The sequence below is a fragment of the Triplophysa dalaica genome, chromosome 13 (genome assembly GCF_015846415.1).
Source record: "Triplophysa dalaica isolate WHDGS20190420 chromosome 13, ASM1584641v1, whole genome shotgun sequence".
Classification (NCBI taxonomy): Eukaryota; Metazoa; Chordata; class Actinopteri; order Cypriniformes; family Nemacheilidae; genus Triplophysa; species Triplophysa dalaica.
In genome coordinates this window covers 22,027,990-22,100,078 of record NC_079554.1, presented here as the reverse complement: position 1 = coordinate 22,100,078, position 72,089 = coordinate 22,027,990, and the positions used below count along the sequence as shown (strand labels likewise).

Sequence of the window (72,089 nt, the reverse complement as noted above, 5' to 3'; positions counted from 1 at the left end):
TAGTCTAGACACATTAAGGACACTGGTCGCCAATTCCTCAGCAATCCTAGGTCTCCATTTTTTGGCAGAAGTGATAACACAGCTCTTTGACAGCTTTTTGGTAGACAACCTCTTTTAAAACATTCACAAAATACATTGTACAAATCTTCTCCTAAGACACCCCAAAAGGCTTTATAAAACTCAGCCGGTAAACCATCAATTCCTGGTGACTTTCCTGTAGAGAGCTGTTTGACCGCCTTCGAAAGTTCATCCAAGGAAATCATTACATCCAATGAATTTTTAATCTCCGAGCTTAATTTAGGAAGATCTTGCAAAAACTGGTCCTTAGATCCAACATCACAGTCCATCTTACCAAACAGCTCTTTATAAAATTCAATGCCCATTGTTCTCATTTCTGTTGGATCTGAAGTAATAGTTCCATTTCTTCTTTTAAGATGAAGCATACATTTCTTTTGTGCTTCCTTCCGTTCAAGTCCAAAAAAATAAGCAGTTGGAGCATCCATTTCTTTAATTGAAGATATCCTCGCTCGAACTAGTGCACCTTTAACTCTTTGTTCCAACAATGACTTCAACTCTATTTTTTTCTTTTTTAAAATATTCACTGAACCATCATTAACAACATCAATCATTCTTTTTTCCATTTCATTAATCTCAAACTCCAACATTTTCACATTTCTCTTCATTGTAGCAGTAGCATTATAAGAAAATTGTTGACAAAAAACTTTAATCTGTGCTTTTCCCACCTCCCACCATTGAGTCAGATTTTCAAAATTATTTTTTCTCTGTCTCCAAATCTCCCAAAAACTACAGAATTTCTCAAAAAAATCTGCATCTTGTAGAAGTTTTATATTAAAATGCCAATAAAATGTAGGTCTTTCAATTTCCGCAACATTATAATCTAAAGTAACCATATGATGGTCTGAAAAACCATTTGGGAATATATTAGTATTAGTTACTCTATTTATTTTTGACTTACTTATATATAACCTATCCAGTCTCGCTCCCATCACAACAGAATCTAAAATCTTTATCCATGTATATTGCTTCACCAACTTATTTCTACTTCTCCACACATCCACCAACTTTAAATTATTTGTGATATCAAGTAGTAATTTACTAGATTTTGAGTGAGGCTCATCCCCATTCCTATCCAATAAAAACTGTGTTGTGCAATTCCAATCACCTCCTATTACTACACATATATTGCCATCATCATATTGTTTTATTGCATCACTTAATTTTTGATATGTTATTTCACGATGCCATCCTATATTCGGGGCATACACATTAACAAAAAGGAATTTAACACTTTTAATTTCTGCTATAACTAATAACACTCTTCCTTTTTCTACCTCTATTGTTGTCACAATTTTTAACTCCAAATGTTTTGAAAAGAGGATTGCAACACCCATACTTAAATTTGTTCCATGACTTAATTTACACTCTCCTTCCCACCATCTATACAACTCCAATTCATTATTACTATCAGAATGTGTTTCTTGTAAAAAAGTTACTTTGATATCATTTAATTTAATAAATTCAGAAATCAATGCTCTTTTGACCCCATCTCTTCCACCATTGATGTTTAAGGATCCTACTCTTACATACTCCATAATAAGGTTCAAATGGAGGGTAAAGAAAGACAGAGAGAAAAGAAGCAATAGAAACACCCTTAGTGAATTAGACATCATTTATATCTCCTTTTTTTCAGGGTTCTCCCCCCTCTTATTTTCGTGACAATCTTTTTCAAACGAAACCTCTTCCTCCTACTTAATTTGTCCTCTCCAACTCGTTTCATCCAGTATAATACAGAACTTTCAAATTTCTTAGTGTCAGCAAAGTAATCCTTCACTTCTGCTGCTTTCCCGAAAGTCTCATCCAGAAAGGCATCTATTTCCTCCAAAGCATAACACTTATCACATCCCATCTGAGATAAATTTGACGCGTCTGATCCATCTGACAACTCGTCATCACTATCTTCCTCTCCTTCATTTTCAACCATCTCTTCTGAATTATTACCCTCTGAGTTCACTATCCTTAATTGATCTCCATCGACTAACATCACTTCCTCAACACCCTCTACCTTCTCCACTTGCTCTGTATTCTTCTCAATTTCCGTCATCACCATCTCTTCAGTCACCTGTATCTCACCTCCATTAACATTCTCTATCACTTCAGTAGACACTTCAGTAGTATTAGTCTCCCCCTCAGCACCAACACTAACTGAATCCTTGTTATTATGAACATTTTGATACTCATTTTCCACTCTTTCTTCCATAGTTTGCTCTACGCTACCATTCGTATCTTTATTTTGACCTGTCTCTTTAATCGCTTCCTCTCTTTGCGGACAAGACAATCTTACATGTCCCGCAGCACCGCATTCAAAACAGCGCATTTCCCCAGTGTTCGCATACAACATGTACGACTTTCCTTCGTAAACGCAACGAAAAGACACGTTTAATGTCGGGGCATTTAGAAACATAAACACCTGCCGTCTAAAAGACAACACATGCTTCAAAGACTCATGTTTACATCCAAGCGGTACCATTTTGATTCCGCTTGCTAGTTTTCCATACCTCAAAAGCTCACGCTGTATATCCTCATCCGGAATAAATGGCGGCACATTTGAAATTACCACCTTCACAGTTGGAGATATTAACGGTTGAACAATGATAAAAGCTCCACTTACCACAATACCGCTCTCTACCAACAGATTTACCAGTCGCTCCTCTTTCAAAAAAACCACCACGGCCTTATTCATTCGAGACGCGGAAATAATGTTTTCATGTCCCACTCGCTCAGCTACATCCAGCAACACATCCTCTACTGTTATACCAACTTGAGTGATGCATCTAATTCCGTGACGAAGCGACAGCGACGGCGTTCGCATATCCAGGTGCGACGCCATCTCTGTACTCGCCACTCGAAACTAATTCCACAACGCGTCCACTAACCTCAAACTAAACTTTAACTACTATATTTAATATTATATTTAAATATCAAATTTACTCAAAAAAAGAAATGAGAGAGACAATAGAAAAGTTTAGCACTTCTCCGCAATACCCCTCACCACCACCCCAAACGCTTCCAGCGTGCACCGGAAATGAGAGAGAGAGAGAGAGAGAGAGAGAGAGAGAGAGAGAGAGAGAGAGAGAGAAAGAATGAGAGAGAGAGACAGAGAGAGAGAGAGAGAGAGAGAGAGAGAGTGAGAGAGAGAGAGAGAAAGAGAGAGAGAAAGAGAGAGAGAGAGAGAGAGAGAGAGAGAGAGAGAGAGAGAGAGAGAGAGTGAGAGAGAGAGAGAGAGAGAGAGAGTGAGAGTGAGAGAGAGAGAAAGAGAGAAAGAGAGAGAGAGAGAGAGAGAGAGAGAGAGAGAGAGAGAGAGAGAGAGAATAAGAAGATAGATATTGACTATTTCTTAAGTTGAGGTTTGGGAAACAGTATTTTATTGCCTGATATGCAGTGTCGGGTGTAACTAATTAGTTTCTGTAATTTAATTACTTTTCCCTTGAAAAAATAAAGTAAGGGATTACTCTAATTTTGTGTAATTTAATTAGTTACTTCTGATGTAATTAAACTAAATACTGTGAATATATGTGTGTGTAATAGTGGGATTGATATCAAAATTCTGTCTAACTTTAAAATGTATAATTCTCACATTGTACTTTGGTTAGTTAATAATAATACTTCATGTAGTTTTATATTATTTATTTGAATTAATAAAAAGAGCTGTTTCATGTCTATCCGTGAATCATTTAACTAATCAAGGTTGATATAGAAAGTAATTAGTAATGAGTCTTTAAATAAGTCATTTGTAAAGTAATCTAATTACAATATTGAATATAAAATAAGAAACTAGTAATTTAATACTTGTTTATAATACTAATAACTTGCCCAACAATGCTGATCTGTATCATTCCTGAATTAGAATACAACTAGAGAATACAGATTGGTCATATACAAGACATCAATCAATTACTCAATTAACACATCAAAATGGTTTTAAGAAAACGTAGAACCAATGTTTTTACATAACTGTACACAAATAAATGTCAGCAGAATTAGACTGTGTAATATAACTTGAAGCACTCTGCGAAATTACATTTTGTGAAATGCAGGCAAGGTTTGTTAAATATATTGAAACTTCTTCTCGCAGGCCATCTCAATCTTAAACAGCTCACATCCACCATTACCTAACGCTGATAAGTGCAATACATACATTTATACGTTATGTAAATAGATATAATTTCTATAAAAACGAACAGTACACAATTGTAATACAGTACTTACCAGGTAAACTTGCAAATAACTCAACTGCACCTTTGTATATATTTATTATTTTTTATCCTTTTAGTCTCACATTTATCTTATATTCTTCTCTTATCTACTTCCTGTGTTATGTATGTTCTGTGTGATAAAGACAATAGAGCTCCTGTAACCAGAACAAATTCCTTACGTGTGTGTGCCACTTGAGCGAATAAAGTTTATTTTGATTCTGATATATTCAATTCAGATTTTGAATTTTTATTAAAAATCCTCATTTAATTATACTTTTATAAATTCAAATTTAACATTGTGAATGTAAATGGTGATTATTGAAGCTTATCACACCCACTCACCCCCCCCCCCCACACACACACACACTCTTCATCACGCGCACACACACACACACACACACACACTTCATCACACACACACACACACACACACACACACACACACACACACTCTTCATCACACAAACACACACACACTCTTCATCACACACACTCTTCATCACACACACTCTTCATCACACACATACGGACACACACACACAGACAAACACATACACAGCACATAAATATTCACACACACACACACACGCACACTCACATGACCCTGCATGGTATGATAAGGTTTGTGAATCTGCCTCCTGCATGTTAAGAGCTCTTCAGCAGTGTCTCGCGGGGTCCCGGTGTGTCCCCTGCTGCATTTTCTCCTCTCTCTTCATCATTCATCGCTTCTGTTTAAATGCCATTCAGGTCAGATTTTTTACTGTAAAGAAATATTACGGATCCAAAATTATGAAAATTCAATTCCTCTGTGCCTACATTCTGGACATCTGTTTGTGTTTCTTTAGCTAAGCTGATGAATAATAAGTCATTATCAGAGCCATGGATGAGGAATGGACAGCATTAGATGTCAACTTGACACAGATATGAAGACATGAGCCTTCAGCGCTCTCTGTTTCTCTCTGGCCCAGTTTCTCCAGTAAAACATCTCTGTGGTCTCTTCTGTCCTGATCTCTTCTGCTGCAGTGCGCTTGATAGGAAAGCGTGCTAACACAGCAGAGCTCCGATCAATAATTAATAAATGCTTGTGTAAGTGATAATGGATGAAGAGCAGAAGGATATATTTGAATAGCAGCATATGCTTCTGTCTCACAAAGACTAAATATTATGACATCAATGTTAAATAATGTTCAAACAGAAATTCTGAGCGAAGTCTTTTGGGTGGCGTGACACAAAATGTGAATAGAAGAGCTCAATGCTCTGTATTTTCAAATAGAATGTTTTTATCACAGTATGTCTTTAAAAAGATAAGCCATACCATAGTTTAAAAAACATGGTATTACTACAGCACTAATAAATTAGCATCACATGTGCTGTACTTTGGTATTACTAAGGTTACGGTAAGAGTTATAATGACAGCTAGCAATGAATGATGTAGTATCAATGTCAGCCAGCAGATGTCAGTATGTCCCTAAATAAACATTCACTCTGAAACATCAATGCTGGAGGTTCTTCATCATGAGCTTGATCTGCTCATGTCAAATGACCTTCAGCTTTATGCATCACGTCAAATAAGATTTTCGTGGTTGTGGCCGGAGGATCCCGACAGCAGGTTCTGTTTCATTCATTTCTGCTAAGTAGCAAGGAATTGTGTCTTCCTGCGATGTAAATATTCCCTTATTCAGTAACACGACTGTGGAAGTCAAACTAAATCTGAACTTTTCCTTCATTAAAATGGAGACATTATATACAGGTCATTTGAAATTTGATGAGAAGACGACTCAAGAACAGATCAATTTACTAAACATTTTAGCCACAAAATATTATTGAACCATTTCAGTTTGTTGACTAGAGAGAGAAAGAGAGAGAGGGATTGTTATTGTAAATAATCACAGTTTTGCAGACACATACTGTATTACACACGCTGTAATCTGCTTACATTTTGTTCACGCTGTGTTGTTTTTGACAGGCACAATAATAAAGCATTCTTCAACAGAACCACACGCTGTGTGTGTGTGTGTGTGTGTGTGTGTGTGTGTGTGTGTGTGACCTTGTGGGGACATTTGTTTTGCTCCCTATGAGGGTAAACACGTTATAAATCAAAATCAATGATGTTTGTTAGAAGATGTAAATGGTTAGATTTAGGGTAAGGTGAAGGTAAGAGAATACAATGTGCAGTTTGTACAGTATAAAGTGTCTATGTCAAGAAACCCATGAAACCTCTGTGTGTTTGTGTGTGTGTGTGTGATGAAGAGAGATGGGATTAGCTCAGGAGAGCTCCATTAACGTCCAATAAGATGAAAGGCCAGTGCAGGATGAGACAACATCTCATTTCTTAAATTAATCCAATTTCCAGAAGAACACAGGCCAGATGAGACAAAGTCTCTCCTCTATCTGCACAGCGACATTTAGATGGAATTCTACCAAAAAACACACATCTATGCATGCACAAACACACACACACACATGCACAGACAAACACGCGCACACATTCACAGACACACAAACACAATCACAGACACAAGCACAGACACACGCATGCACAAACACAGACTCGCATAGACACACATACACACCAACAGACACACACACACACCTACACAAACACACAGACAGACAGACACACACACGTACTCGCATACAGACAGACAGACAGACACACACACAGCTCATCATGACATTAACAACTATAGACATGTGTGCAGATAGATGGACATCAGATGAGGATATGGAGATATGGGGACTCAATAGAGATTTTCATCTGCATCAAAGTCAAATTTGATCAGACAACCAACTGACTGTTGTCTCTCTGTCTTGACCGCGAAATCTGGTTTATTCAGACAATATCTAACAGCCTATGAAATTCAATCTGTCATAAATGTTTTTCTTGTATCATTCAAATCATCTAAAAAAAGCCAAGACACCACTGCGACCAGTGAATAAACACTGAATATTTATCCTGCATCATTTATTTAGTCAATATAAAAAGATTTTAACACTTTGATTTTTAAGGAAAGCATCTGAGACTACAGGTTCTTACATTAGGGAACTCATATGGGAAGGTGATTTATAATTCGTTTTCACTTTGCGCTCCATTTCACCATCACATGACGTGTCACACTGTTCATTTGACTGCTGAAAGCAAAACATCTTTCAAATCAAATGCAAAAGCTGTGAGTCTGACATTGGAAACTGGAATTATATTATTTAAAATGTCCAGACTTCTGTTGAGTTTATAAAGAACTGGTGAGTGTACGTCAAGTGGCTTGTTGAATATTTTACATTAGCTGATAAGATGAAGGCAAATGATCCACACTTAAAGGGACAGTTCACCCCAAAAACTAAATTCTGTCATCATTTACTCACCTGCAGTTTGTTGCAAACCTGTATCAACGTCTTTGTTTGGCTGAACACAAAGGAAGATATTTGTAAGAATGTCAGTAACCAAACAGATCTCATATCCCATTAACTGCCATAGTAGGGAAAATAAACACTATGGGACTCAATGAGGGATGACATCTGTTTGCTCACTGACATTCTTACAAATATCTTCCTTTGTGTTCAGCCAAACAAAGACGTTGATAAAGGTTTGCAACAATCTGCAGGTGAGTAAACAATGACAGAATTTTCATTTCGGGTGAACTGTCCCTTTAAAATCTTCAGAACCCCTGCCACTAAATACAGATTTTTTACTGAGAAAACCATATGGTGCTCTTTATATGTTTGCCAGGCGTCACTATGTCTCAGTGTATATTTTCATTTCATTAATTCTACTCATGTATTTGCCTACTGACCTCAAGACGTTCATGCACAAAGGAAAGAAACGACTGTGTCATGTGTAAATCAGTCCTAAACGACATCACATCATTACCGAGTTGATCAGAGAGTGAAATCAGGAGCAGCATCCCATCATAACCTCTTCCCATCCATCAGTCGCCGCCCAAGCCTTCAGACGTATCATCTCCGCTCAGGAATGATTTGTCATTCATGTCTAATAAATCTCAATTACCAGCACATCTCATCGCTGGAGAGGCCGCGAGCGGAAGGAAACGGTCACAGCTGCCGGATTGATGGCGGGCCGCGAGCCTCTGCAAGGGCGACAGCATCCATTATGACTGCAGGCACCACGAGAACAATGTGATCAAACACAACCACCCGCCCAAAGACCCCCACATACGATAGATGATGCAGAACGCACACCTGCTTGAATACCTGCGACACAACAACAGCAATCACAAATAAACCGCTGGACTTTTGGTCAATTTTAGTGGTTTGTTTTCTTAAACACAGGCGGAGCGGCTGGCCCTGTTTTGAATTTTGGTTCGATTAGAAGGCATATGGTGTCTGATGTGCACCTGAGGACGAACTATAAAACAGAATCATATCCAGAGACCACAACAGCTCATCTGCATACAAGAAGAGTTTCATTAAATATTAAATGAAATAAACAAGTCCGACCAACCACAGAGATGATCGCATTAAAACAAAATCACCGCATTTATATAAAAAAGTGTTTTAATTTGATATGCAAATTTCTATTTAATAAGATCATGTCTCATTTAAATATTGAATTGAGTTTCAATGGGTAAAGTAATAATCCAGACGTGTAGAACTGTTGTCATATGCAAACATTAGATTGGGATGAAACTTTTGTCTCTCATCCGTCTGGTTTGATGTTCACCTTCATCTCTTCTTTAATGTCCGAGTTACGAAGAAATGATCATGTGATCATCGGTTTAAGGTTTGACCAGAGCAGTTTTGCAGGACTTAGTCCACAGATTCAGTCTGAACTTCAAAGTGGAATGAAGGAGAATCGTGTTTGAAAGTTTTGCAACTTCAATCCAAATCGGCTTCGTGAGGAAGAGTTACGTGCTAAACGTTCTGAGTCTGAATCAAACATTCGGCAGACATTAGTAACTGTCCTGACGCTGTCTGTCTGTCTGTCTGTCTGTCTGGATTGTGATATGATGAAAACCTTTATGCGAATCCTTGTCAGGCCCACATCAGTTTATTTAAACAAACTTTTCAGTGGTCTGTTTCAGTAAAAAGACAGTACTGTAGAATACACCTGAGCAATGATTTCTCAGAGATGAATATCAAAACCATTTTTCATCTTAAGCAGATAAACACACACACTTTCAGCAGAGAGATGTAAAATCGTCAGAGAATGTTTCCGTGGAGGTTTGAGGCAGAATAAGAGAATGAGTTCTGTGTTCCTTCACGTCCACACAAGACAACCAGAGATCTCCACAATCATCGTACTTCCATATGATACAAATGCCACGCATACACACGCCAACCGCGCACACACACACACACACACACACACACACACCACATCAAGTAACTGAGTAAAGTCAGCAGTTCAAACGGGGTGAGATAAAGGCCTGAATCTGCACATTCAGACACACACTCAGCACATCAGTATGAAGAACACACACACACCAGCAGTGATCAATAACACAACAAAAGACTGAGAGAGAGAACGGCCGAGAGAGCAAAATAAAGAGAATGATAAAGAGACAAGGAGACACAAGCCAAGATTTTGTGTGCTGGCAGATCGTGACGTGTTTTCATTTTCCTTTAAAAGAGAAAACTGAAACTGTAAACTAAAAAGGTTCCCTATAGAACTTCAAGTGGTTCTTGGCTCGTAATCATGTAGGGAAGCACTTTAAGTGCTGTATAGAACCATATATTGGTGCTTCAGTGGTTCTTTGGGATGACTGAGGTGCTATATAGAACCGCTGAAGAACTATACAGGGGCTCAATAGGTTCTTTAAATGGAAACTGTGCTATATCACCCTTGGTCAACCCGAAGAACCTCTGAAGAACCACTGAAGCACCAAGATATGGTGATATATAGCAGTGCTGAAGTCCGGACTCAAGATGTTTTCCTGTAGTCTGAGACTGGGTCATTGGACTCGCCAAACGTTCTAGTTGGTCTCCACTGAGTCAGATTTTTTTTCTCTCCTTACAAACAAATCCCTTGATGAAGGAAACAGTAAATGTTTGCTTTATTTGGAATCTCTAGTGTCACAAGTTCTCTTTCCTCTTGGAGTAGGTTACGTTTCGTGATGGGTGTCAAGCTGTAAAAAGATGGTAAATAATACTAAGTGAAGTTGATGAGAGATGTGTGTTCTGCTGTACAACGCCAAGATACTGTGCCAAATCAAACCAAAAGTTTTCCTGACATCAACACTCATCATACAAACCCTCAACAATGGTGACAATCATCAAACTAATTCAGATAAACAGATGAAGCTTTTTCAGTTTACTGTCACTATCCTTGAGTTTGATACACTGATTGTATTGTATTTTAGCACACCGTTATAACAGACAATGGAAACCTAACGGTAAAACCCAAGAAGCAAGAACCCAACTAAAGCAAATACTGATCACAAAAATGATGATTTGAGACGTCTACATTTTTTCTATGTTAATTGCGGATGCAAGAGTGATGTTGATTCAATGCAGTAAACACTGACCAGTCAACACACTGAGAATGGAAGCCCAGAATGTGATTGTTACACTACAATAAAAAGACAAACATTTCTGAATTGTACTTCGGCTTTATGTGACTTTTGTGAAATTGCTTTAACTTAAGTTAATAAAATAACCTAATTTGATCATTTCAAATAAAGTATGTGGTCTTGAAGAGGATTCTTTGCTCTGTCTTAACCGTCTTATTTGGACTCGGTCTTGTCTTGGACTCAAACCTCTTTAGACTCAGTCTTGACTAGTCTTGGTCTTAGACTTGACTACAGGCCTGCTATATAGCACTAAAAGTGGTTCCACTATGATTACGAGCAATGAAACACTTTTAATGCTATATAGCACCATTTTTTGGTTGAGTTAAACGTCTATTGCAGTGGATCACCACCTTTTTGACACAACCGTTTGACCTTTTTTCAACCCTAATTGTTGTATGCAAAAATATACAATGACAATAAAGGCTTTCTTTCTTCTTCTTTCATGTCCACACCTATATCTAAAGGCTCACTTATCTGTTCTACCCAATAAAATATTCTAAAGCTCAGCTCAACAAGAGATATGTACATGAAGCATGTATTGAAATCGATGTATTTGTACTAGCCTCTTTTAAAATGTCCGGTGTGTAATTCTTTGGAGTATCTTTTGACAGAAATGCAGTATAATATACATTACTATGTATTCAGAGGTGTATGAAGACCGTGCGTAATGAAGCGTTATGTTTTTATTACCTTAGAATGAGCCATTTCTGTCTACATACACTGCTGGTCTGTGGAATTCCCCATATTGTTTCTACAGTAGCCCTAAACGGACAAACTACTCTACAGAACGTGTTTCATAAATACGTTATCTCTTTCGGCAAAGAAGCGAAAATGTGACGACATCTTACGCTGGGTTCACACCAAACATTAACAATCGCGTTCCACGCTCTTTATTGCTCGCTGGAAAAAAATTCAACCTTCGCGTTAACGGAAATCGCGGGAATAATTCGCAACGCCTGCCTAAGAGTTCGCGCCTAAACGCGTCTTTGCATTGACTTTGTAAGTAATTAACTTGCGCATAGTACATTCATTTGCGTTTGGTGTGAACCCAGTGTTAGTTCTGTGTCAGATGGCAAAAGGGAGGGGGAGGGGTGGAGTGAGCTGTTGGTTGTAATTCGCAACCTCACAACTAGATGCCGCTTAATTTCATACGCTGGACCTTTAATGTTCATTGTATTATTAGAAACAAACCCAAACATATGTGTATATAGATATACAGGTGGGCACTCACATCCTTGAATATTGTGTGAAACCTGTAAAGAAACAAGTTTAAAAGTCATTCTGTCAGAAGCCGCTATTCGTACAGAAGTCACCGTCTTCACTTTAAACATTTCGCCTCCAGAAAACATCATGTCTAATAGATGTCAGCGGTAAACCTTCTAAATTTCAAAGTCTAAATAATTCACGGTGCGTTTATCTCCCGGGAAGATCTCAGATAATCTGTCTTTGTTTCTCTTTACAGGTGCATTGAGTCTTCACAGGAATACCAATGAAGAAAGAGCCCATCGGTCCCTGCATCTCTCACTGCACGTGAACTTCACACCGCTGGGATCCTCGGTGGGTTTGTGAAACATGTTCAACCTGATTTTTACCTTGAATAGGTCAAAGACATCTAGACAGACCATATATCAAACCTAATGACTGCTGCCAAAGAAATCTAACAAAAACAAGGACTACTCTCTCTCTCTCTCTACACATAAAAGTAAACAAATAAAAACTCAACTCTGCACTAAAGAGGCCACACAAATACATTTTTCTTGAGGTTGTAATACTATTTGTTCACAGCCAAGAAATGCGAAACCTACTAAAATATTAGTCAACACAATGAATTTCTTGTTGCGTTGGCAAAACTCGTTGAGTTGACTACTATTTTTAAGTTGAACCAGCACTATTTTTTACTGTTCATGGCTTAAGTTGAAACCACACAACATTGTGAAGTGCCACACAACAATGAAAAGGAATAAATGAGATGTGATGAGTCTCCAATACACACAAACATGTGTACATATGTAACATCCACACAACTGCAGTTTTATCAAAGGAGGTGGACAGAGATAGACGCTTCAAGTTTGAGATAAAAGTCCAGTTTTAAATGACTGGTTATCTCCTGTAGACCACAGCTGTGTGCTAATGATCATCACAATGACCTCTTCGTAAACATAAAAATAAAGAATAAAAAACATGCTTTTTTGTTGTATAAATATTTTGAATTTGTCTGCATATGTTTTGTGCTTTCGTCTTCTTAACGTATCATTTATTTATTTAAAATATTGCTGTATAGATTTATGGTTGTTATTTTATCAAGATAATATCTTTAGTGTCTCAACTTAACCTTATTTCAGTTGTAAAAGCATTCTCACAATTTTCCTCTCAAACGATTATTTTTATCAGGCTCCAATGTTCATATTATAAGTTATTTCACTTTAACAGTAAAGAGGATGTATTCATTGCCATTACAGTGAAATGACTGAACATAGGAACCTGATAAAAACACAGAAAATATAAAATGCATCTTAGATCGCTTTGCATCTGAACTCTTCATTTCTAATTGATATACATATATATTTAGATTTATCCCTGTTTTATTCAATTAACAGAAATGTTGTAATAGGTAATGATAACAACCTCGATATAGCACCTGTTAACGTAGACAAACTATACAAAATTAAGAACAACATCAGTTTTGTATGTAACAGGTCACAATAAAATGCTACGAATGTTTTTCATCAGTTATTCACCGTTACATTTCAATCTAAACCAATATGACTTTCTTCTGTAAAACAGAAAAATTGTTTTGCAAAACAGATTCTCAAATGCTATTTGTCCTCATGTCTCATTATTGATATCAAACATTAGAAGTCAAAGAAAATTTGAGAGACTTGTCTAATAATAACATGACCTGTCCTGTTCATCTGAATGAACCAAAAGAACAACAGATGTACAAAATAACTGCACACGAGCCGCTGAGACTTGAACAGAATAATCAACACAAGTTATGTCTCTTCACAACAGCGGTCACAGGACGACGGGGTTGAGAGGTTTTTAATTGAAGTGTTCTCCACTAAACCTGTGAGCTCTTATCTCTCTCTCTGTGTCACAAAGTCTACATCAGTAACAATAAGATGAAAAGATTCAGTGTTAATGTTTGTGTCTACTGTATAAAGCACTTCAAACGTAGACCTACCTCAATAAATATTTACCAAATGCAGTTTCTTCCACTGCATCATTCTCATCCGTCTCAGCTGCGGGGTCGACTGTGCACAACTCTCATGCAGGTGGCATTACATCTGAACTTTGATGTCTGTCTGATGTTTGTGTTGTGTTATGATGAAAGGACAATAATTCAGTTCCTGCAGACACACCAGCGTGTTCTGAACAACACAACCATCAGGAATAATCTTCCCATCTGTGGTTGATAGACGGAATTACCCTAAAAAAAAGCATCTGAAAATATTCTTGATAATTAACATATTAATCTTCATGACAAAAGAAAGTAAAACTCATTTCAGAAATAATTAAATAAATAAATAAATAAAAGAAAGAAAGAAATAAAGAATGAACACTATTAGATTAGACCAAACGGCTTCAATCCAGAAACCAAATCCAGTGAATGTGAATTTTATATGTGAAAAAAATCGGGCATATAGCTGACGAATCAAGATGTGATGGGAATCTTTGCACAAGGTTATACTGAAAAACCTCTTCAGGACATCAGCATAAAAGAAACATTTCGTCAAAAGAGTTTTTAAAGATTACAAAGACAAACTTTTGTTCTTAATAAAAACATGCGCCGAGCAAGCAACCGTGTGAATTAAAGTAAATACGTTAGGAACACTTCTGATCTCATGTCGACTTTCCACTGTGGACACTTCAAGTTAATATTTGACTATAAAACTGAGACTTTAGTTTCAATCGCCACATTAAACGATTTCATCTGATAATAATCAGTAAAGGAATCTGATGGGTAATTTAGTCTCTGATGGCACATTCATGAGATTTTATCCATTTATTATTTCATTTCTTTTAAAATGATGTTCTACAAAACGCTTCATTTCAGGAAGTGTAGAGAAAACAACACACACATGGATTGAGATCTGACAGATGAAAGGAAGAAATGAGAAACTCAGCGTGTGGTGTGATCTCAATAGGACATTTCACGCAGAAATCACCAAGAAAATGTCATTTGCATATAAAATGATTTCTATTTTTTTAGGATTTTCCATTGACGTTATTAAGCAGATATCTCATCATTTCACATAAATTAGGCAAATTTCTCCCCGACTCCCATCACTGTCCTTAATCCGTTTTCCTTTTTCTCTATCAGATTTTTTCGTCTCATTAAATAAGATTCACAATGATTTTCACCCTAAAACTCAGTATAAATGAAAGATCTACCATGATGTTTAAATAACCATGTTTTTCTGATTACAGTCCAGAGCATTTATGAGGGAAAATAAGCTTTAAAAAATCATCACAGAGCGACTTGACTTTCTTTAAATATCATATTTCTTTCTCTTGATTTTGGGGTTAAATACAGTAAGCCATAGGTGTCATTTTTGTTGTAAACAAAGACAAAGAAACAAACATCTGTAGGATAAACAAAATGTAAAAAAACACCTCAACGTGTTAAAAAGAGTTTGTCAGTTGTTGATTTGTTTCTCAGTGGCGTCTCTGAGATCATAATTCATTTATACAAACACAAAACGCAGTGCGTTGTACACACAAACACACTAAATGTGTCTATAAGCTCATGAGTTTGTGTGCTTCGGGGTATGTGGGGTATTTCACAGTCTCCATCTTCTCCTTCACTTTATAAGAGGGATACAGGCCAGTCCGTCCAAGTTTGCGGTTGATCCCTTTAGAGAACCCGTCCCAGTGGTTTCCAGCCACTCCCACGACGTCTCCCGGCTCCAGCGGAATCTCCTCGGCCGTCCGTGGCTGGTGAGGGAAGACGGCGATCTGGTTGTGCGCGTTCTGTCCGCCAAAGTAGTAAATGTCATCCAACGATCGAAAGAACGAAGATGCATCCGGATGAAGAGTCTGCATGATTTCATAAGCCACACGACACACCTGACACACGCGGGACAAACATGAGTGACAAAGCTGAACCAACGCTTATTGAGTGAACATCTTAAACAGGTACACTAAGTCACACATGGTCAAATGTCAAACTTAGAGTTTTTTGGGGCTGTACCTGTGAGGAGAAGGTGCACACCAGGAAGTCAGTCTGGGACAGGAAGTGGATGTCCAGTATGACGCCTCGAAGTGAATTCTCAGTGTAGCGGTTGTGTAAACTCGCCGACCAAGAGATTGTGTTATCACTGATGAACTCATAATCTGCATACCTGACACACACACATTAGATAAAACCAAATTGAAACATAATAAAACAGTGTTTAAATAATCAAATATGATTAAAAAAACGATAGTGTTTTAGCAATATATTTCAGACATTTCAAAATAAATTTCACGTTCTATTTCGAAGTGCTTGATTCACTAAGGTGCCAGTTAGTGCAAAAGCCAAACAAGTTATATTAGACATCATAAACAGCATTAATGAACTTGAAGAAGTCATAACTCACTTGCTTTGAGCCTCTTGTAACAGTGAGGGGTCATCGGTTGCCAGGTACACACGCTTTTTATCCACGTGAATCCTCTGAGACATGTACTGAAAATGCTCCTCGACGTGAACCATGTACTCCTCGATCGGGTGAAACGCTGCTTCTGTTCCGACCTTATCTGTCCGCCTGACGTGAACCCTGTCACACACACACACACAGATGAAGACTGACAGTAATATTTGATGTGAACTGTGTGAATCTCAAACACACATTCAAACTGCTCTGGGTTTATGCTGAAAGCTGTTCCGTTTGTGAATGATGTGAACCAAATGTGATAACAATGTTGATTCCTGACATTAAGTTAAACAGTGCTCGCCCTTTATACCTGTGAGATCCCATGTGACTGTGATGATGATACACATGCTTTTATCTGTGAAACTGAAGGTTTTTATATTATATTACAGTAGATGTTTTAGCCGTGGCTCTTGAATAAAAGTGTTAGAAACAGCAAGAATCAGGTAGTTAAAGTTGAGCATGTTAAGTTTCGTCTAATTTTAGACATCATTGTGTATTTAATCTCTTGTATTGTTTGGGTTATTACAATCCAGAGGAATGTTGTGAGAGAATCACTCAATGCTCATCTATTCTATATCTATATATCTTCTTACATTTATCAGCACTGTGAGTCATGTTTATTTTTATTAACATGCGTCGTCATCTCTTATACACACACGCACGCATGCACAAATACACTCACACAGATTCACACACACAAACATTCACAATCACACACACACACACGCACACACACACACACACACACACACAAACATTCACATTCACACACACACACACACACACACACACAGAGAGAGAGACACATGTAGTCACAAACACTGACACACACACTCAGATACAAAGAGACACATTTATATCACTGACCCACTCACCCAATTATGGGATGTTTAAAGCCTAGTTTGATGCCCGTTTCTCTGATCTCCTTTTCCAGCCACGCCTGCGGACGCACCAGATACTTTACAAACTGAGACACCCACCAGACGGACGGGTCACCGTGTAGCCTCTGCAGACGGGCCGCCAGGTCTTCAGGGATAGCGAGGGGAAGATACGGAGGTCTGGGATGAAGACTGTCCACGATGGGCAACTCCACCACCTGAACATCACGATCATGAGCTTCACCTGCAGGAACACTGTGTGTCAATGCTTCAAAAGTTTCTTCTGTCTCCAACATACAATAACACCACACAAGATGAGAAGAGACAGCCACGCGTCAATATCAGGAAAGAGAGAAATGCTTTAGCCAAGAGCTCTACTTATCAATCACAAGAAACCATCTGTTCAAAGCACCATCGGCTTAAGACGCTTACATCTAAACAGCAGAAAATGTGGAGTTTATGTAAGAAAACACTGGATATTTTTAGCAAGACCTAAAGACAACTCATCTGCAGACACCTGTGTGCTAAAAACAACAACACCAGGGACCCACACCATAAAACATACAGCTGTAACACACAAAAATAAAGCATACCAGAGGCCCACACATACAGTGATTTAATTTTCTTTAAAAAGTAACAAAAAGACATCAACATATAGAAAAGTCTGAAGCCAATACTTTTGGATTGAAAGCTATACTTTTTTTTAATATTCTTAATTTCTTCTCTGAAGCAATATAGTTAATAGACAGCAAATGTGGTCAATAGTGAATGTGCAGTCTCAGGTGTTTTATAACAGCTCTGGTTGTGTTTAATCCAATCAGAGAATCAGTTTTATAATCTAACATAAAGCTGAGCTCAGTTTACAGTGTCATGTGTGTGATGAAGCGTAATATCATCCACTAACCGTAAAATATAAACGCTCGGCCCTGCAGCTGCTTCTAATAAATGTTTGATGTGGATGTGTCCTGTAGAGTTTAACTGCATTAAACTGAAACGCAGATCCAAAGTCACCCCTGAGAAATTAACACCACATTACATTTAATGATGCTGTTTATGTTGTCCTGGCAGAGGAAGGGCAGAGAGTCATCTGTACACAAGTTTCTTTAAGAGATGTTGTGTTTTCCAAGCCAAGGTGATCTAAACACACACACACACACACACACACAACTGCACTCAAACAAACTCTGTCTCTGGTGCTTTGAATGACTGACGCTGGTCTCGGGGCAGAAGTCTGGACACGTCAGATTAAACTAGGTCACTTGTGCTGAGACTTCCACAAACACCCTCCAAAGAAACACAAACACACGTACACACGTGCGCAAACACACACACACAGACAGACCGAAATACAGACACGCACACACATACACGCACTCACACTGAAATACAGACACACACACAGATTGAAATACACAAACACACACAAACTTAAATACAGACACACACTCTTCATTCTCTCTCACACACATACTGTACACACACAGACATAAAGAAACACAAACAAACACAGACACAAACACGCACACACTCAGAGACACACATAGCTAAAATACATACATGCGTGGCATGCACAGACGCACATACACACAGAGGAGCGCGCACACACACACGCATGCACAAACACTGAAATACAGACACACACACACACACACAGATTGAAATACACAAACACACACACAAACTTAAATACAGACACACACTCTTCATTCTCTCTCACACACATACTGTACACACACAGACATAAAGAAACACAAACAAACACAGACACAAACACGCACACACTCAGAGACACACGTAGCTAAAATACATACATGCGTGGCATGCACAGACGCACATACACACAGAGGAGCGCGCACACACACACACACACACACACACACACACACGCACACACACAGATTCAAATACACAAACACACACAAACTTAAATAAAGACACACACTCTTCATTCTCTCTCACACACATACTGTACACACACAGACATAAAGAAACACAAACAAACACAGACACAAACACGCACACACTCAGAGACACACATAGCTAAAATACATACATGCGTGGCATGCACAGACGCACATACACACAGAGGAGCGCGCACACACACACACACACACACACACACACGCACACACACAGATTCAAATACACAAACACACACAAACTTAAATAAAGACACACACTCTTCATTCTCTCTCACACACATACTGTACACACACAGACATAAAGAAACACGAACAAACACAGACTAAAATACAGAAACACAGACACAAACACGCACAGACACACTTATGCTAACACATGCACACGTTGCATGCACAGATGCACATACACACAGAGGAGCGCGCACACACGCATGCACAAACACAAACTTAAATACAGACACAAACACACACACTCTCATTCTCTCTCACACACATACTCACGCACACAGAAATAAAGAATAACAAACACACACAGACTAAAATGCAAAAATACACAAACTGAAATACAGGAACACACAAACCAGCGCACAACCACATGCACTCACAAACACACACAAAGACTGAAACTAAGTTTAGAACCATAAAACAAAGTAGAACATGTTGTGTAGAATAAACGTCTTTGTTACAACGTTTTGTCAAAAAACCCACACAAGTTACTGTACGGCTGGTCTTTAAATCACGATCACTAAACATGTAGATCTCGCCTTTGACATCCCAACCACAAACAAAGACACAAGCTTGTTAAAACTCTCTCTAACAATTACAAACCCGCAGGCTCTGTTTTACAAGTGCACATGTGATGGGAGAACGCTTGAAAATTTAATTAGGTAAGAAATGAAATATTGAAGAAAAAACTCCCAAGCCATTTCCAGACTTACGTAAGCTCACCGACGACTCGGCTTTTGCCCGTTTTTTTAAGGCAGATATGAGTTTTGGCATGAATCCCCAGACAAGCTATTCCCCAACAGATCCTTCACTTTAATAATTAGGACACATACTGTAGAAAAAAGGAGATTTCTCGTACCCATAGCGCTTCAATATCTGACACGTTTAGTATTATCTACTTTAGAAAAGTGAACCGTAGTTAAAACGTTTTGTAGATTTTTGCTGAAATTTGCACATTTCTCAAAAGAGTAATTTAGGCAATTCCTCTTTTTTAATTCTGTCATCATTTATTTGCCTCTCATGTGGTTGTACATTTGAATGTGACTCATACTTCAGTGGAACACAAAAGAAGATACTTTGAGAAATGGTTTTGTGTTCATACGATGGAAGTCAATGGTGTTCAATGGTGTTTAATGATCAACATTCTTTAAAATATCTTCTTATGTGTTCTGAAGAAGAAATGTAGTCATACAGGTCTATCTGCACACGTTATGATAATATCTACAGATGGATGTCTCACCTGACCAGTGTCCAGTTGTGACTCCGGATCGGTCCGTGCAGGTGTCGCTGACGGGTTGAAACACCGTCTCCCACCCGTTTGGGGCGTAACGCCAGTTGTGGGACTCAAGAATCAAAACCCTTTGTGTGCCGTAAGCGATCATGAAGCAGTAGACCACATGATGGAGCTGACAGCCGTACCCACAACCTTTATTGATATTACACAACAACTTACGGGCTTTACTGCAGTCCTGCGGGTTCTGATGGAGACAAATGTTTTGTTGTATTTAATATCATTAATATCAATATCATTTTAATCTCCTTTCTAAAGGACATGCGAGTGATGTGATGTCACTATGTGAGGGTTTGTGCATAGTTGCCAGGGTGTTGCTAAGATCTTATCTAGCTGCTCGTAACACTGATGTTGAAGTGATTTAAAGAAATATTCATAATACAACATGCTGCTTAACGCCAGAGGATGCTTTCCCACAATCCGCCTCAGGAGGACGTCAATCATGTTCTGAGGAGATCAACTCCGTTGACTCCAATGGAACAGTTCATGGAGGCTCTCAATAGTTCCTGGATGTTACTAGTAACACATGGAGCTGCGACGAAACAGACCAACTGAGGTTCACTTCTAACCCATTTAAAGATGAAAGCCATTTAATGAATAAAAAAATGAAAGAAATAAAGCATTTAAAGAGAAAAGGGTTAACCCTAACCCTAACCCATGAATCACATGTTATTTCAGTGTTTTGGACTTCTGTTGCCAGAGAGAGAGGAGAGAGATAGAAAGGCAGACAGACAGAAAGGCAGACGGACAGATGGACAGACGGACAGACAGATGGACAGAACGGCAGATAGACAGACAGATAGAAAGGCAGAGAGAATGGCAGACAGACAGATGGACAGACAGACAGACAGAAAGGCAGACGGACAGAAAGAAATGCAGACAGACAGAAAGGCAGACAGACAGAAAGGCAGACAGACAGACAGACAGAAAGGCAGACAGACAAACAGACAGACAGAGAGGCAGGCAGAAAGAAAGGCGGGCAGACGGACAGACAGATGGAGGGTGCCGTTGTATTTTAACACTGGCACTGATGACAGAAAAGCCGCTCGCTTACATTTATAAGATCATTTCAATAACTATTTAACAAATAAGAAAAGAAGGCGTCACAGGACACTGGTTACAGTAATGAAAGCGCCTGCCAGACACTTGATGTTTCCTGACTGTTGCTTTCTTTCAACTGCTCAGATTTGACTCGTGATTTACTTCGTTGTAATTCAGTTGGCACACAGTTTGGTATAAATGACACTTTCATATCTAAAGGACTTTCAGATGAAATCTTGACATAAACAGGAACAGTCGCCTTTACAGAAAATACAGTGATCACGAGATAACCAGAAAGAATATCAAGACACACTATTTACTGCTACTGTAGCATTTCATCAAGTCTGATTCTTCATTATGTTTCTCTTGGATTGATCTGACAAACTTGTGCTTCGATATCAAAAATAAATGATGGCTGAACGAGATACAGAAGGCCCTGTTTTCTGAACACAAGATGGGGATTGTTAAATAAATCAATAAAAGACAGACTTTCCTTCAGCTTTCACTTTCATCTTCATTAGCGTTATTGATTTCTAAAGAACATTAAACTCACAATCACATCTTTATTTACTGTTTGCAGTAATGTACTGTGATTTATTTGGGATAATGTCAGATTTCAGCTGTATAACATAACACATAACAGTTTCAGACACAACAAATCTAAGAAGATATTTCAGATGAAATAGTGTATTAATGCAACAAATCGTTAGATTAACATCAAACAGTTAAAGTCGGCATGAAACAGAAGTAGCGATTGTATTTTTTTCCATATCGTATCGTATACTCGAGTGAAACAACTTCTGAAATGAGATATAAATGTAGGGCGGGACTTGGTTTCATCCACTGAAAACTGATTGGATCGCTAAAAGGTTAAACTAGTTTAAAAATTTGAATGATCATTTGCCGTCTTTAAAACTTATACTGAAGCACTGTTTATATTAAGAATAATATACAGCAACACCCTAGCAACCATTTACAACATCCTGGCAACACCCTAGCAACCGTTTACAACATCCTAGCATCAAGTGACTTTGGTTCTTATTTTGATTAAGACCAAATCACTGAAATAATCAACATTGAGCAATTGGGTCTGGGACAGATGTGTGTTTGTACCTGCAGGTAAGAGATTCTGTTCTGCACAAGACTTGAAAGATGTTTCGCTTCTTTCTCTCTCCAGTCACCTGCACCATCTGCCTGACTCAACTCATACAGATCCATCATGATGCTTCTGAAAACACACAAACACACGGATGACATCTCATCATTTACTGTGAACACCTGCGAGAACAGAAGAGCAGTTTCTATCATGAGAGCTTTAGTACAGAGAGCTGCAACCTTTCAGAACGTGCTTGCTGGTTTAACTTAAAATATGATATCTGCAGATTTTATCAAGGAGTGTAAAAATGAAACGCATGCACATTAAAAACAAATAATTGACTGCACATCCTTAACCAACAAACAATTTCGTAAACATGTTAAAACCAGGTGCTATTTGTTGATAACAAGTTCAATTCTGTCATCATTTACTCACCTTTGTTCTGATGAACACAGAGAAAGATATTTGGAATAATGCTTTTAACCAAACAGATCTCGACCCCCATTGACTCCCACTCTAGGAAAAATGACAACGGTAGTCAAAGTTCCTCAGAACAGTTTGCTGTCCTACATTCTTCAAAACAGAACAGAACAAAACGAAAAAATGATAAAGTAATTTTTCCTACTATGGGAGTCAATGGGGTTAGAGATCTGTTTGGTTTTAAGCATTCTTCCAAATATCTTTTTCTGCGTTCATCAGAACAAAGAAAGTTATGATGACAGAATTTTCATTTTTGGGTGAAGTATCCCTTTTAATTTCAGCATTTAATAACACATTATCAAAATCAAACGTTGTCACTGTTAACATAAACATACGTTTATGCACCATGAACTAATATGAGTAACTGTATTAAAATGTGTTGTCTTTGACAGGGATTAATAAATGCTGAAAAACTAAATTGTTCATTGTTAGCTTATGTTAGCTAATGCATTTACAAATGTTAACTAATAGCACCTTGTTGTAATGTGTAACCACAATCTCTAATGCATCTTCAGTTTAGAGAAATCCACAAAATGTTCTTCCAGCATGAAGGAAAAAGGCAAAGTTGTTACATTTTTACAACATACCAAAACAATCAAATTGTATGAAACTAAATCGAATGAGATTTAGACAGATGTCCCTGTTTAATAAACAAGTCCCTAAATATATAATGTCCCTTTTTAATAAAAATAAGAAATAAATTATATAAAATATTATAAAGCAAAAACCAAAACACAGATTTGAAAAATCTAACGAAATATTAAAAACTGGAAACCTCCTTTAAACCTCTTTTCCACCGTTTCATATCACATAACACGTCACAGGATGACATGAACACATACAGTTAAACTCCAGCTGGACGCTGAGACTTTCTTTCATCTGCTGTAAAACTGCTTTTCTGGAAGCGCCTCCAGCACGGATTGGATTTCACAGAAAGGCAGGCAGGGGATTGTGGGATTGAACAAACTGCTGTGAGCTCTGATCACCGCGCTACAATTATCAGCCCATTCACAATGAAACCAATTCACCGAGAGTGATTTTAGTCTGTTTTCCTTTCGTCTTTTGTATTTAATACAGATGGATATAAGATATACTCTTCACAAAAGGCTGCAAATTACTATTACGCGAACGACTGAACCAATTCCGACATTCCCAGTCATTTGCTCGTTTAAAGCGATGAATGCATTAATGAAGCGTTTAATTATGTGTGTGTGGCGGGATGAAGCGTGTATTGAACGGCTGTCTGTGACACAAACAGATGTGAGTCCTGAGAGAGCCGCTGAGATAATGAGTTATTGACAGCGTCTGTGTTTTTATAATGACCTCAGCAGGTGATAACTCAAAATTAAGTGCTGTTATATTTCTACTGCGGCACTGCCTGCTCACAACCATCACACAAAACACAATTAATATCATTACCATCTGCCTCGCTCACCGCTTTCTGTCCGGTTCACATTTCAACCCCCGGAACAAAATTCAAAGTGCAACTTTAAAATCCATGATTTAAAATAGATCTCACATATGAAATACTTCGGTCAGTTTAAAAATATATTACTTAATGTAGTTTTTTATTATTTATTTGAATCACTTAACTGATCAAGGTTGATATAGGCAGTGTTGGGTAAGTTACTCTGAAAAAGTAATTAATAACTAGTTACTAATTACATATTCAATAGTGTAATTAGATTACTGTACAAATGACTCTCTCCACAAAGTATTTAATTTCTTATTACTAATATCTTTCTATATCTTACAACAACATTGATTATAATTGATTCAAGGATAGACATGAAACGGTTTATTTAATTCATTCATATTAAATAACTTCATAAATTATTCTTATTAACTGACCAAAGTATACAAATGTGAGAAGGATACATTAAAGCATACATTTTAAAGTTAGACTCATCATTTTGATGTCAATTCCACAATTGAATATATTACACAGTATTTAGTTCAATTACATCAGAAGTAACTGTAAATAAATTACAGAAAAAATAAGAGTAATCTCTTTTTCTAAGGAAAAGTAATTCAATTACTTAAACTAATTACTTCGTAACTGGTTACACCCAATACTGGCTATAGGATATAGAAAGTATTTAGTAATTAAATACTTTATGGAGAGAGTCATTTGAACAGTAATCTAATTACACTATTGAATATGTCATTAGTAACTTGTAAAGAATTACATTTTCAGACTAATTGCCCAACACTGCATCTCATCCAGAGTTTCAGATGAATATTCAATGTCTCTCCTTCGACAAGACACCAATGTTTGCAATCAAAAGCAACAGATCTCAATATGAACTCGAACACGTCTTCATTTAAATCTCTACTTTATAATTTGACCGTATGACAAAAATCGCCCCATTGGCATCTAGTATCCAAAGGAGAAAAGTCCAAGAGCTAAGATGACAGACAGGTGAGCAATAACACGTTTCTGACCTCTGTTGATGGCCGAGGTCCTGCAGCAGCACATCTCTGTGTGTCTGTCGCCCCGCCGGTGTGACGTGACTCATCTTCTGGATCTCGCTGCGAATAAAGTACCACAGCTCTCTCACTCCATTCTCCACCTTCCTCCTCAACTCCTCCTGGTCTCGACCGGGACCCACTGAGACAGAACATAACAGAAAGAGTTTTATTCAGCAATAAGGAACGTTGTAGGACGTTTATTTAAACACCAAGGACATCTGCTTGAGTTCATATTGGGATCCTCAATAATAATATTGTTTTCTGATTGCAGACGTGACAAATCTGAGCTCAGTTCACATTCTTTCTTATGGAAATGTCACATTCTTTCTGGGAATGTCACATATGAGGACGAAACCTTCATGTTATGCTGTCTTTAAAGAAAAAGCATGAATGAGAGTATCCCATGATGTCAGGTTGACATCTCACAAAGGTTGTGGATTTGCTTCTCCATCGATATTTGTGTAGAGGTGACCTGTGTGAGACGGACATTGTGTATCTCTCTTTTATATGTTTTGGATATGCATGAGGAGAGAGAGACTTCATAAGAGTGATTTAAATATCTCTGACCTCCATCACTTCAACCCGAGGTGATGCTGGTGATGTTATTTATGGCGCATCCTGCAGGATGGAAATATCAGTGACCCTGACCTGCACTTCAACTATGACTACACATATGCAAACACATGAATATAAGCAAACATCCAATCTACACACGGATACATGGGACCAGACAACTTCTGAACGGGTCTAAGACATCCCGACCCATACAGCCAAAAAGACAATTTTTATCGGACGTGAGCTCGCTTGACCCCCAGTTAACTTCTGGATTGTGTTTGGCTGGTGTGTAATAATGTTTTTGATTTATGTTATAACACGGCTCATTTGAATGCTTTATTCTGATTATTCTTTTATTCTGCTCAAAACTAATATCCCACTGTAACCCGGATGCTGCTAATCATTTTGAGAGGGGCAGTTTAATATTACACAAAAATGAATTATAAATATGTATTTTAATAGCATATATGATATTATATTTACAAATGATTAAACCAATTTGCCTGTTTGTGACGTTTGAACGACGTTTCCTACTTTAAAATCTAAACTAAACGGCTTTTCCTCACGGCAGGTCTGCATTCAGTAAAAATTAGCTAATAAAATATATCAAATTCACATTTTATAGCAAGTTTTTTTATCATGTGGCAAGTAGCCATTTAACAAGCAGTTGGCTGTTATCGAAAAATAACCTCAGTGTGATACAAGAACCACCACTTCGTGTCCCGATCACACCGTCGTGGCTTGTTAATGCGATAACAACCAGCTGCACGTAGATTTTCCATCACTTAATATTTACTTGTATGATTATTTTACTGTATAATAATTGTATAAATTAAACGCTTTGTTCGGTCCTGTATTTCGATCGCATTTAAATAAACAGTATGGTACACTGATATCTAGTGGTCGAGCTTGGTATCGCAGTCTAAATTCTAAATATTGGAGAGACAAGTTTAGCCAAGTAAGGGCAGGTTCACATTTCGCATCTATAATCGCGAGGGAAACGCAAGCCACGCCTCTCTCTCTCTTCAAATGACCCTCGGTTTGCGCACGGCACTCAGAAAAGGTAAACTTTTTCCATTTAGATGTGGCGCCGATGGGCCTAGACAAATGTCCACGCACCACCGCATTAACATCACCCTGTATATTAAGACGCGAAATATGAATCAGGCATAACAGTTCTTCTCAGTTTATTTTGATTGTTATCAGAAATGATTCAACAGGCAGTCTTTTGTTTATGAATGTGTACCGGAAGTTCAGTTGGGGTCACAAAAGTGGACATGCGCGGAAACGTTACATGAAACCATCTGTACACTGAATGAGATGAATAACCTCAAGAACCGCTGAAGAACATTATTTCCCGGTCTCACCTTCTCCCGACAGTCTCTGGAAACCGTGGATCTGCTGTTTGGCTCGGCTCAGCTGTTCTTCAAGAGATCGAAGTCTTCCTGAGGACACGGAGCCGTCCGACTGTCCTTCAGGAATTCTACACAACACACACAGACGCTTTGTCAGTCTAATCCTCTGTTTGCACAAAGCGTATCTGCTCATAATGTTTAGGAAGAGAGCCATCAGAACACAAAGGCTGTGTAAATAAACGGAGTCGTGAGGAAAACGACAGACTTCAAATGTTGATTCACAGGAACCGGTGAGGAACAAGATGAGCGGAATATTTAAAAGCAATGCTTATCCTCTTGTAAAGTATCATTTGACTCGTGAACTTCTTTCTTTTCAGATGGTTTAGAACACAACACAAATAACATCCTAATGAGCATTTGAGAAAATTCAGTCTGCTCATAATAGTATTCTGTTTCACAGCTCAATGTCTTCAGAATATTTCCATTTGTTTATGGCGGTAAACGCGATAGTATTCCTCAAAGTGTCACACCTCTGAACAATTTGCTTATTCATATTTCGTATAAATATGGTAATGATGTATTAATATTAATACACTGACTGCATGCATATGCATAGCTGTATATATTTTACGGGAGCAAAGATAAACGTGAAGAAATCAATAGAGCATGTTAGAAGAAGACAGAATATTAATTCATACACATTTGTGAATCAGAGGTGTGAAGGAAGCTCTCTGCAAAGCAGGTGTCCACTTTTTGCCTTTTGTTTCCGTCTCAGAAGATGTAATATTAATATTTACACTTTATATCGGCCGATATATCGATTATTGGCTTCCAGTGTTAAATAATTATGGGTTATCGGACAAATTTACATATCGGTGCATCCCTAATTTTGATTATAAATACAGCCCCGGAAAAAATTGAGACTCAAATCAACATTTCAAGATGTATTGTGCTCATTCCAGTCCGGTTTCTTTTGTATTTCAACCAAATTAAACCTCACGAGTGACAAAGTTAAGAATGACAGCATGATGAGACAAGTGGAAATCCAGATTATCACAATTTTTTACTTTTCCTGAATACATGTAGACAAATTAGGGGAGAGCAGGGACGAAAGTACCATTTTTCTAAACAAGTTTATTAATAAATCAGAAAGAGATTTATTGTTGCTGTGGTCTGTAACTCAGTGTGGTCTTGCAATACTAGGTGATTTGAATGTTGAATGACTTTTGTATAATTTCACTTTGAAGATTAGTTGCATATTGTTATGAAAGTAACACTCAGGTGGGTCAAAAGTAACACAACAATATAAAATAGATTTTTTTGTGTTACTCAGGTTTTTATTAATTTAACTGACAATGACCTTGTTAATATGTAATTGCAAACACTGTATAACTTTTATCTTTAAAAAAAAGATCTCTTAGTTTTTTACGTGTCTGTATATGTTTCATATATTCATCTTATTGTTTTGAAAGGTGTAATACAAACAAAGCTTAACTAACTTTCCAACAAATTAAATAAGAAACAAACTGACAAAATAAACAAACAAACTAATAAATAAACTGAGAAACAAACATTGCAGACCACAGTCAAGACATTTCATCCTTCAGAAGCACAGACACTTTTCAGGCTAAAATACAGATATCTGCAGTATAATGTATGAAAATGGACAAAATATGCAAATGGTAATTGCCTGAGGACTCTTAGATTTAAGTATAAATGAAACATGTTATTAGAGAGCAGCAAAGCTCTGTTCAATTCCATCTAACAAGTGCATGACACAAGCATCAAAGAGGCCAGAACTTCAGAACTGCTGACGGAGAGGAAAAAAAAACGTCTGATACACGAGGGAACGGCGGCCAAATGACATTACAGAGGACATGAATTACTGCCGCTGCCGCAGAAACCCACAGGCAAATTAGCAGACACAGATGAGTCAGATGATGCCTGAAGATCACACAGATATCAACCTAACACCTGCTGAAAAACTGCATTTAAACAACCCCCCCAAACCAGATGAGACTACATTGATACTTAAATGAAACACGAATGAGATCTTCATCAAATCTCCCGAACTACGAAAGAGATCTTAACCACACATAAATATTTTGAGTTCATTTGTCTGTGTTTTTGCCATTATACAAAAGGGTTGTTTTTTCCAGACACTATCTCACATCATTCAGCATTATGACACATTTGCACACAAATGATATTGACTGAGAGAAAACACATCTTCACCCTTCAGCCCGAGGCTGTAGACCTCTGCATCTGAATATGATGTCTGCAGAAACATTTATAAAAACACGAACGGCTCTCAGAAGCTATTGCAATTCTCTACAAAAACATTTTATTGCTTTGAGCAGCAACTGTGACGTTAATGTCTCTCTTTGATCAAGTTTGGCCGAACACACCATCACAGTATGTGCATATTGCTGGTGTCCTTCTGAAAACTCCTGTCTACATATTTTGTGATATTTCTTTTTTGTTATAAATCACTACTATTTGTCATCCTTTAAGTATGAAACTGAGTTTCCAACCACACTCTTAAAAATAATTCAGTGGCTTGAATATTACTTATATTAACTTATTGAAATCTTTTAAAAATAATTATTTAAGTGGGACATATTTTTTTATTATTAAAATCCAATCGTTTTTTTCTCAAAAATGTACAGATATTTCTAATTTTTTTATTTTAAATTATATTTTTTATATACACTTCATTTTTTTGTTAATTTTAATACAAATATTTGAGTTACTCAGATTTAGTTTTGAGTTTTTACATACATTAACACAATTTAAACAGTATATTTTATTGATTTCACAGCTGTAAAATGTACTCAAATATCTTTTAGTGTAAATTGTTTCACGTAAAATCACCTTAACCTTTTTTTAGAGTGAAACAAAGGTATAAATAAAATCCTTGACAACACCGCATTTAGTGATTTAAAATGAATTTTTTTTTTGCTTTTTGTTGTCCTTATGTTGACTCAATTGCTTCCATTGTTTACCCAACTTGTAAATCACGTTGGATAAAAGCGTCTGCTAAATGACTAAATGTAAATGTACATTGTTTTTTCCATTTCCTAAAAAACTTTGAATTTGGACATCCCATGTTTCAGAAGGACAGCGACGATTCCATTAAACAAACATTGGAAGGTTAAATACTTGAAAGAAGGGCTGTCACAATATCCAATCTTTACTACACAATTATTGCGCTCTAAAAAATTACTATCTCTATATTTATTTAAACGTTAATACAGATATATAAATGATGGCCTCAATGAAATAGATTTTATCGGTTATTTGGTCAATGAATCACACTTAAAATAAAAGTGTGTGAAGGCAGAGAGACAATTTGCAATGTGGTGTGAATAGTTTACGATATGAGTAGAATGAACATAATTGTCAATACAGGTCTATTGTGACAGCTCTACTCCAAAGCATTTAAATGTAAAGTTTGCTCAGAGACGCTTGCTCTTACAAACAGCATTAAATACGACAGGTTTATAATCAATACTCTTCCAGTTCTGCCAAGGACACGTCTGGATCTATCTGAGATCTGGAGATATTGTGGACCTCCAGGATTTCAGTGGATCAATGGAAGAGTCGGACAAAACACTCACAGTGTCTGATGTGTTTAAAACAAAAGACATCAATGAGATGAAGATCTGAAATAGAAAATGACATCGAACAACGACAAATGAGTCAAGTAAGTTGGTGTTGATGATGACAACATCTTGAGCCAATTATCAAATTTTTGACATCGAATCCAGGCTACACTCAGCACAGTCAAACTGCGTTTGTGCCATCGGAAGTTAACCAAAATGTAAATCATGCAGTTACCGTAGCGACTGAGCCATGCGCCGTAGGTCTTCGTTCTGTTGCTTCAATCTCTCCAGTTTGGTCAGGATCTTGGCCAGCTCGCGGCTGGAACGGGGCTCGCGGTCGCCCTCCTTCACCAGATGACCCCCGATATAAAAGAGCAACGTCCCCCAGGCCAAGAGAACCAGCGCTATCCAGCGCCATGAGCCCGGCCATTGACGCATGCTGCTGCCAGAGGCCAGTCACAACAGATGGCAGACGGGCATGCTGTCACAGCCAATCGGAGCACAGCTTCACGTGGACAATCCGTGTGGGTCGCGTTTATGTCGGTACGTCAACACACCACAGATTTTTATGCATGGCGACCGGTCAGGATGGAAGATCTTCCATTGTGTTTCTGGAGTTTGTTCATATCACTGCTGCATTGATTTGGGTTTCCCGGGTGTGAGGTTGGGTTCTCCGAATGCATTGCAGTTCTGTGGAGAGCGAGAGAGAGAGAGAAAGAGAGAGAGAGAGAGAGAGAGAGAGAGAGAAAGAGAGAGAGAGAGAGAGAGACAGACAGACAGAAAGGGAGAGATTGTGGGAGGGAGAGAGACAGAGAAATAGAGACAGACAGAGAGAGAGAGAGAGAGAGAGAGAGAAAGACAAGAGACAGAGTTAGAACACAGGAGCGCTGTTTCTTTGGGGAAGATCTCGGTTCATCCGCAGTCTGTCTCCCATCTCAACCCTTTTATTTTCCGTTTCAGACTGTGACAGCCGTATCCCCCCACACTCGTCCCGCAGACGTTGACATGCTTTGAGACTGACTGTCACACTGTCAAACTGAAGTGATGAGTGTCAAACAACACCCAAACACCGACATCATCACTTCCCCTCCAGAGCGCATGACGTGAGGGTAATGATGTGCATGTGTACGTCTGTGTACGTCTTCACCTGGCGTAACACTGATGTTATCTGAAAATATCTTCCTATGATACCTACGATGACTTCTGCTGTCTTCACAAGACAACAACACTTGTGCAGTGAAACATCTCTGGTGATCATGACAGGTTGTGACGTCTCTCTCGCTCTCAGTGTGACGGGGTGAAAAACAACAGTGATGATGATCGTTTTGTGATGCATCTTCATTAAACAGAGACAGACCATCAGTTTATATTAAGTGTGACAGTCTAAATTAAAAGAGAGAGAAAGAGAGGACTGTCGGAAGTACAGTAAAGTCCCTTTTCATGAGCACATCATACACAATCTGATTAGAATTGAGTCAGATCTAATTTAATTAGAGCAGATCATTTGTATCGGCTGACGGTATCATTCATTTACACATTGTCTTCATCGTATTACCACTAAATTCACTGGAGGAATTGAAGTAACTGCGTGAGTATATGAAGAGTTTGGTGTTCAAAAATCATATTTTATTATTGTGCCTTCCAACTATTAAACTACAGTTGTCTTCTTTTGATTTAAGCCAAAATAACTCTAAAAGTACAGCTTACTAACACAATAAAACCCAATTAAAAAATTATAACATAATAAAAAATATGATTTTTGAAAAGAAACATGGTGTCACCAAACTCTTATTTTTTATAATAGAAACTTTTCATATATTATAAAATAGTGAAATACATTTGATTTTATTAATACGTCTATTTATGAAATAAATATATAAATCAGTGGACCCACATTTTCCCACAGTCATCAAGCCCCGAGTCACTTCTTTAGGATATGTGACGTCATTGTTTGTTTAAAAAATAAAAAAAGTGTCTGATACTAAAATACGAACACAAATGTGTAACTAATATGACTCATAATGATAAATGAAAATGTCCTGATAATTCACTCACCTGTATGTTTATTTCTCCTGTCGAAAACACATCTAGGCTTTTGAGGAAAGCTTTCAATTATTCTTATAAATACAAAGAACTTAAATGGGGGCTATTGGTTAAGGTCCATATTTCAGTTTTTTCGTAGCTTCAAAAATCTCTACACGACACCAGTTGATAATTAAGGGTCTTGTCATTAGTTACCTTCAGGTCATTAGAGATCACTTCTGTCCCATCATGCTTTGTTTCTTTAGCAACACCTCCTCTGACCTTTCAGAGTCAAAGCTTCATCACTTTTATGACGCTGCGCAGCTGTCATTTACTTGTCAATCATTCACAAGTGCATTAACTTCTCAATGACCGCTGAATCGTGCGCATATGACCTCACCATAAACTATTAGGTCAATTTGATAAATCTTACAAAGCACGTCTTTGACTTGCCGTGTCAAAGAGTGTGTGCGGCTACAACTGGCCGGCAAACGGAAATAAAAATCTAGGACGGAAGTCCAGTGGGAAACATCGGACACACTTCATCAAAGCAGGACATAGTCACTGAGATCTGCCGGACCAGAGCCAGAACACATCAAACCAAGAACAAAACGTCCACAGAAGTAAAACTCTCACATGCTCCTCTGAAACACAAACTCAGATTCAGGGCTTGACCGAGACAAAAAAGGTAAGGTTATCCAAAGCCAAAATTGATTTCAATTTATCATCAATGCAAATGTTTTCAAAGCAAAAAGAAATCAGCACTGATCATTTTCCATTTGACCATTTTACAGAAAAGATCAAAATATGTAAGGCACAAGCAAAATCATATAATCAAATGCATACGTGTGCATTGTGCAAAACTATTACACAATTTTCACAAAACAATTTTTAAACCATAAACATAAGAAACGCGAGACTAATCTACTCATGTCCGTCATAAATAATGTCACTAATAATTTCAAAGCTTAATTTCGACAAATGGACCGGAGAGAAAGTTTGACATAGAAATTAGAAATGTTCATTACAAAAGAGCAAAAAACAACAATTTAGAATAATAAAATAAAAAAAAAATTGACATTGTTTATTTTGAGATATCATGATAAGATATTACATTTATCGCTGTCAAAAAAAGCACGATAATGTCATAATCGTGAAATCTATCGAAATGGTTAGAGAGAGAGAGTTCTGCCAATGGAAGTCCAAAACGCTGGAGCGTCACGTGATTCATGGAGCATTCAGATAGTTCCAGGAAGTAATGTTTTCTCTTTTAATGATTTCTTTCTTTTATTTTTTTATTCATTAAATGACTTTAAATGGGTAAGAAGTTAACCTCAGTTGGTCTGTTTAGTACGTTTTTTTCATTTTCTTTGTTGTTTTAAAAGCGAATGAGTAATCGTTTTAAATAACCGGGATCTCAATATTGGCCAAAATAATAGTGAATACGATTTTTGTCATAATCGAGCTAACCTAACTTCCGGGAACTATTGAACCTGTGAAAAAACTGATCCATTGGAGTCAACGGAGAAGACGCGACTCTCTCTCTCAACAGCTCTGGTTTGCCACTGTTGTGAACTTAAGGCTAAATTTAATTGTGTGTTGAATGGTTTACGATATTACGGTATGCGTTTATAAACACAATATCAATAATCTTGTTATTTGATATCACGGTTATTGATACCGCTACATTGTGACACCCCAACTGTGAGATGATGTTGTCAAGGCACATTTCTTTATTACCGAATCTATAAAATCTGCACATTTAGGGATTGACCTCTTCTCAAATAACTCAATTTCCCCTGAAGAACTGCTGTCTGTATTTTGAAAGACAATTTTTGCATTAAACACGTGGCATGATAAATTCAGATTCTCTTGATGTATATCCACAACGGCATTGAGAACATCACGCTCAATCAGACATTTCGTCTTCTCTCTTTATCGTCTCTCCTTTAATTCATCAGCCATGTCCAAACACAATGAACGAGAGGTTAAGCCCCACCTGCTGCGGCCAAACACGGCAAAAAATACACAAGGTCAAGGATACAGATAATTGATGTAAATCAATTCTGTGACAGTTTGTGTAGACCATAAACGTATATTGCAGAGACTGACAGATGTAATTTAATCAATTTAACGGTTACACACCACAATACAGATGAGACACTGCATTTACATTTCCAGAAGCGTTTATAGGTGTTAACCGATCAAAGCACTTGTGTGCTTGATATAAAACACACATGGATAGTGAAGGGCTGCCCGTGAAGAGTAATTTGACATGCTGTCTTTTATTAATTACCAGAAATGAACCGCAGGGAACAAACCCGACCTTTACAACCTCTGGTACATAAAGCGCAGCGGCGGCCACTGCATTACATGCGAGCGTGTGTCCGTCCTTCAGTGCTTCTCTGCAGTAATGTGTCGTGATGACAGGTGACCTTTAGAAGTCCACAGGCTGTTGTCACAGCGGGTCCCCGAGAGCACAGCATCAGAACAAAACCCCATCACTCATTGAGTTAAAACAACAGAGAGAGCGCAGGCACGGGTTCACACACTGCAGAAATGTGTTGACAAAACAGCATCAAACAGATAGTTTAAAAAATATCTGTCATCATTTGTTCACTCTTGTGTGTATGTGAGTCGTTCTTCAGCGGAACACAAAAGGAGATATTTTTAAAAAATGTCTCCGTGGTCTTGTACTGTCTTAGTACTGTTTTTTCTACAGATCTATGGTGTGTTTTCTGTAAAGCTGCTTTTCAAATTTGTTATAAAATGTGCTCATCTATGTAAACCCAATAAAACACTGACTGATGTACCCAACATTGTGTGAGTACCCAACATGTTCACAAACAACTTTGATATGATCAATGGAGACACATTTCCTGTGCACGTCACATGTGCTGCGTTTTACTGTATGTGATGTTGAAACCTCTGTGTTGCCTATCAATACAACATAACTCAGTGACCTTATGATAGAGAGAAAGAGAGAGAGAACCACGCAACAGAAACAAGGAGAAACAGGTCAAGAAGACAGACGTCATCCACAATAAGATGATTTACAGCATGTGTCTACTAAAAGATCATCCGTGTATCTGCTTCATGAACACATGAACCTGTCCCTCTCAGGGTCTGTAAAAACTGAATTCATTTATTACAGCATCACTGTACGTTTCTACCTTTTTTCAATCTATGTGAATTGTTCTCTGTGATTGTCTTGAAGTATTACATGAAAGAAAATTCATGTAATAGACTTCAAATATACAAGAGAATCCTGTATATTTAGGGCCGGATATTCACGATCTGCTCAAGGTCTAAAGCGCAGGACGCAAGTGCACTCAGGGCGTGTCCAAATCCACTTTGCTAGTTTAACGCAGGAAAACACGCGGCGCGCCCGGGCGCATGATCTAAGCAGGTTGTCCCAATTCTCTTAATGTGTAATGGGTGTTTTTCGGGCGTACAGTAAACCAATCAGAGTCTCATCTCTCATTAACTTTAAGAGCCAGTTGCGCACGTGTCATGGCGGATTCGCTATTTAAAAAGAGGAATTTGCAAGACTGGACGCATCTCCAGAGAGCGTGAGGTTAAAGCAACCATCTACAGGACCAGCCAGATTTTTATCTTTATGTACACAATAACCATCTTTTACATAGTATTCCATTTCTTTTTTATATTTGGCATGTTTGTGTGCTGCTGCGCTTCCCTCTGAGTAATAAGTAAAGTGAAAGCGCGTTGTGGAACCGCCCAGAGGCGCATTTTCTACTAACGCGCTCTTTAAAAAACACAAAAATATTGCGCCGGTGACTTTAGACCAGGTTTGAGTTGGTCTATGTCGCAGTCTATTTTCAGTTCGTCAAAATAACAACGCATCTGGATACACCTCTTTTTTAAAACACGCCCATGGGCACGCAAAGGCAATTGCTATTTAAACAACACGCCGCATGACTGGAAAAAGAGAACAGCGTCTCGCTGAAACTAGCAAAAACCCTTCTGCTGCGTCTTGCGCCGCATGTGCCGGGTGTATGATAGCGGCCAAAAACTAATCTCAAAGAGAGATTTATAATTCTACTAAACACAATGTTGAGTCTATAATCAAAATGACACGTGAATATGTGTGTTCAATCTAAAGGTAAGTAGGCCTATACAATGGAAAATAAATGGAATAGATTTTCCTTTGCGTGTTTAAAAACCTTCACATACAGAATTATTTCTCCTATATATATTATTTAAAAATATATATATTTCTAAATAATATTGCTCAAAATGAGGGAAAGTTTGACGGAGGATAAGAAGACTCAGTCTCAGTCAGTTATCCCTCATCTACACGCCAACGAGAGTCTTTTGTTTTTCCACTAAATGATGGTGACAAAAGGTGTCCTATTGGCTGAAAACAGAAACAATGTGTTGTCAGGACAGGCATCATTTGATGAAAAAACCAGCCTATCGTTCGCCTGTAGCTGAGGGATAACGGATGTTAAACATTATCATTAATAGTGTTGTCAAAATGGATATTAAACAATGCATTGATTCGATTCAGAAGACCATTGTTAAGACCTCAGAGCCGTGATAAGCCATTTTTGATCAATGGATGCACTTTTTGGAGCCTCAAAAAAATCAACACCCATTCACTCCCATTCAACCGCTTGAAAGTAAAAGGATCCGTGGTATTATAACTCCGACTGCATAATTCTTCAAGAAGAAAGTCATATTCACTTAAGATGCCTTGAGGCTGCACAAAACATGGGGAAATTGTGATTCATGGCTGAGGTGTTGCTTTAAAAACACTGTTCAGCAGCACAGAGCGGCCTAATAAAACTCATCTGTTGCTGAAATATGATTTAGACTTTCTCTGAAATAAGCCAACTCAACGTAAAAATGAAATTCTATAAGAATGACCCATAAAGTCCATTTCCTCCCCATGAGATTCATTTAATGAAAATAGGAAACGATGTTTGGTGCGGCCAAAACCTTATTGGAGTTTTCTGAAAGTAGACCCATAAGGGTCACATATAAAACCGGGGCCAGATTAGAAAATACTGCCAGCGCAGAACATTGAGAGTGTTGGAGCGGAAAGTGCTGGTTTTGCGGTTTTGTTTATAGGAGGTAAACTTTATAAACGTTATAAAACCCTCTTGTGAGGCTGTACGTTAGGACAAACACACACACACACACAGAGAAAAGTGTGGCAGAACTTGTAAACATATTGAGTTTCTGAAGTGCTCATGGTTTACAACTTCAATTTGAACCAATTCGGACAATTCACTCGGAAAATAATATCTATCCAGGATGTTTTTTCAGAGAATGAACACACGTTTGAGAGCATCCATCAGCATTGGTGTGACAGGTTTGATTGACAGCGTTGTCACAGCGCGCATCAGACATGCATCTCACACGCCGATGATTGACGATCGAAACACAACTCCACGCACACATAATGATGTTTACTTTCCATAAAAGTCTATTGTTTTTCTATACAGCCAGTTATAAATACTTTAACCAAACCCTGACCAACACATAAAAAACCTTGACATCAGGGAAATAAAATATGCTTCACGAGGAGAGAGAGAATGTGGCTTTCTGAATCGGTTGAAGTGTTGTGAAGTCTGCAAATGTCTGATTTCGCCTACACATGAATAAAGAAAAAACACCTCTGACTGAACACATCACATCTCCACTTACTGAACGCTGTCACCCACTCACGGTTCATACACACACACCTGAAACATGACAAATGGAGGAAAGACTCACGTCTGATTCAACAGAGACTGACCACATTCAATGATGGAAGTGTGCAGTGGACAAGAAGTGTGCAAAATAGATCCTGGTAAATAAAAAAAATTAAGGATAAAAGGAAATCCTGTGAAATTCAACCAATCAGATGACGGCTGCGAACGTACTGAAGTGTTTCCAGAAAAGTGTGCAGTATGCATCAGACGTTCAGCCAACGGATCGTGATGTCTGAGGCTAAGACTTACATATGCTTAACAAACAAAAAACATCACTTTTGATATTTTAAAATGACCATGGTTTTATTATAGAAGGAGATTTGTTTGATTTCACATCTCATTGCTTCGATTATCTACTATTATATGAAACATTTAGTGAAAAAGACAATAACGGTCATTTTAACAAAGTATTGGCGACATAAATGGTAATGTCATTTTGTGAGAGTTCCAATCAGGCGCTAAAAACAGTACCCATTAGAAGTTCTTTAAGGCAACAGAATCATGTGGGGTCCTAAAGGGGAACGATTTCGAAAGGGGACTTGTTTTGTCATGACATCGGAGACGTGCGTGGCCAGTTCTTAAACGGTCCGCCAGGAAACAACACATGTCGTGTTTACAACGGTTGCAGAAAGAATTCATCACGATCAACCAAATGCTTGATTCCATAAAAGTATGCAAAGTTCACGGCATAATCTTATAATCATCATTGTTGCTGTTAACCTTTGACACGCCCATGAATGCACACCGGTCTGTTACTGCGGGGACAGCGGCACGAAACGAAACGTGATTGGTTTGCATTACCCGTCAGTCATATGACCTCTTGGGCGGGCCTTGGCCAAAGAAACCTTTAGTTTGTAGGTCTGGCTAGGCGAGACCAGGTCTAAAGTAACACAAGAAAGTATGTTTATGTCAAGTATTCTTTAAAAAAAACTTTTCGGTGCTGCTCTTCCTAATGGTCAGAGAGGACACATGATCACAACTCGGTCATGTGAGACGTCTGTAATGTGTATGCTAAAGATTAGGACATCTGGAAAACATCTGCTATGTAAAAACATCAGCTAAAAAACTTAAAAAGAGCAGTTTTACATGCATTCTAAATCATAAACATCTACAGACATCTTATATTTGCAGATGCGCAAACTATGTATTGCAAATGTAAATGCAGACATCAAATAAACGTTAGCCAGATGGAGTGTGCTATCAGGGATGATGCTCCAAAGAGGTTGTAATGCTCAAACACAATGTGTGTAGCTATCGACACAATTCTCCCGCTGTAATTGTCTCGTTGGCAAAGGCGATGGCGTATCTAAGGTTACGCAGCACACAGAGCGCATACCGATGCCTCTCTTATCTGAGAGGACGGTGGAGCGGCTCGACGTGTTTCTGCTCAGGATTCAGAAAGAGAGAGAGAGAATGCCAACAAGACCCAGCAGCATCCACTTGATCCAACCTCACCTCTGATATCAGGAGACACCTATGAAATATGCAACGTCATACATATGCGTACACAAAATCAGTCTTTGATGGTGGACGGTGAAGAAGTAAGCATGTCCAACACACGCTTCATGCATTTCTGCATTTAGAAATGATTCGAGTGTCCTTCATAACACATGTACGCATCATATATAGCAGACATGCTTGTAATGAGCTACCTGAACACTAAGATCTGGTTTAACAGCAGACATTTAATCTAAAACCAAATGTTTCATGTTACAATCAATTCTCCCCCTACATCACATTACAGCAGTGAATCACAGGCTTTGATTCATCCAGACGTAATTTGCCATATTGTTAAACAGATTTATCCTGGTTTCTTAAGTAAAACCCTGTGGGTGTTCAATCTCCAAACTTTCTTATAAAAAAGCTTGGACTACCTGCCTCCAAAATCTCTCTCCCACACACCCATGTCTGACTCACCCAATGACTGGAATTACAGCACATCCTTCATCCAGAACATTGATAGAGAGAGAAAAACAGAAAGAGAGAGAGACAGAAAAACAAAAACCTTTATTAAAAACTTCTAAAACCTTTTATTATATTAAAACAAAAACTACCAAAGAAAATAATTTTGCAAAACCATATTTATACGTATGCATCACATCTTTCAAACATTAACGCATCATTATTTAAAATATATATGTATTCTAATTTAATTCTTGGGTTTTTCCAAAGGTTGAGTGGGTCACAATGTGAATTCTACGAAATAATCTAACTATACAATATATATATATATATATATATATATATATATTTCTTCTTAAGCATAGACATAAAATAAATGCTAATAATGCAGATGGTTGAGTGGTCTCAAAGGTTTCATCAGAATAAATATAGAAAGGCACTTTCTAGACGACACGTCAGCACCTTCAAGTCGTCTTACGGCTCATATAGCATCGAAGTTATAAGCATTTAGCTGCTTTCTCCTCATGCAAACATTTATCAGCATCCCAGCGATTGAAATAGTAGTTCCTATCAGCCAGTGTTGGGTTGTAATTAATAATTAGTACTAAGTAATTACTTGCTTTCCCTTGAAAAAGTAAAGTAAGGGATTACACTTATTTTTTCTGTAATTTACTTACAGTAAATACTCTGTTTAATATATGCGTGTGCAATGGTGTAATAGACATAAAAATTAAGTCTAACCGTGCTTTAATGTTTAATTCTCACATTTGAGCCGTTTCATGTCTATCCTTTATCACTTAAGTGATCAAGGTTGATGTAGGATATAGAAAGTTATTAGTCTTGACCAATTAAATACTTTTTGGAGAGAGTCATTTGTACAGTAATATAATTACACTATTGAATATGTCATTAGTAACTAGGTATTAATTACTTTTTCAGAGTAGCTTACCCAACACTGCTCTCAACCGAGGCTGAGAATAATGAAGAAGCACGGACTTCATGACGTCTTATATGGCACATCTTGAGTCAGGCTAGAAACAGCACATGGAATCACAGATTGTGGAGTTTTTATTAATAAAATGTGTTAAAGCAAATAGATGGTGATTTACACATGTGTGTGTGTGTGTGTGTGTTCGTCTCTGTGCATCTGTTTTCATTGACAGAAATAAAACAGATGTCATAAATTATTTTCTACAATTTCAGATATTCTATATTTGGCGAATGATGCATCTAGATTAGGTGTACTGTTTAAATGACCAAATCACAAATTTATTTCAGTTTCTGTGTGCATGACACGTGTACACCACACGTGATGCAAGCACAATGCAAATTAGATCCCATCAAATCCCATTCCTCAGTATGACATCATCATTACCTATAAGCCCCCACAACACATCACTCTCGAGGTACACATCACATGTCACTGCCAGGTGTCATACAGCGGAGCTTCTTGCAAACTTAGTGTTCTCATATTTACTCAGGAGAAATAAACACCAGCTCATGAGTACTGTGACATTTAAACACAGAACTTTATATTTTAGTGTACGGGTGTTGAGAAAAAGAATGTGGCTCCGGAAAAACATTTATCAGTTGACACATAAACCTTTTAAAGTTAACCCTCAAAGTGACATTAAAACAGACAGGCCAAAACATTGCGAAAACTACATTTTGGCGTAAAAAACCTCTGGCAACATTAATAAATAACAATCTAACAGTGCATAAAAGTGCACAATATGTCTATTTAATGTGGAAACATCAGGCTGGAGTCTCATGTACTCTTACTGTAGGTGAAATAAATGTGCTGAGCTATTGAAACTCATGAGAGGATCTGAAGAGTATAATGGAGTTTATTGAACTGAGAATGTGAATGTAAATGTGCTGTCACGTGAGAATAGGATTTTATACTTCTCTCTTTCAGCCTGATAAAGTGTTTGTTATCCACAAGAGCAGTGTGCAGATCTGAAGTGTGTGAGAAGAGACTGTTGAACATCAACGCTGGAGAAACAATCTTCACCTATGAGCCCCTTTGATAAGACCGGACGTTTTATGAGTGAGCACAAAAATGTACACAAAACACACGTGCACATGAACACGCACACCAAACACACCTAAGAATGTTTAAATACCCGACATTCATGACATGTCAAAGAACTGAACACAGAAGCACACATATCAAAAACACGCACGCACGCACATCACACACACATACAACTATTAGACTCAAGTAAAACAAACAAAGGTTAGATCTGAGCTGACTGAGTTTAAACAAATGTACAACATGTGTTACAGTATTAAATACGATCTCACTGTGTGCTTGTTCAATATAATCCACCTGGTGTTGAAGTGTAACACAGAAGTGAGCTCAGTATGGACAACACTGACATCTGAAGCTTCACTTCTCAACACTTGTTTGGAATGACACTTTATGACAACCTTACGCAAGCCAAAACAGGATAAATTGACCAAAAAACAACAGAAGAAAGCAAGCATACGTGAGAGGAGAATGAGGGACATTACATTACATTTACATTTAGGCATTTGGCAGACACTTTTATCCAAAGCGACTTACATTGCTTTATCATATACATTTATACATAGGTATTTGCAATCCCCTGGGTTCAACCCCCAACATCACAATGCTTTCCACTGAGCTACAGGAAAGCTAGGGACCGACCCAACACAGCAGAGAGAAAAAACATTACATCCGGCCCAAGAAAATAAATGAATCAAGAAAACCACAGAGAACCCTGAGAAGAGATTAATGCTGAGAGAAAGAGAGAGTCCGCTGCTTAATCTCAAGAGAACAGAATGTGTGGAGATGCCCCAGACTTCAGGGAGTTTGAACAGCAGATTGAGAATCATCAGATGTGTTTTGGGGTTTCGAGTCTCGTACAGTATGAAAGCAGCTGAAAGATCAGACCATCATCATTACTGAGAAACTCCTGAGACTTCACACATCACACACACAAGCATCTGTGCCTTCATTTTCACATCTCACAGAATTACATAAGAGAAACCAAAAGATCACAGACACTTGGAAGCAGGCTTTTTTAACTCGGGCAAACAAGCAACGCAATGGCAACCACCCTAAACAAGCTGATACCACGGAGGTGAGTTTCAACAAAGATATTAATATTATTAACAAGATGTGCCACTACCGTTGCAATGAATAGAGAGGAATGCAACGCTCAATATGGTCGCTCTAGCGAAGAGGTGTTGCAAACATGGCCGCCTAGATACATAACTTTCGTAAACGGACCTGTATCACACGGCGAACAGCTCACATCCTCTAAACAATGAACAAAAACTACATACACATCTATGTGAGACTCTCATGATGAATGTCCCAGTGATTCAACTTCAGGTTGGTATCCATGTAACGGCTGCAAATGATAGTTGAGAGAGAGTCAAAAACAACAACGCTAAACACAGGACAAATGAACCGTCGTGGTTTTCTTTAGCATGGTACTTTGGTCATACTGCGGTATTCTTTAAAGTACTCCGAGATATCCAGCAGAAAATTAACAAGCATCTGATAGAACAAGAGGTTAAAGGGAGGATCAGTATCTCATGAGGTTATTTATGATCTTCTGATCCAAGACAATAAGGAGTCATGGTTTTAAAGCATCTGAGATCACAAACATCAGAGATTCAGAAAATCCAGACCGAGTGTAAACAGACACTCGAACAAACCCTTAACATCTAAGAATTACATTTTTAGTCTTCTCGGCCCAGACAATATCAGCAGATTGTCTGACTCGTCTTCTAACTTCTAACATCATTTTTTTATTTACTCCTCAAAGTGATTCAGTTAGAGTTTCACAAAGCAAACACACTGAAACTGAGCTTTAAAACCATTCGCAAAGTTTCTCTGACACAAGAAAAAAACGAAGCACCAAAGTTTTCAAACGACACAGAATTTCAATGCCGCAAATCTGGATCATCTTAAAGTACAAACCTCAAACCAGCACAGCCATAGCGGGATCTCACACTGGTTTATAAATGACAAAAACTCACAGTAAACCCAGATAAATTGGCAATACTCAAAATTTTGAGTTTTAGAGGTTCTTGGTTTAAGCAGAACCTACAAATTTTGATTACTGTTAAGTTAAAGTTCTTACCAAATCTTAGTTAGACTTAAATATTTAATTGATCCTTTTATGAGGAAGTAGTAAGTAAGTAAGTAGAACTTTTTTCTACAAAAATTAAGTTTACATTACTTAATCTGTTTGATTATTTTGAACATGTGGGTTTACAGTTCTGCTTTAACAAGCATAAGGTGTTAAATTGGTTACCTGCTAACTGCCGCAGCCCTTTTTGAGCCTACACATGAAAACACATGTTGGAACTAAAATGGCGGTAACTCATGAATTCTTTGGAATACAGACTTAAGGTTGGTCTCGTTTTAAAAAAGAAAAGTAGCTGATTATTGCAAAAAAATTAAAGGTATGTTGTTAAGTTTCTTTAAAAAACAATGTTTTTGTTTTAAAAAAGTTTTTCTTTGATTAAAAAATAAATTAAAGGACAACAAAAATCTAAGCACACTCTATACAAAAATAATCAATTACTCTCCCTATATAAATTATCTTAAAAAATCTGTATTCTACAGTCTTAGACCTTTCAATGATATGTTGTTTGTCATGATTCGATTAGAAATTACATGCACAATATTGATGCAAACTTAGGTGTCCCGTATACGGAACGGGTGACAGACAACAGGCTACGACGGTTCTACCTGGGGGGGTAAGCTGGTCTTAAAGCTACAGTGAAATGTGGCCTGCTAAACTGGCTAAAAACAGGTTAAAAAACAGCTTAAACTAGCCAACTATCTTAGTCTGTTCCAAACTAATTTTTTTCAGCAGGGCTGCCATGTTGTCTATGATTATGTAGTCAAACGCCTCACTTGTAGGGTATCGTGATCGTATTTGAAATGGTAATGAGGTCTATTGATGATGACCTCACAGACATCAGAAATTGCTTTCATTGGTCGGTCGATCGATCACTTTATATTAGTCTCACATCTAACATGTTGGTAAGCTACAACCTCAATCCTATGATATACACAGCATGCACAGACACGAGGTGAAACTGTAAACCGTTCTTTTTTGGGGCATGGATGACAATCTAATAAAACTGGATTTTTTACACTTGAAAAAGTAACCACATTACAACCTCATAGCAACCAAGTTAGCCTATTAGAAAGCCAGAAACAGTGCTGAACTGTCTTACGATTTACTACAACAGTCAGTGTGCCCTTAAAGTTCATGTAAAACCAGACACTGAATCCAATTTCATTGCTTTCATGTGACTCAAATGTCTTCATAATAACAGTTTTAAACAATCTTGTAAAGATAACATGCTCCGGGTTGTTTCCATAGACTTCACGTAAAATGAGTTTAGTATTGTTCACACAAACGCTCATCTCCACCAAATTACACCTTTTCCTTAAATGCAGTTTAATGAGTTTGGGTTCTGTACATGTTCTCTCCATGAAATTCAGACTAAACTATGAAATATTCCTGCACCAGCTAAAATGAAATATAGTTCAAACAATACATTTCCAACAATTCCCATCCACACCATCACAACAGTGTGATTTATTATTGCATCTCTCTCCTCAGGCGGGCATGACCTCACACTTGAAACCCGCTGCGCTGAGCTGACAGCGATGACCCTGGCGGCCCCTGCGCTGTCAGGACGACTGAATGAGCCTTATTAGAGACTGTTAGTGCTCAATGTCATGTGCGTACTGCTTCACAGAGAGAGAGAGAGAGAGAGAGAGAGAGAGAGAGAGAGTGAGAGAGATTGAGAGTGAGAGAGAGAGAGAAAGAGTTCAATCAGTGCTTCACCACAGACTTTAACAAGGAGTTTCCAGAGGTCACCTATCCGCTCAGCCTTACAGTTTTCCACTAGGATGTTCCTCAAGTCATACAGCATATTAGCAGGCACTGATTTAAATTCTTTCAGAGGGTAAATTCTTCTGCTTTATTCAGGCCTGAAATACTCATTATCAGCCTACGGCCGAAAATCAACATTTCCCAGTCCAATTGGAATCTCTGTCTACTTTAGTTTCTATAGATACATGTTCACATGCCTCCTAATATTCCTATAAATATCTTTACATTTGTTATATTAATATATGTGCTCTTCGATATCTGTTACTATAGATACACGTCCACATTTCTACTTTTGTTGCAATAGATATACTATAAGTCCACACATCTACTTTTGTACCTATAGATATTAAGGATTTAGCAGATAATCGATATCTGTCATTTTCAAGATAAAGCCATTTAATTTTGAAATGCGCTATTTGGCTCTGATGCAGCCACGGATTTAGTGAGAGTAGTCGGAACACGTCACTCGTTTGTTGCGTAGAGTAATGCCCGCCCACTGCCCCTCACATTTACATTTAGTCATTTGGCAGACGCTTTTATCCAAAGCGACTTACAGTGCACTTATTACAGGGACAATCCCCCTGGAGCAACATGGAGTAAAGTGTCTTGCTCAAGGAAACACTGGTGGTGGCTGCTGGGATCAAACCAGCAACCTTTTGATTTACCAGTTCAGTGGTTTAACCCACTAGACCACCATCTCCACATTTGTTGGGACTAAGTCACGAGTCCAGCCAATCAACGCGGGAGGCTGAGGAACAGAAAGTTTTTTTCACTCTCACACCGAAAGCACTTACAAACAGGAGCTACTTCGGGTTCATGCTCTCTGAGGTAAGGATACCAATCAACTGCACTGAAGATGCAAAACACTTCAATATAATTAGTGCCTGAATTTCGGAGCAGCTTTGCGGGTTTCCTGCATGTTCCGCAGAATTTACACATTATTATCATGTAGATATAATTCACATCCATAGTATAACAATGATTTTGCTCTGTAAGCGAGCAGCACACTGCACACACGTTTCTTGTAATTGATCGAGCTGGCATTTTGCATGTCATTTTAAGTTACGCCATTTCAAAAATACAAGCCATTTTAAAGCATAAAGAACTTGAATCGTCGGTCTTCATTCAGAGAGCTCTCTTGAGCGCACACACACATAGACTCCGCATCTCAAGCTGCTCGTGAATAATGTTAGATCAAGTTATTTTTTGCAACTTATTTATAAACATTAATGTTCAGAGACACACATGGATGTGATTAAATGCCTGTCTTGTCGACAATACACTCAAGGAATAGGCTAATATACTAACTAAGTGTGCCTAAAATATGCTTTTAATGTTATAGCTTCATGAAAACATTTGCAGCCTTTTCAACAATATACACAATAAAGCTATAAAGGCAATTAAAATATTAACACTCATTATATAAATTCAAATTGTGCTAGTTAATCCAATGATGAGCAAAATGATTTATTGAATAGTTCTAGTATTGTATGCAATGTTTAAGTCATCAGAACATATTATTTTCCATAAATAAATATCATTTATTCCATTCAATTAATTTTCTTTAGTTAGTGGTTTTTACAATGCATTTTTCTTTCCAAGCAGCTTTACATGAGAAAAGACAAAAAAAACACAGAAAGAGGCAGAATACAGTGCAGTGCAATAAATAAAGCAATGGTGGTTTACAAAATGTTCACAGAATTCTGCTGGCTGCTCCCTTCTTTCTTTTGTTATTATTAATATAAGTGTTATGATTAAGATTTCTCAGTCAGAATTAAAAATGTTTCAAATGTTTCAGAGCCTGTGTTCTTAATTTTTATATAAATTTACTTTTTACACCATATATATATATATATATATCGGTTCAAAATATCGGTTATCGGTCTAATTCACATGGAAATAATCGGTATCGGCACTGAAAAACGCATATCGGCCGACCTCTACTGTATATCCACATGTCTACTTTTGCACCAATAGATATATAGACCCACATGCTTACTTTCTACATACAGGTATATATTCACACGCATACATTTGTAGTACCCATAGATATAAAGAACAGCATAATTTTGCACCTATAGATATTTAGACCCATATGCTTACTTTCTACCTATAGATATATACCCACAAGCCTACTTTTGTACCTATATATATATATACCCACATGCTTAATTTCTACCTATAGATATGAACCCACACGCCTACTTTTGTTTCTATAGATATATAGACATGCATGCTTACTTTCTACCTATAGATATATACCCACAAGCCTACTTTTGTACCTATAGATAAATATACCCATATGCTTACTTTCTAAATATAGATACGAACCCACAAGCCTACTATTCTACCTATTGATATATAGACCACATGCTTACTTTCTACCTATATATATATTTACCCACAAGCCTACTTTTGTACCTATAGATATATAGACCCACATGCTTACTTTCTACCTGTAGATATATAACCACAAGCCTATTTTGTACCTATTGATATATATACCCACACGCCTACATATATATTAAAAGCTACAATTCAAAATAAAATTTAAAGTTAAATGCTAAACTAAATATAAACAAAATTCCGTATGCATTCTTCCTGGACATGAAACCCCCCCAAAAATTGATAGGTTTTGTCTACTTACGCTGAGTAAACGATGACAGATGTATGAAACACACACACACATGGATAATGATGACATTGATGGATGGCGTTTTTCATCTAAGTCGTATTTTATCTTAAGGACCTCCACTGTATCAATTCATCAGCACAGGTTGAATCATCTCTTGCTCGTCCAGCCCTTCACTGGAACAAAAATGAAACAGAATGGTGAACTTCATTTATCTGGTGTTATAAGACAATCTCAAACCCTGCAGTCAAAAGAACTCAATCAGGAGAGAGTTCATAGAGCCACCTGGAGCCGTTTACAGGCTCTTCACATCTCTTCGTTGGTCAGTCAAGATTTATTCAATAACTCATAGCATCTCAAAGAGAATGAGCGACACTGCCATATAGAACGGACCATGAGGACAGACGCCCGGTTGGAAAACTAGACACATCAGCACTGTGAAACGCACAACAACACACTAACACAGTACTAAAACATGCCATTTCATTACACTAGACAGCAACTTTTATTTGCTCACAGTGAAGGTGCTTTCTCTATAAACGTCATCTCCACCTGCAATTACACGCAGATGTTGTAAATATCACTAAGTTGCCAAGAAAACTGTCACAGAGAGAACATGAATAAACCCCAAACACAATCAACAAACCGTTCTCGGAGATATATAACACAACGGTCTATACATTAAAACATGAATCTCCCTACCGAGACCACATATACTATCTTAAAATGTTTAGCTACAGTGGCAAATTCTAACTGGGATAAATTGGAGGGGTTAAAGGCTGTGTCTCTGGGTAATAAATGAAATAAATCTTCTCGTCTGCGTGGCACTGAGTTTATAAAAAGGGGTCAAGCGACATTTCTTCACTGGTTAGAAGAGAAATTTGTCCAGGAATAGCGTGTGACATTCGTCGGCTCTATATTTATTAAGCTCATCTTAACACTAAAATCACAAGGATCCAAACAGCAAATCTACTGCCCCATCGAACCCCAGCTGTGATTGGAGGCACCACACGTCAATCAAACATCTCTTCGTCTAAACGAGCGATTCTAGCCTAAAATACGATGTTCATTTTTTGTGGTTAAAATGTCTCTGTGGGATATTATTTGGATAAACAAGCCACTTACTAATCAACACAGAACATAGAAACTGTACAGAACAATAATCCAAGAAAAACATGAAGATCTTTCTTTGGTCTTTTGGTGAATTATGAGTTTAATTGGGTTAATCATGTTAAAGTCCCAGCAAAATTAAAAATGTCAATTCTTTTTTTATGAAATATTGCAATTCAGCGTTTATAGTAAATAGCTTATCAATGTGGGTCATTTTCTTTTTTCAAATTCATGTACCCTCATAATCTGAAATCTGAAAATGCACTTCCACCAAGAAATGACTAACTATCTCAAATGACGTAAATTAGACGGCTTTGCGGAAGCATCAGATAACTCCTCCCTTTTGACTGTCGTTCTCCTGTCTGAGATTTCTGAGACTGTCGGAGATTTCAAAATCAGTGCAAGAACAGTTTTGACATATCCAATCAATTCACATTCAAAAACACAAGCCAAGCCCACTCATTTTCTACTTTGAAATCCCTTTTTATTCAGAAATGTGTCAGAATAAGGTAGTAAAAACGATCGCAACTTCTGGTTCGAGGGGACTTTAGCTCCTTGTCAGGCTCTTCAGAACTCTTGAAAGCTTTGCTATATTAAGCATGACCGTATGAAATGCTTCTTTGTGTGGTTCCACATAAGAAAAACTGAGACTAAAAACTATTAAACATTAAAGTCACTCTTGAAAAATATATGACTGACACTGCATCACATGACAAAATTACACACAACATTACAAAATAATTGCCAGCTAACATAATACAAAAAATCACTTGCATTTATATTTTCATTTATAACGTCTTGACATTCAAACATTTGTAAACAGACATACAGACAGACAGATGGGAGGTTCTCCTGTTGGTGAGACAGCGTCAGCATGAATCTAAAGCGGGCGCTGCCGTGCATTAAAACAAGAAAGCACTTTATTCTGCAGATTCAGCACGTTATAGATGAAGAGAAATCGATCTGATGTCACAGACGCCATGTGAATTTACTTCAATAATATACGAAATTGATAAGCATGACAACCTGAGCTCCTAACCTCCCATCTGCAGAGTAAACACCAGCAGACATTCTCCTTTAACATCAAAGAACAGAAGTCAGCCGAGCTTCAATAAGCGGAGTTCTCTGACCTTCACTCTCTGCTAATATGAGCACTTATAAGATTCCACATCACACACAAAAACAATCATGTTCATGTGAACTTACACGACACAAAAGGTAAGAAACAGAGATACAGTGTTACTGGCTCGTTTACGAAAAACCCTGTCATACTGCTGTGGCTTAATTCGTAAAACAAAAGTAGTATTATCGATAAAACAAAGAGCGAAACCTCAGATTCACTGCAAGATTCCAAACAAGTTTGCAAGGAGTAGTTACAGTAAATATAAAAAAATAAAACATTGAAGGTGACTAAGAAAGTTCCTCTACTGGAGAACACATCTCATATCTCTTAATTTATGAGGTTTTATTAATTTGTTCGTTTGTTGTCAGAAAATTGCCAGAGATCTTAAAGGGATCCATTTTTTTTCACCCAAAAATGACAATTCTGTCACCATTTACTCATTATGTCATTTCATACCTGTTTAAATGACTTTGTTCCGATAAACACAGAGAAAGATATTTGGAAGAATGTTAGTCATTTTCAGTTCCAGTTCAGAATATTGCTAACATTCTTACGATCTTTCTCTATGTTCATTGGAGCAAAGAAATTTATACAGCCTGAGGGTGAATAAATGATGACAGATTTTTTATTTTTGGGTGAACTATCCCTTTAATTTTGTGTTTCAACAGGTGCAACCAACAGGTGTCAACAGCTGATCGGCTTATTTAACTTAAAAAGTGAAACATGCAATAATTTGTCATTACAACAGCAAACAGATTTCTGTTTAATATAGACACTTACATTTTTTTTCAAGTAAGCCAAATATGTGAATAAAATCACGCAGAGTCAAGAGTTATTTAACGTTCCTGAATACATCTAATGAGAGAGAGAGAGAGAGAGAGAGAGAGAGAGAGAGAATGAGTAATGAATCAACACACTGATCTGAGTGCGCATGCGCATGACAAATTTCAGCGCGATCTGCTCTAATGTGACAGAATAAAAAAAAAACCTGTTAACTTCCATCTAAAATATGTGACAGAAATTTAGTTGATCACAAACACAAATGCTTTTGATTACAAAAGATTATTTCACGAAACTTCAGCATCTGACCACAATCATTGACTCTCAGCATCAGCATCATAGAGGAACGCGCACAGACCTTCTGACTGTAAACAAGCATCATGTGCACATCACTAATAACACAGCTTTACCTCAGCACCTGCACAGATTAATCGTCACATATATCACGTTACTTACACGACCCGCCGCAACAGGCTGCTGGAGACATGTGCAATGCCCCGACATCCATCCAGTGAACTCCCTATATAGACAGAACACTCGCGCACTCGATTATGTTGCCCGAACACGCACCTGTGACTATGACCAACAATACTGCTGATCCCGAACTGCCTGTCATACGTGCAGATTTGCTGCTGACTAGGAAATGTCACGTTGACGCCCAAAATGCTGCCCAGCATGAGCAAAAGCGCGTTACACAGACAAAAAACACGTACCTGAAACACAGCTGTGCTCTTGTGAGGAAGATGCGTTCAGTGAGAGGAGGGAGGATGGCCGAAGTGTGTGTGTGAGAGAGAGAGAGAGAGAGAGAGAGAGAGAGAGAGAGAGAGAAATGAGTAATGAAATCAACGTACTCATCTGAGCTGCATACAGTGCGCATGCGCATGACAACTTTTCATGTGACAATATAATATATACCTCATGATCTTCCATCTAAAATATGTGACGGTAATTCAGTTGATCTCAAACACAATTGTATTTGTCTTGACGTTTAAATATACAGTTTGTCATTGTAAATCTACGTCAGCGCGGAACCGTACGTGCTTGTTTAAAATGGGAAACTTCTGGTTCTGTACTTAAATTAAATAAATAAGAATTATAAACGAAAGAAATGGTAGTAAAATGGTACTGACCCTTTAACAAGCAATACAATTAATTTTGGACACAACATGTGCAAAAGCAAAGTGAAACAAAGGTCATTTCAAATCAGTTTAAACAGGAGAAAATATGAACATATGACGTAACTGCCTGTGTTTACTTTTTATTAATGAGGTTGAAGCTGCACAGGTTCAACATCGTTTAACATTAAACACTTAACAACAACAACAACAACAAAATGCCCTGACAGTTTCCTCAGAGATTTGCTTTGCAGTAGAGAACAGCACTTTAATCGCACTTTTCCTGATCACTGAAGTGAGAGAATCTCATTGATTTGTGAAGACTGCCATCTGCTGTTCAAACAACACATCCCTTATATTTACCACCTATTTGAATGAGACTGGTAATAAGATGTTTTCTGCCCATATGTCTAAATCCTTCAGCCCGACTGAATCATGAATAATAGGTGGTTAATTGTAATTTGCTGTCAGACGTTTTCCATATGATAAATGATCACCCATTAATACTCTCGCGGGACGAGAGGCTAATAAATAAGGAATACCAATGCAAAAATGGTGTAATAGAACCTGACTGAATTACCATGTGTAATCTTTGAATGAAATCAGGGGATTTCCATTGATCAGGGTCAATAATATAAACTAGAAAATAAAAGAAATATCAAATAAAGAGCAAAAAGTTTGTGCGTGTGTGTGTGAAAGAAAAAGTCCCTCTCTCCCTCCAACTTTCTCTACGAATACAACTATGAATAGTGATTCTAAATATGTGACTATCATCACTTGGTTCTTGACGGCAGACAATCGGTTGCTATAGTGATGTGGATGAAGGAAACACCGCTTTATTCCTCCTGCAGAGGGCGCCAGAGAAAGAAATAATGCAAGAAAAATCTGCGTGCGTGTCATAAATCTTGACACACTGTGTAGTGTGTTAGCTCAACAGCTGTTGAGCTCTAATGAGAACACACACTACAGTCCATTCCCAAAATGTGTGCTCTGAGACTTCAAACTCGAGTTACATTAATAAACAGCTGCATGCTAGGAACACCCTAAACTCATCCAAAATCACGACTACACCTCATAAATATGAACACATTTACACACAGGCAAAAAAAGTGAACTTTTATCAAACTCAGGAGTGACGACAGTTTGTTTGTAGCTATTTTTGTTATTGTTTGACAATTATTTTATCAATACTATTCTGTTGAAATATATTTTAATCTCTATCTTGCTCAACCTGCCGCCTGGACAGATGTTGTAAGAGAGCTTGTAGTGCATTCTGGGATGCGTTCTCTATCAAGGATAGGCAGTGCCGCTTTTTGGCCCGAAATCAAGAGTGCACCTATGTTTCCTTAAGAAGCTGTAGGTAGGCGGTTCCTTGAGATTTGGAACTGAGCTGTTGGTCGCACAAGTATGATGATAAATGAGATGCGCTCGAGCACATCAGCCAGTCTAAACACAAACTACATTAGTGAGGAAACAGCAGAGTGTTCACTGGAGTGAGAAATATGAATTCTAGTGTGCACAGTAATGTTATTCTCAGATGCACAGACAAGAAGTCTTGTGCAAAATGCAATCGCTATGACATTGAAACGTGCTCTGAAAGCTGTATGAAACATCTGTTGCGTTAAATCTGTCAGATGTCATGAATTAAACAGGACAGCGAGCATACTGTCACACAAGCACAAATGTGACACGACAGGCCGCTATAAATCATCCTCAGGTATCAATCTGTTTGTCTTTGATAGCTTAAGTGGCCCTGCGGCGTATTTGGATCGATTAAGCCAAACACGTATAAACGTTTGAATGTCATATAAAACATCACATCAAGTGACATTCATTTTCAGAGATATCACAAGAACACGCCTTAAGCATGACATTCAACAATAGAAGTTTATTGTTAGATTTAAAAACTGCAGTGAACTGTAGACTGGAGACATGGTGAAAGTGGCTTTAGCATCATTTATTTGCATTCCTAGCCAGAAGAGAGAGCTACAGTATTAGGCCTACGCATTTCTCTTCTGTTTCCCACTGTATCGCTTTACCACATTCAGCATTACTGATTTATTCTGCATTTTTTGATTATCCTATATTATAGGCCTACTCTAGTATTATTATAGTAAACAGTAGTATACTGTAGTATAATACAGTACTATGTTTGTCAATAGTAGGCCTATTCTGTAGAATCATCTATAGACGGTTTCATCGGAGGAGCGCGCGCCTGATCCCCAGTAAACTTCCGGTTTGTGTGGCTGTCTAATAATATAATTAAGCTATGTTTAAGTTAATATTCATTTGTATTATTATTTTATAGTATGATGATTGTATTAAATAAACGACTACTTGAATTATGTTACATGTTATTTTATTAAAATAAACTATTTGTTGAATGGGTCCTGTAGTTTGACGCATTTAAAGAATCCGTATGGAACGTTGACATCTAGCGGTTGAGCTTGGTATCGCATCTAAATCCAGAACAATGGAGAGGCAAGTTTGCCATGTAATGGTTCTTCTCGGTTTCTTTTGCTTGTTATCAGAAATATCTACAGTTACTCTGTGACTGATTCCACGCCGCCGCCATGTTGAAATCGAAAGCGAGGCAGAGTTGAGAAGAAAACGGTGTTGACTAGAAGGGATACAGCTACCTCCACTGGGCATGCGCACTTCAATACCGCATTATTTTTGTCACGCTGAATTTTTTTAATGATTTTTTTTTAATTATTATTGTAAGGATAGGTTTGGGGTAGTTGTAGGTTTTAGCTTATGTTATTTATTAAGTATATGGCGAGATTTTGAACCACTTCCGGCAGTAGCTGTATCCCTTCTAGCCACAACCGAGGAAAACCGGAAAGACAGATAGACTGCAATGGTTTGGACAACCAACCTATTAAAAGTATTAAAAGTATATTAAGAGTTATTAAAAGGATTTATGATCTTAAATGTGACAATATAAGCATGGGATGGATGTCACGTGAGCTGTATTAGTGAAGATTAGTGAACATATTAGTGAAGATTTAAGTCTGCCGGAAGCGGGTTTCATTCGTGCACACACGGCCGATCTCTGTTTCTTTTATTATAGATTAATATAAATAAAAAAGCACTGTAATTATACAATATATACAAAGAATTACTTAAAATATCATGATAACGATGAATAAAAATATACCAATTAAATAATAGTACAAAATATAATACCGTTGTTTTTAAACGCATCAGTTGTTTCTTCTTCTCACTTCTGCCTCGTTTTCTATTTCAACAGTCTATTGTCTTCGTGCATTTCGATTATTTCTGGTAATAAGATACATAAACCGAGAAGACGCGTTACTTGGCTAAATGTGTCTCTCCAATATTTTGAATATAGACTGCGATACCAAGCTCAACAGCTAGGTGTCAGTGTACCATACGGTTTGTTTAAATGCGACCAAACTACACTACCCATTCAACAAATAGTTTCTTCAATAAAATGAACATACAACAAAATTCAACAAATCGTTTATTTAATACACTTAGTATACAGTAAAATAATCATACAAATTAATATTAACATATTTTGAAATAAAATATAAATAGTTATATTATTAGACACTTCACAAACCTGAAGTTAACTGGGGGTCAGGCGCATCTGTCCATTGAAACGGTCCATAGTAAAGTAAAAAAACACTCCTATTAAGGGATTTATACAGTTTACTTAGTTACATGGTAAATACCAAAGTTTACTGCTCTGTGATTTTTCATGTGGGCTTGATGTACAAATCTGTATCCCACAATGCAATGTGTCTACTTGACCTTCCTTCTTTTCTTAAGATGCCAACAACATTACAAAAAAGTTGTTAAAAAATGTGAAATAGCTGCATTTATTTTTGAGAAGAGATTCAAATGGCAAAAACATGCACTGTAAAGTTACGTTACATCCTGCTGTTTTATTCATGTTTACCGCAGTATGCATTCTTCCTCATAAACTTTTACAATAGAAGGTAGTATATACTGTGCAGTATGTAGTGAGCGATATGCTAGTATTCCCTTTTCAACATCCAGAAAGAAGCAGAATTTGGTTTTAATAATGCAAGACTTTGAAACATTTGGAAAGCAGAAGCAGGTTGATTTATTAGCAGAAAGAAGAAACAGGTGTGATGTGAGGCATGGTAACTATGGAAACTGATCACTTCTAACTCTATGAGAATTATGAATTTGCTTTAGTTGTTTTGTGTTTGACCTGAGGGTTAAACAAGCAATAAAATGAGCAAATATGTTGTAAAATACTCAGGGTCGCAATCGACAGTAGCAAAGAAAATACAAAGTTATGCTTGAATTAATGAAATGTATAGCACATATAGTGTTTGAGAGACAATAACACTTTTTGCAGCATCACACAAAATATATTTTTTTATTGCAGCAATGTAACAGACATCCAAACACGAGTGGTTTTATTTTAAACTTCTTCTCTCTCTACAACTGGACTTCATAAATATGCATGAATATGCGATGGATTTAGGTTCAAGCTAGACTTGTTAATCCTCTCTTGTTCAGTTCAGGACACGCTTGTAATGTTGAACGACAGCGTGACGAACAGTGTTGGCTGGAATCCTTGAAAGGATCTTTAATCACATCCGGTCCATAGTGGAAATGCCAAATTATCCTGTGCCAAGAGTCACTACAGTGTCAATAGCATCAAAGGACGAAAAAACAAGTTCAATCAATTTCCACCTCGCTCTTGATGTTATTCTGCACAAAATCTCCGGCACTGTTAGTTTTCCTTGAAGTCAACATATAAAGAGTTTTGGGGAGGCGGATCTCTGCGGTACCCTAGTTTAACTCAAGTAGAGTAATTACCTCCAACAGTTCAGAAAACATCAAAACCAAGCGCCGGCCCCGTTCACAAATCATTGTTTACCTTCACCTTCTAATCTCAGCGCTGGAAATGAGACTCAGTTGAGCGCTCATCAAGCAGAGTTTAATAACCCGTATGAGACAGACAACAGCAGGTCGTATTTTGTGCTCGAAGCTCCTGTTAAAGTCTCTCAATCAAGAGAATGGAATAAGATTGTGCTGGAAGCAAGAGTAACTTTTGTTTTTCATTTGCAGTAAAAAAAACCAGCACTTATCACAAAGAGACGTGAGAGTTCTTGACTGAGAGAGATGCAAAATATCTGCGGTATCTGAGGTACCCAATGTTAAATAACCCAAACGCAGGGTTCAAAATAACATCAAGATCCGCTGAGAGACAGTCTGACAGTCCTGATGCGTTTAACATCTGAGTTTAAATGCTGTTTGGGTCGGAAAAAGAAGCCGAATAACATTACATCTCTGTTCCAGAATCTAGTGAGGCTAGACAGCATTTTGTGGCATCACAATAGAGAACAAACGTATCTTTCATGGAGAATTCATTCCCACAATGCACTGAGATGAACGGAAAATGAAATAGTGATGATAAACATTGATTGTAATTAAAACCTTACGAAAGATTCGTGTGTTATGTATTATTATGTATATCAGTTATCCGCCACATTAACAGATGGTAAAAGCACATAAGAGACTGCACAACCGCTCATTTTGAAATCACAGAACACATAAGACCGGGCGATCATTAATCTCTCTCTCTCTCACGGCAATCGCATGGTTCTCTAACACTCATCATTTTAATAAATAATTATTCAGAACCAGTTTGACCCGACATATGAGTAACAATATAAACCCTCCTCCAGTCCAGGACAACTTCTTTGTCTTGTTTCAGAACAGAGGAGAAAACACTTCATTAAATTCTTAGACATTCTTCATTTTATTGCCCGGCTGAAAAGACAACAATACTGTATATTTTCATTATATGGATACCATTAAAACCATTACAAAAGTACTTTATTTAGTCTGTTCAGTGGGATTTAAGGGTGTTCTGTCGGTCCTCCAGATAACATCCTTACAGAACCCAACATATTACCTGTACAGACCCACAAATACCAGTATAGTTCCCATCAAAGCCAGTAAATCAGTTTATGGGATTGTTTCTGTTGTGCTCACAATTCATCAGGACATTTTATCCACATTATGTCAACAACACCGAGATCTAAAAGCGGATCAATTTAATTCAAAGCAATTTCATAATGGTACACTTACAAGCGTATTAGTACTTCCTAAATAAAGTAAACTTCAAAATATACTTGATGAATTTTAAGTAAACAGGGTGTCATTTAGCACGGCGTGAGAACTGGAGCGAATGTTTGATTTCCCGTAAAGCTGATTTGAAACAATGCAACATTGTAAAAAGATCAATAACATTTCATTTGAATTGAGTTGATTTATTGATCAGCGGTGTCCTGATGTGTTTATTCTCTCAAAGACGACAGTAAACCCGGAAGCTAAGACCGATCCAAAGACATTTGTCAACTTCAGTTACATCAACGGTTGGTAAGAACAAGTTTTCTTGAAAGCTCAACTTTTAAGAAATGCTCAAATTACTAAATTCGAAAAATTAACGATAAAAATAAGTCATAAATAAAAGAAGAAACTGCTGCATTGTTTAAAAATGATGAAGCATCTTAAATGTTCTCTCAGAACGGAGCAGCTGACGATATGAGAAGATGGCCGGCTGTATGTCACTCCAGCAGTTTGTCAGCGCAGCGGGTTTAAAGACGAATCCTTCTGGCTTACGGCAGTGAGCCATGTCGACCCGCTTTTCCTCTTCAACTACAGCGTATTTCTGCTCTGCTGTCATGTTTCTGTCTCTCTCTCTCTCTCTCTCTCTCTCTCTCTCTCTTTCTCTCTTTCGCTCTCCCTCTATCTCTCTCCTGAAGATCTTCTCTGTGTTTTCTGGCTCAACAGTGCAGAAATAACAGCATTGATTTCAACTCACCCTCCACCCACCAGCTCTCTCCAACACATGTTTACACCTCACACGCGTGACCTACGACCTCACAGCACAACAAACCTCAGCTGATGTCACAGCGCTGAAATAAAACATTCCTTAGACAGGTTCCATCTCACCATCTGTCTTCAGGTGGAGACATGAGTGTACATGAACAAATCTTATATAACACACAAATGTTATTGATCAAGTCACTTTGATTTCTCAGGAGATTGAACTCTTTCTACTCATGCAGTACAAAAAACATGGATAAGATCTCTTTAATGTTTAAGTTATTTCTCTCAGACATCCGTCAGATTAAATGGAGAGCAAATGGAAACTTTAGCAAGATATTTTGGTGACGCTTTAGATAACGGCCTGCAATGTACAGCATAATTAAATAGAATTTACACCGTGACTAATTGTAACAATAATTTACCTCGACGGTATCTGTAGGTAAAGAGGAACAATATGCAAAGTAAGGGGAATATTTATACTGTCAGTATTTAAAACTGAAATGATGCATTCAGTTTTTGTACAAGCAAAACAGCACAAATGAAGCACGCAGACTGTCAATTTGACTTTAGGATTCATTTTTATTTGATTGATTTTAGGATTGTTGGTCACAATTAATGTATTTTGATGAGTTTAATGCGTAAAATGTGCAAAATCAATGTTGATCTTTTGAGACTATCAAGTTTTCCAAGAGTTTGATTTGGATGTTTAAATGGCAGTTGCCTCATAAATATTTTTTTACTCCCTTACTCTTACCCCTTTATTCCCTAAACTTTGCACAATGTTCCTGGTTACCTACAGATACAGATATGTACTATAGAGATGCATTATTGAAACGATTAGTTACGCTGTAAATCCTGTATAATTACGAGGACCATAAAAAATCGAGTTACCAATATTTCCCTTTAGAAAAAGAGCAAGAAGAGATGTCAACAACGTGTCAAACTGAGCTCGGATTTATCAAGTCTGCAATCAATATTCAATATTATTGAAGATCTCAACATGAACTCATCAAATTTACGTAAATCTAGATTATTTTGCCTCTACAATCCACATTCATAAAACCTCCATTCTCTTCATGCGTTTCAACAATTGTGGCTCTTTTTTCTCCAAAGCAATTTTAGGCGAAACATCTGAGATTTTGATTTGATGAGAATCGTTTAGGTCTGACGTTTGTTTTGTCAGCAATACCGAGCAGGTTTTATGATGCAATTCATTTCTGGTTGGAAAGTTCACTCAGAAACAAACGTCATTAGAATGTATTATGCGGACATTAAAATGATTCTCATATACCGTGTGCAGGCTGGAAAACATCACATGCTTTATCTTGGGCCACTGCCATTAAACACGTGTCAGGTTTATTGAAATGAAAAGCATCTCTTTAGTGTGACGCTACTAAAAGCAGAATGCTGAACCGCTTCACACTGAGATTCTATAAAGTGACCAAAATGACAACAATTAAACAAATGATTTGGGTCATTATCAGCCCCGGTACTCAGAGAATCAGATGGCCCACGCCAGCCGCTCGCCCGCCCTCGCCTCTCATTACTGCATTTTATTAACCCTTTGTGTTTGAGACAAACAATGCAATTCCTATTCAATATGATCTCTCTACTAGTCAACGAAACAAACTCGTGTTCATGTTCACTTTAGATTAATAATGTTAAAAAAAATCCTTTCAATAAATCCAAATCTGCGATAAAACAAGGCCTTGTGATTCTAGTATTTCTGGGGCTGAAATATAAACATTGATCAAGTTTTTCACCTTACATGACGGCAGCTGTCGTGAAAGCATTTTGATTCTGAATCATCTTCTCTGGAATGGTCTCTGTAGACGACTCTACGTCTCATAGTGTCAACAGCTTCACCCGAACGCTCTCGATTCTCCTCCACCGCCGGCTGGATCCTCATGGTGAGCTCAGACTTGACAAGCTGTGATGTTTTCTTCAGCTCCAGACATTTGTCTCTTTACAGACACTTCAGGTGTTTTTTGTAAGAGTTCCACGCACCCTTCTGGGGGAATCACATTCACTGTCAGTTTGACTGCAAAAACTGAAAACAGACTGTTTCTGGACACTTACACTCGCTCTAGAAAGAAACAGTATTTTAGTTTTTGTTTTATTTCATGTTTCTCACCAAAATTACAGCAAGAACTTAAAAAAAAAAAAGAGAGTGATGTTTGCTCATAAAAAGCTCTCCTCCACATCTCTGGGGTGTAGTGAGTGGTTCGTCAGGACATTGTTTTGTGATTGTTTGTCTCTAGATACTTCTCTGGTCTCTCATTAAATTACATTTTTAATGCGGATCTAATGCACTTGCACATTCGTTGCCAACAAAACACAGATATATGATACAGTTTTACTTATCGCATCTTTAAGCGATGGGACCGCTCCCTTGATCAGCGTCAAATGATCTCCAAATCCAGCGTTATATCCACCGTTTATATAACATCCATCCAGTGTTGGGTAAATTACTCTGAAAGAGTAATGAAATACTAGTTACTAATGACATATTCCATAGAGTAATTAGATTACTGTACAAATGACTCTCTGCAAAAAGTATTTAAATAACTACGACTAATTACTTTCTATATCATACATCGACCTTGATCAGTTAAGTGATTCAAAGATAGACATGAAACGACTCTTTTAAATCAAATAAATATTATACAATTACATAAAGTAGTTTATTAACTGACCAAAGTATTACAAATGTGTGAATTATAAATGAAAGCACAGATTTTAAAGCTAGACAGAATTTAATAAGAGAAAATAAGAGTAATCCCTCACTTTACTTTTTCAAGGGATTAAAGTAGTTAAAGTACAGTAACTGATTACTCAGTAACTAGTTACACCCAAGACTGCATCCATCCCTTAAATGCTGTGAACAAACAAATACACACCTCTCAATATCGCAGCAGTAACGAGCTGCAGCTGCAGGCCCACAGCGCAGCCAATCTTGACGCACCGCATACAATCATGATGGTGAGGGGGTGTTCCTTTCGCTCATTGGTTGACACGTGGACGGGCTATTTCTTTTGCCTTTCCGTGGGCATGCTTTTCGGGGAGAATTGCACAATAAGGAACTAAGAAAAGTTGTTATGAAACGGATTTTCATGTTCGAAAAAAACTGTCCGAAACCTGTACGATCACTGGGGGAGTGTATCGAGCACAGAAATACTACGTCATACGTCCAAATCGTCTTTTTAACAAGTTGACCATATTAAGCATGAGAAGAGAGCACATTTAACATTGTTAAGAAGTCAAATGCATGACACACCGTTGCATGCCCCCTTTAATGTATCAACAGCTTATTTTCAGATGTCTTTTCAGAGAAAATATCTGTTTACTGTAATTGTTGAAACAAATGTATAGAGTATAGAGGTGTAAAATGTAGATTGTGGAGGTCAAAGATTCTGGATTTGGGTTAATTTGATGGGAAATGTTTGATCTTCAACAATGATAATCTTCAATAATATTGACTTTTGATTGACAGATTTGACAGTCTCTTCTAAAACTCTAATGACGGAGATATTTGTCAGATTTTCGGACTCTTTTCTAAAAAGTATAAATTTACATAAATTTATCCAAGACGTAGTCGACTTTCAGTTTTTTGCGTTCCATTAAATCTCATTGTTGGCTAACAGAAATAACTGAGATGTTGTGTGACACGGGGAAGCACACGCACACGCACACACACATGAACAGCATAAATGTCACTTTAAATAAAAACATCTGGCAAATGGATGAAGGTGAATGAAAATGTTCCAGTTCAACACCATCAGCCATCTGTGAACTGAAAAACATATTCGTTCATTTCATCTGCCTTTACTTTTTCAGCCCTGATAATTCAAGCACACATTCCAATCCATTCTTTGAGATCCACAAGATCTCTTTAACATCTCAGCTATTCCTAGACATCAATGAGATTTCATGAAGAGCAAACGGAAACTTGAGTCTCAATTGCGTCTCAGATGTTTCTCCTGAGAACAAATGTGTCCGTCATTAGTGTTTGAGAAGAGATGTTAATCAAAAGTCAAGATAAGTGGAGATCTCAACTCAAACATTTCTCATCACATTAACTCAAATCCATATTATTTCACCTCTACCAATTTTTTAAGATTTTCAGGCAACAAAATACTGGTTGGCATCTTTTAGACGTTTGATTTCGTCAGCTTGGCATATAAATAACAATACGAAATCTATTTGATATCAGGAGGTCTTTATACGGGACAGAGGACTAAAGTGTGAAATCCCTCTCGGAGGACATGAACACTGGAGTTGTTTTATCTGTGTTGTATTAAACAGGTCCCGGAGGATCTGCTGGTGAAGAGTTGGCTTAGAAGGGCAGGTCAGAAATCAATGGATCTCAGGGTGTGAACGCTGTCAAGCAGAAGCTCTCAGCAGACACACGGCTGACATCTGAGCTTCAACACCACAAACACCTGGAATATTTAACACAACCGAGGTTTAATAAAACACAAATGCTTGATCTTTCCATCATCCAAAAAATTCTCAGCAGCCATTCTTATGATATATCAAACATTTAACAGCAGTTCCTAAAAAACTGGCAACATCATAAAAAGCTGATTTAAAATTATATTTGATATAGCTTGAATCAAGATGAGCACATTAGGTTACACCCACAAATTACTGGAGATATTATGTTTGACCGTCTACCAGAATAAAGCGAAACCTTGCAAACCTTTATCAATCCTAAACTGAAATGAGGCCTATAATTCAATATTGATTTTGAATTTATTACTCACCTGAACGGCTCATTTGATAGATGAAGCACATTATTACATTTTGAAGAAATATTGAGAGAGAGAGAAAATATTAATAAAAACACTAAAGCGCAGATCATGACTCATGATTTCATTTGTGTACGCCATACACTTTCATAGAAGATGTGATCTATCATCTTAATAAGGAGCATGAAAAGCATAATTGCTCCGAGTTTGCTCTTTTATAACTCAAGAGATCTTTCATTATAGATTCAATTAAAGTCATCATGACATGTGAAACACCCCTGCTCTCATTGTGCATGTTATTCGGATGTAAAAGAAGCAATCTTTTATAAAAAAAAAATTACAACATGAACATACCATCACTCTTTAATAACATGACGATGCTCCGGAGGATAAATTTGACCTTCTTAAATCTGAGATCCTACAAAGACACACATATTTGACCAATTAGTGACTTTAGGTATAAACTGACACATATATTGTCTTTATGTGTCTGTCCGCAGTTGTGTGGTTCAGGGAGTTGTGTCACCTGTTTCTGGGTCCACAAATATCTTTTGTGAATTCTCTCGGCGTCCCGCCGTCCCCGCGCTCGGCTGGCAGTCAAGTGTGCGTGTGACATTTTCATCAGACGCCTCAAACTCACTTCAGTCGCCGTCTGTGGGAAGGTGAACAGACATGATTTATTTAAACACAGCCACGGTAGATTCTTCAGACATCACAGCTCGGGTATTGACTCATATAATATTCATCATTTTAACACTTCAACAATGATTCTTTATACACAACAGCATTCAAATCACCATCATATTTCATGAACTACAGGAAATATTTAGAACAGCTTTCAAGCAAATCTCTACTATTTGAAATACGAAGTGAAGAAAACGCAATATGTTAATACTACCATAAATGATCTATTTCAAACATCAAATCGCACAAGACAGGTTTGAATGTGAAGAAAGAAGATCTGGAGAGCAGTAATGAAAGTTCATTTTGTGTTCCAGAAACAGGTTCCCTCACATCCTTCATGATTTACCACCGCTGGATGAGAAATGAATGTTCTCACCTTAACTGAGAGATGAAATACAGTTTATGGACGTGACACGGCAAAGGGAGATTTACGGGTGTCGTGAGTCCCGTTCGGTGGGACGGGCGATAATCCGGGTGACATTAACTGCGTCCGGCCGGGATTTCAGCAGCTGTTGATCACTGCAGAAGTGGAGAGCTGTCAGGATGAATGCATGAACTGTGTCAGGTGTGACCTTCAGCTCTCTGTAAAATAAATCCAGTTTCAACACGCAGAGCTCAGACGAGAGTTTTTCACACTGACTTCAATCGTTTTCACATTGCGTTAATTGCTTTCGTACCGCTGTGTGTTTATTTGCCATTCAAAGTATCACTGACTGATTTGGATTTAATACAGTGCACTACCATTCAAAAGTGACTAAAATGGACAGTTCATTATTTACTCACTTTCGAGTTGTTCCAAATATGTCTTCATTTATTATTATTAAACAAAGGGATGATATTTACAAGAATGCTTGAAACCAAACAATTCTTGACCACCATTAACTACCATAGTAGCCATAGTAAGTTGATGGTGCTGGTTTCCTGAGTGTTTGAAAGTTACTTCATGTGTTCAACAGAGCGAAGACATTAAGCCATTTTTACTTAATTGGGCAATTTTACGATAGTCTTACTTTCTCTGTGTTTAAGTGCTATTATCGGGTATCTGAAGGTCGACATGTTCAGATAAAGGCTGCCGGCATTTTTCTTATCGCAAGCGACATAAGTGTGTTAGTTGATGTGTAGGGCCGAGAATAGATTCTGATGTTCTGATTCGAGTAAATGATGATAGATTTAATACAAATCATATAGATATTTCTAAAAAACATCAGTAAATGTCACTTTAAAATGGTGATCTAAAAAATTAAATGAAGAGCCACAAACCTGTATATTAAACTTTAAACACTTGGGTAAATTGATTCAGAACAGGTCATTTTACATTTAAGATACAGTATAACAAATAAAGTTTCACAAAATTTTCCTTTAGAGAGAGGCTGAAACAATATGAAGCGTGTAACATCCACCCGTTGTAAAAAGAAAAGTGACATCTAGTGGATAGTATTACATTCATGTTGTTCATGTGTACTTTCACTTATAGAAAGCAAATATGCGACCGGTTTGTTCTTTGTACTTTTGCATAAAAAAAGAAAACGTGACACATTTGTTAGGAGTCCGTTCGCTTACAGAAAACAATGCGTGTTGGTGTTTAAAGATGAGACACAGCATTTCTTGTTCGCTTTATGTGACCCTTCTTTCTTGTTTTATCGTCGGAAGAACATGCTCACAGCCCTGGCTGCCTTTTCTCCTGAAAAGGGGGCGGAGACTAGCAGCTCATTTGTACTTAAAGAGACACACTCTAAGATCTATATCACAAAAAATCTCCCCCTTGTCTAAAAGTATCCTGGAGATGGATTTTCAATGAGGTCTGATAATAATTGTAGCAATTGTTTTCGCATGTCTTTAGAAAAATGCAAAAGCGAAGCACAGTTTAATAAAGAACATTCAAACCTCTCTGTGCATAAGTGAAACGCTGTCAAGTATTTACATCATCAGCACACAAGCTTAATAATTATTAAATGAAATCAGGTCGACATCAAAAGGCTTCTGTTTAAAAATGACAGAAACTCAGAGAACAATTAAACAGAGGTGAACACAGGCGCTGACAACCAGAAGAAACTCAATGGAAGAGTTTGAGACTGTTGAAAATGAATGAGAGCAGAGGACACAGATGTTCCCCTCTCACGTATGCCCACCCGCCGTTCCTTTCTCAGCCATTCTGTTTTCAACAATCTCTTCCCTCTCTGCAGGACGCGTTAATGCAACTGTTAAAAACAGGCATCTCATCCCCCGGTGTGATACTGTCACTCAACCTAAAGATTGACAGGTCAGGAGTGCAGTGCATGCTGGGAAATGTCCCCCTACTGCTGTGCCGTCAGTGGACCTCGAGGACCGAGCAGCAGTTCAGGGCTAAACGCTTCACATGAATTCAATTATTAAACCATCACAAGATCCCACAAGAGTCATCGGCGCAGAATCAAAGGTTTGGGATTGTAAGAATAAAGCGGCTTGTTTTCTTTCTCTCTCTTTGAGTTTGTAAACCCTTCAAAGTCTCACAGGGGAGAAAAGCAAATTTCAATCTCTTCTGCGTTCGCTCATGGGAAGTTCAGCAAGGATACCATTCAATCTCTTCTTAACTTACAGAAAAGTTTTTCGTTAGAAAACCCATGAGCTACCAAACTCCTGTGAGATCAGAAAGAAACTTTGGCTGGTGATGCTGTTGATACAAAAATGACAAAATTTTAAACTTGAATTCTCTGTTATATGTTATATAGCTGTGGGGTGGACTCTATATCGGTCATGAGCACAGAAAACATAACAAACGTTATGAACGTGACATCAATCTTTCAGGAATCAGACATCTTCTGGGAGATACTGAAGCTCTCGGGTGATGCTCGATTATCTCAGATGAAAGCTGTATTTATCATATTTATTTTCCACATGAATCACTTTATACCCGAAGCTGTGAAAGTGCTGCTAACAGGAGAGATTTGTTTGTTTCATGCGGGAGTGAAAGACACAGGTTATTTCTACACTCTTAAAAATATAATCGATGTCATAAAATATCATTTTTTTGGTGGCACAAAAGAACCGTTCAAAGGTTTGAAGCATCTCTTTCTTACCTTTTCATAATCTGAAGAAACTTATATCGCCACAAATAACCTGTCATGAAACAGAAAGGCTCTTTAGATGTTAAAGTCTGGGTGAGCATTCGCTTTTAGATAGAATGCATCTTTTGTTCCCGCACTTTAATTTGTGCAATTTTACGTGTGTTATGCATGCACCAAAGACACAGAAAAGCACGTGTTCGCGCCATATGACCCCTTTAAAACAAAAACAGTTTGCACATTTAAAATGAATGTGTTTAATAACAAATTCAAATTGATGATGCATGTAAAATGGTCACAAAGTAAATGCATAAAATGATAAATGATACAAGTTACTGTATCCGTGATGTGAGAGATAGGATAGAAAAGAGAGAACTTTAAGAAAGAGAAGAAGAATAGTCATAGAGGAGCTTCAAAACAAACTTACATTTCCCTCTTAATCCTTTCTTTGACATGTAACTAAACCTAACATGATACATTCAAATTGACCAATCAGGCGACCACCTTTACCCCACTGTACTGGACTCACAATATACAAACATCTCAGAAAATAGAGATTGATCATCAGCACCCCTGGCAAATGGTAACTTTATGGGAATAAAGTTTCTAAAATAAATACCTGTTATTTTCTCCAACCACAAAAACATTTATTGATGAATCTAAACACGACAAGGTCACATTTCACAAAACATATACACGACTATACAAAAGTGTAGAATCAACTCTGAACTAGGGCTGTGCAAAAAAAATCTATTCATCGTTTTTTCATATATGGTCGATTCAATACTCTGATAGCACACATACATCTGCCATAGTTTGCTCATCTATAGGTCTCGTAGATGTCTGCTGTCAGATGTCATATGAACATCTATAAGATGTCTGTAAGATGTTTATGATTTAGAATGGATGTAAAGCTGCTTTTTCTAAGATGTTTAGCAGATGTTTTTACGCAGCAGATCTCCAGATCTTTAGCAGACGTATTACAGACGTTCAGACGTCTCCAAAACATATTGCAGATGAGCAAACTATGTATTGCAGGTGTCTTGCAGATGTAAATTTAGAGGTTGAATAGACATAAGCCAGATGGATTGTGATATCTGGGTATCGATTATCAAAATCCCTGAATCGTTTTTTCTCTTTCATATTTACGCAAGCACTGTAACACGTGAATGTTATTGCTGCTACTATCCACTAGATTCACTTTTCTTTTTACGACAGCTGGATGTTACAAGAGGGAGCAAGTCTATCGTTCATTCATTGCATTATTAACATGGCCGATGCGTGTGTTGTCACATTTAACATCACCTTCACATAAAAGCCAGTGGTTCATATGATTGCAGCCTCTCTTTACAGCTAATTTTGTGAAATTGTGTTTGTTATCTTAAGTGTAAAATAACCTGACCCTGTTTGATCAAGGTATATGTGACAGTTCTGTTTCAATATACTCAAGTTTAATTTAATTACAATTTAAAACACAGCTTTATGGCTCTTCATTTCTTTTTTAATTCACTATTGTAATGTGATGTTCACTGATCTTGTTTTTTAGAAATATGTTTTTGTGTTAAATCCAAAATCATTGACTCAAATCTAGAATCGAATCGAGAGCTTGTGAATTGGAATCGAATCAGAGCATCAGAATAATTCTTAACATTAACATTATTAGAGCATGCTGGAAAAATAAACCCTCAGGAATATTCTCACCGCAGACGAACGTCTCTTTAAATGTGCCATTCTTTGGCTGTTTTTGAAGCTTTGATTATGTTTTTTGTGTGTTTAACAATGGACGTTAATGTTTCTAGTTTCAAAATACACTTTATATTTTACATATGTGACCCTGGATCACAAAACCAGTTTTAAGTAGCACAGGAACATTTTTAGTAAAAGTCAAAAATAGATTGTATGGGTCACAATTATCAATTTTTCTTTTATGCCAAAAATCATTTAGATATTAAGTAAAGATCATGTTCCATGAAGATATTTTGTGAATTTGAAATTACACCAGACCCAATGGCGTCAGACCTGTTATATTAATTAACACTAATAACAGAAGCATTAGTTTTGCCTTTTTATATTGGACCCGAGTTCAATAATAAAACAAGCAGATTGATCAGGAGACATTTGCAAGCTGGACCTTAAAGGACATTTAATAGAAGTGTTTTAGAGGTAAGCGCATACACACACAATATCAGTGTATTACACAGAACAGCTTTCCCAGCCGATGTTAAAATCATGAAGCTGTTATTTGACAGTCGGTTATCTTAGATTGTGTGTCACTGAACTCTTATGACCATCTGTAGGACTGTGATGAAAGTGAAAGTAGCTTAGCTCGTAGCACAGTCAAATGTTTACAATCTCTGATAACCAAACACTACTCCAGCGGCTCTTCCTCTTCTCTAAAGAAGGCCCCGCCCCTTTTTCAGATATTCACAGAACATTACAAAGAAATGAAACGTCTTTATTTACTCACCCTCAGGCCTTTCCAATGGTGTCTGACTTGTCTCTCTGTGAGACACAAAAATAGAAGAAAGTTCACAGTCGCACAACTAATGTGAATCTGGCAAACATCAACATTGAGAAACAATATACATGTATGGGTCGTGTCTAATATTCAAGCTCTTGTTATTCAATCAAAACTCTTTTTATTGAGGCTTCAAATCTCTCAGCCAATGAAATCAAAACTAATGTCACACCAGCTGTTTCATTTCATTCTTATTTCAAACAAGGTCTTCAGCTTTTGGACGGAGCCGTTATTAAAATGGGACTGAATGTCAACTTTCTGTTTCAACAGGAAACACATCAACACAAGCAAAAGCTTTGGTTTTGGAGCACTTTAAATATACGCATGTAAACATGTTTAATGAAAGTTTTTGAAGGATATTTAATTTGATTTAATTTATTTCCAGCACAGCACAAATATCATAACATGGATTTGAAAGGAACAGAAAGTAAATACACACAAGCTGAAGGATCTTAAATCTACTGTGAGCTCCAGTCGAACAGCTTTAAGAAATCAATAAAGCTGAAAAACACTGTCAGACTACTGCTGAAAGAAGAAGAACATCTGCAGATATATTCTTGTTAAAGGCAGAAAATGATTCAGTACGATTTT

At 37.5% G+C, this 72,089-nt stretch overlaps 1 protein-coding gene across 2 annotated transcripts; it reads right to left on the bottom strand.

Moving 5' to 3' along the window:
* Window positions 1-14,902: 14,902 nt before the first annotated feature.
* fut8b (fucosyltransferase 8b (alpha (1,6) fucosyltransferase)) lies at window positions 14,903-53,328 on the bottom strand. 2 transcript variants are annotated; one of them, XM_056764690.1, is made up of 11 exons: window positions 53,257-53,319; window positions 49,546-49,706; window positions 31,593-32,047; window positions 27,765-27,880; window positions 25,816-25,981; window positions 22,908-23,022; window positions 20,703-20,940; window positions 17,313-17,559; window positions 16,384-16,560; window positions 15,996-16,146; window positions 14,903-15,871 (listed from the first exon to the last, which is right to left on the bottom strand). In XM_056764690.1, the coding sequence occupies exons 3-11, from the start codon at window positions 31,793-31,795 to the stop codon at window positions 15,542-15,544; spliced, it is 1,743 nt and encodes a 580-aa protein (XP_056620668.1). In that variant the 5' UTR covers window positions 31,796-32,047; window positions 49,546-49,706; window positions 53,257-53,319; the 3' UTR covers window positions 14,903-15,541. The 2 variants fall into 2 exon arrangements, with proteins under 2 accessions (XP_056620668.1, XP_056620669.1); XM_056764691.1 differs by lacking the exon at window positions 49,546-49,706 and having other exon boundaries at window positions 53,257-53,328.
* Between the last annotated feature and the right edge of the window lie 18,761 nt (window positions 53,329-72,089).

What these genes read in the sequence shown, in the direction of transcription:
- fut8b (XM_056764691.1), bottom strand. Translation starts at nt 31,795, where the DNA reads ATGCGTCAATGGCCGGGCTCATGGCGCTGGATAGCGCTGGTTCTCTTG. An exon ending in CGCATGGCTCAGTCGCTACG is followed by an intron (nt 27,881 to 31,592) that starts GTAACTGCATGA and finishes TGTGTTGTGTAG; the next exon opens with AATTCCTGAAGGACAGTCGG. An exon ending in ACAGAATCTCTTACCTGCAG is followed by an intron (nt 20,941 to 22,907) that starts GTACAAACACAC and finishes TGTCTCCATCAG; the next exon opens with AACCCGCAGGACTGCAGTAA.